Source organism: Oncorhynchus mykiss, chromosome 18, assembly GCF_057628025.1.
Source record: "Oncorhynchus mykiss isolate SJ-2025 chromosome 18, ASM5762802v1, whole genome shotgun sequence".
Classification (NCBI taxonomy): domain Eukaryota; kingdom Metazoa; phylum Chordata; class Actinopteri; order Salmoniformes; family Salmonidae; genus Oncorhynchus; species Oncorhynchus mykiss.
This window is the reverse complement of record NC_143039.1, coordinates 67,551,704-67,623,792: the sequence shown is the minus strand read 5'-3', so window position 1 is coordinate 67,623,792 and position 72,089 is coordinate 67,551,704. Positions and strand designations below refer to the sequence as shown.

At 42.6% G+C, this 72,089-nt stretch overlaps 1 protein-coding gene across 1 annotated transcript; it reads left to right on the top strand.

Moving 5' to 3' along the window:
• Positions 1–28,141: 28,141 nt before the first annotated feature.
• LOC110496642 (syndetin-like) lies at positions 28,142–54,433 on the top strand. The gene is made up of 7 exons (XM_036953419.2): positions 28,142–28,153; positions 29,427–29,581; positions 33,516–33,612; positions 35,057–35,215; positions 46,022–46,143; positions 49,601–49,749; positions 52,416–54,433. Exons 1-6 carry the CDS (start codon positions 28,142–28,144, stop codon positions 49,713–49,715), a joined length of 660 nt encoding a protein of 219 aa, XP_036809314.2. The 3' UTR covers positions 49,716–49,749; positions 52,416–54,433.
• The last annotated feature ends 17,656 nt before the right edge of the window (positions 54,434–72,089 follow it).

Genomic DNA, 72,089 nt, shown 5'->3' with positions numbered 1-72,089 from the left:
GATACAGGGCAGCTAGTCCTCTAGGACCTGTGACTCAACATCTCTGAGAGACTGCTGTCCTAAAGTTCTCCCAGAGTTCTGTTGCATGACAGCTTCCCACAAAGTGAGAGTTCAGTTGTGGTGAGAAGCTGATTTGTATTTCAGTGATTTCCTTTTTTATTTTTCCCACTCATCACAATAACAGCGTATTCCATTCTCCTTTTTTAAATTCCCCATCTCCAGCAAAGCAACAAAGAGAGCCTGGCTCTTTGGGATTCCTGGAAAGTTAATCAGGCTGAATGGAAGCTGGGTATATTGTAATAAACAGTGAGACTATGTGACCCTAAAGGGTAAGCAGATCCATCCACCATCTTTAGAAGAGGAGCTGCCAGTGATGATAGCATGGCTGTATCTCACAGAGCAAATGATAGCTCTAATTCCTTTCGACACACTTCTAATGAGAAGTGAAATTGCGATATTACCAGCGGATGAAGGCTGAATGAATGAAGACCAGGCCGCCCTGCATGGTTCTATTTTTCAACGTGGCGGAATACAGAGGAGAGTCATTTCAGGGCATCTAAGATGGTATCAGAGATGTTAAAAGATCACATTTCTCTCATACTAAATGTCTTCTTTCAAAAGGGTGATTATTAGATTATGAAGCCCTAAATGTTTTGAAAAGTTTAGTTTTTTATTTTATTTGACTAGGCAAGTCAGTTAAGAACAAATTCTTATTTACACTGACGGACTACCGGGGAACAGTGGGTTAACTGCCTTGTTCAGGAGCAGAATGACAGATCTTTTACCTTGGCAACCTTTCGGGTACTGAACCAACATACTCCAAAGCTTTCTCTGGAACTTCTTTACCAAGGCCTGAGACAATGTTTGTTCGAAATTGGATTCACCCAATAGGTTGAGTGATCCCCCCCCCCCCCCCCACCTTACCAAAGCCAGCAATCCCTGAGTAGGTCTGGGTTGCTGTGTGTTTCCATATCCGTGGTCAGATTTACGCTGCAAAACAAAATGGGGGGAATGTTGTCGTTATACTAACAACACCACAGATATGTGTTGTCAAGGTCTGGGTGTGGTGCCTATAGCAATACCAACCTAAATGGATTGTTTGAATGACAGCCAACATAGATAAGCCGTGAACAGACTGTGGAAACCTCCTGGTACTGTAGATCTTGAATGATGCTTCAGACTTGAATCAAGCAAAACCCTGCTAATTATTTGAAGTTGGCAGTACATTATAGAGAGTGATCATTCTCTAAGGGTCTGTTTACTGTAGAGAAAAATAATTCCCAAGGGACATTAGAATGCTCCATATAAACTCCATGTTCTAATCTGTACATGATCGACAGCGGAGAGCAACCAATTATTATCCTTTAATATTTTATTTTTCTTTTCCTTTTTCTTTCTCTTTTTTTCTCTCTCCCCCTCTTTTCTTTCTCTCCACCTCTCCTCATTATGGAACTTTTCAAATAAGCAGATAAAAACAAGATTTCCTGACTCTCAGGCTTTGATCTTTGTGGGAACGAACAATCAACGGTACATTTGATCTCAGCAGATGCAGGTACATATATAATCAGAAAGACTGTTTAGTTTTAGTTTATTAGAGCTAGTCAATGCTATGACAGCTAGATGGCTATTTGGATCCTTCCCAGGGCAGTCAGTCATCTTATTAGTTCTGTTTTCATTGGGAAGTCCATGGCTTCATTTCTAATCATCAAGTGCAGCTAGATAAGCTCCCCGAGCTTTGATGCTGATGCCTGGATACAGAAAATACCACATGTGCAGTCGTGGCCAAAAGTTTTGAGAATGAAACAAATATAAATTTTCACAGTCTGCTGCCTCTGTATGTATGATGGCAATTTGCATATACTCCAGAATGTTATGAAGAGTGATCAGATGAATTGTAATTAAGTGCAAAGTCCCTATTTGCCATGCAAATGAACTGAATCCCCCCAAAATATTTCCCCTGCATTTCAGCCCTGCCAAAAAAGGACCAGCTGACATCATGTCAGTGATTATCTCGTTAACATAGGTGTGAGTGTTGACGAGGACAAGGCTGGAGATCACTCTGTCATGTTGATTGAGTTTGAATAACAGACTGGAAGCTTCAAAAGGAGGGTGGTGTTTGGAATCATTGTTCGTCCTCTGTCAATCATGGTTACCTGCAAGGAAACACGTGCCGTCATCATTGCTTTGCACAAAAAGGGCTTCACAGGCAAGGATATTGCTACCAGTAAGATTGCACCTAAATCAACCGTTTATCAGATCATCAAGAACTTCAAGGAGAATGGTTCAATTGCTGTGAAGAAGTCTTCAGGGCGCCCAAGAAAGTCCAGCAAGCGCCAGGACCGTCTCCTAAAGTTGATTCAGCTGCGGGATCGGGACACCACCAGTCCAGAGCTTGCTCAGGAATGGCAGCAGGCAGGTGTGAGTGCATCTGCATGCACAGTGAGGAGGATGGCCTCCAAAAGTCTTCGCGTCTGATTTTCTCTGATGAATCCCTTTTCCGATTGTTTGGGGAATCCGTAAAAAAAACTTGTCCGGAGAAGACAAGGTGAGCGCTACCATCAGTCCTGTATCATGCCAACAGTAAATCATCCTGAGACCATTCATGTGTGGGGTTGCTTCTCAGCCAAGGGAGTGGACATTCAGCCATGAATAAAGAACGGTACCTACACATCCTCCGAGAGCAACTTCTCCCAACCATCCAGGAACAGTTTGGTGACGAACAATGCCTTTTCCAGCATGATGGAGCACCTTGCCATAAGGCAAAAGTGATAACTAAGTGGCTCGGGGAACAAAACATCAATATTTTGGGTCCATGACCAGGAAACTCCCTAGACCTTAATCCCATTGAGAACTTGTGGTCAATCGTCAAGAAGCGGGTGGACAAACAAAACCCCACAAATTCTGACAAACTCCAAGCATTGATTATGCAAGAATGGGCTGCCATCAGTCAGGATGTGGCCCAGAAGTTAATTGACAGCATGCCAGGGCGGATAGCAAAGGTCTTGAAAACAAAGGGTCAACACTGCAAATATTGACTCTTTGCATCAACTTCATGTAATTGTCAATAAAAGCCTTTGACACTTATGAAATGCTTGTAATTATACTTCAGTATTCCATAGTAACATCTGACAAAAATATCTAAAGACACTGAAGCAGCAGACTTTATGAAAATTCCTATTTGTGTCATTCTCAAAACATTTGGCCACGACTGTACAGTATCAGTCAAAAGTTTGGACACATCCATTCATTCAAGGGTTTTTCTTTATTTTTACTATTTTCTACATTGTAGAACAATAGTGAAGACATCAAAACTATGAAATAACACATTTGGAATCATGTAGTAACCAGAAATGTGTTAAACAAATCAACATATATTTTAGATGAGATTCTTCAAAGTAGCCACCCTTTGCCTTCATGACAGCTTTGCACACTCTTGGTATTCTCTCAACAAGCTTCACCTGGAATGCTTTTCCAACAGTCTTGAAGGAGTTCCCACATATGCTGAGCACTTGTTGGCTACTTTTCCTTCACTCTGTGGTCCTACTCATCCCAAACCATCTCAATTGGGTTGAGGTTCGGTGATTGTGGAGGTCATCTGATATAGCACTCCATCACCTTAAACAGCCTGGAGGTGTGTTGGGTCATTGTCCTGTTGAAAAACAAATGATAGTCCCACTAAGCCCAAACCAGATGGGATAGTGTATCGCTGCAGAATGCTGTGGTAGCCATGCTGATTAAGTGTGCCTTGAATTCAAAATAAATCACTGACACTGTCACCAGCATAGGACCATCACACCTCCTCCTCCATGCTTCACGGTGGGAACCACAAATGCGGAGATCATTCGTTCACCTACTCTGCGTCTCACAAAGACACAAACCACAAACCTAAAATCTCCAATTTGGACTCATCAGACCAAAGGACAGATTTACACCGGTCTAACGTCCACTGCTTGTGTTTCTTGGCATGTTGACTGAGGGCTCTGTCTGTCTTTGTTACCAGTTACATTGCAGGGCATGGCACAGGAACAAAGACAGTGAGTTAAGTTGTGTGATATTGCATGCCTAAGCTCTCTAGCCCTCTCCCTTCCTGACATTGTCATTGGAGACAATTGGCAGATTTAGGCTGGGAGGGAGAGAGAGAGAGAGAATGATGACATGGAGAGAGAGATGAGAGAGAGGATGGGGAGCATTTAGGATAAAGTGTTTAGGTGGGTAGAGAGAGGATGGGGAGCATTTAGGATAAAGTATTTAGGTGGGTGGAGAGAGGATGGGGAGGATTTAGGATAAAGTATTTAGGTGGGTGGAGAGAGGATATGGAGCATTTAGGATAAAGTATTTAGGTGGGTAGAGAGAGGATGGGGAGGATTTAGGATAATGTATTTAGATGGGTAGCGAGAGGATGGGGAGCATTTAGTATAAAGTATTTAGGTGGGTGGAGAGAGATGTGAATAGTTGGCTTGAATAAATGAGAGCGTAGAGCATGAGGAAAGGGCCAGCATCTGAGTTATTAATGACATCTAATTAGCATTTTAGACTGTACTAGTTTTAAATGAATGAAATGAAATTCATGAATGAAATTGACCTAAATACAGAATGATTGAAAAATGATTTACAAATGATTAACATTACCTTGAATCACTAAGATCCAGTGTCTGTCTGCTTGCCGTTTATTTCTCGCCGAGCAGTTGTTTTGCGTAATTGCCGTCATAATATTTGCATGTTTTATTTGATCAGAACAGCATTAGTGCTGTGATGACTCAGTTCTCAGTAAAATCAGTGAATTAACCAGTGAATTAGTGTGAAGATGTTGATGTCAGCTTCAGTCATTTCTCCATGGAAGGTGTGAAAAAGCCCCTGTCACTACTTCAGTGACCAATTACAGTTTAAAGGGGATTTCGTGCAAAAAGGCTATTATTAGGTTACTCAAAATGTCAGTCATAAGTGATTCTTTGTGTGTCACGTTGTCAAAAATGTGCTTACCATATAGACACAAACTGCTCAGACACCTCATTTTTATATGCACTGTCTACCTTACTTTGAATTAGTGATATGGACTTTTTGATTCTGATACTATGAAATCAGTATATTCTACCCCTGGAAGTGTATTCTCCCAGTGAAAGACTTATGGGTCTCCTCATGAAATTCAGTCAGATGTCTTGAAACGATTAATTACCTCATGTACCACTTTGATTCCAAATACGACCAGCACATAATTAAAGTTCACAATGAAATTCATTATTCTTTTTATCTCCTCCATCCTCTCTTTTCCTTTATAATTGCTTTCCCTCAGATACAACTGAGCATTCAACAGACTCCACAGAATAAGATTACCCCCCTATGTACCACACCAACAGTGTGCTATCTAAATTCGTTATTGAAAATCAAATAAAAACTGCTCTGGAGGACTTTCAGTTTATTCAGAGTGAAATGAAATTGAGGAAATGTATTAGAGTTTCTGTAGTGAAAGAGATTAGCTATTGATATCATTGGTCTGACCTGAAAGAACAGGAACCCTGAGTGACTCCGCTTGTATTTAAATGAACTCGTGGCAGTGAACCCTTTATTTTTGGATTTTGTTATGGTTATTGGTAAAATACAGTCAAATCAAAGTGCATACTTTCCCCTCTTCCTCAACGGTGCAGAATAATGTAAAGTAGCAAAGCTAATCCGTCCTGTTTGGAAGATGCATGGAGTAATCTCAAAGTCATATCTGTTACGTCAGGTATTCCCAAACTGGGGTACACGCAATGCCATCGGGGGTACACCAAATACAAATGTGATGTACATTTTTTTTCACATTTTCAAACAGTCCATTTATATTTTCCAACGCGGCTAGACATTTGAGTAAGGTTTTGTTCCCGCCTGAGTAGCCTCGTTTCACTGCCAAAAATAAAATTAAACCATCTAGTGTTCAGCGAAATAACAACACAATGTCAAAACACAGGTAGCCTAGTCAATAATTAACATCCAATCACGTTAACCGTTACTCTCTCGCAGGAATTCCACTAACGATCCGTATGTAGCCAAATGTAATAAATGTAATAAATTGTTTTAAAAAAGTAAGGCCCGCGTCCATACAGACACATACCAGCTCTACTGTTAGTACTGCTACTACCTGCAGTACTACACCTGCACCTGTCGACGACACAAGTTGTTCTGATTCCACAGCACATCCACATAGCATCAGTAATTCTACATTTGTTGTTATCCCAGCTAGCATGGACACTGACAGTTGTGAATATGATGCAGCCGAAGAGCTACTGCCCCCTTCCCCGGGAAAGCACCGAACAACAGACAGGGACGATGGACCATCGAAGTGGCGCAAAAATAATGTGAACTACATTGATTTGGGGTTCACTTATATTGGGAGAGGTGCCTTTCCTCAGCCACATTGTGTAATATGTGCAAAAGTATTATCTCACAACTCAACGAAACCTTCACTCTTGTGCAAACATTTAGAAACAAAACATGCCAATTTGAAAAATAAGCCACAGGAGTTTTTTGAGCAAGAATTAAGATGACTTTCGAGTAGTAAGACATGTATAAAATAAACAGATATCATTAATAAGATAGAAGGAAGGGCTAGAAGTGTCTTATATGGTGAGCTACCGAGGACAGGCAAGCTTTTTCAGTTCTGCCCACAAACTTTCTATAGGATTGAGGTCAGGGCTTTGTGATGGCCACTCCAATACCTTGACTTTGTGGTACTTATGCCATTTTGCCACAACTTTGGAAGTATGCTTGGGGTCATTGTCTATTTGGAAGACACATTTGCAACCAAGCTTTAACTTCCTGACTGATGTCTTGAGATGTTGCTTCAATATATCCACATAATTTTCCTACCTCATGATGCCATCAATTTTGTGAAGTACACCAGTCCCTCCTGCAGCAAAGCACCCCCAACACATGATGCTGCCACCCCCGTGCTTCACGGTTGAGATGGTGTTCTTTGTCTTTCAAGCCTCCCCCTTTTTCCTCCAAACATAATGATGGTCACTATGGCCAAACAGTTTTATTTTTGTTTCATCAGACCAGAGGATATTTCTCCAAAAAGTACAATCTTTGTCCCCATGTGCAGTTGCAAACCTTAGTAGTCTGGCTTTTTTTATGGTGGTTTTGGAGCAGTGGCTTCTTCCTTGCTGAGCGACCTTTCAGGTAATGTCGGTATAGGACTTGTTTTATTGTGGATATAGATATGTGTTTCCTCCAGCATCTTCACAAGGCCCTTTGCTGTTGTTCTGGGATTGATTTGCACTTTTGCACCAAAGTACGTTCATCTCTAGGAGACAGAACGCATCTCCTTCCTGAGCGGTATGACGGCTGCGTGGTCCCATGGTGTTTATACTCGCGTACTATTGTTTGTACAGATGAACGTGGTACCTTCAGGCGTTTGGAAATTGCTCCCAAGGATGAACCAGACTTGTGGAGGTCTTGGCTGATTTCTTTTGATTTTCCCATAATGTTAAACAAAGAGGCACTGAGTTTGAAGGTAGGCCTTGAAATACATCCACAGGTACACCTCTAATTGACTCAAATTTAGTGTATGTAAACCTCTGACCCACTGGAATTGTGATACAGTGAATTCTAATTGAAATAATCTGTCTGTAAACAATTGTTGGGAAAATTACTTGTCATGCACAAAGTAGTTGTCCTAACCGATTTGCCAAAACTATAGTTTGTTATCAAAACATTTGTGGATTAGTTGAAAAATGAGTTTTAATGACTCCAACCTAAGTGTATGTAAACTTCTGACTTCAACTCTATGTGAGAGTGGATTCTCAGCCCTCACTAGCATAAAAACTAAATACAGGCACATACTGTGTGTGGAAAATTATTTTAGACTGAGACTCTCTCCAATACAACACAACATTGCAGAGTTATGTGCATCCTTTCAAGCACACGCCTCTCATTTACCTGTGGTGAGTTACTCACAATTTTCGATGAACAAATAACGTTTTATATGTAAGATGGTTAAATAAAGAGCAAAATGATTTATTATTTTTTGTGCCCTGTTCCTATAAGAGTTCTTTGTCACTTCCTACGAGCCAGGTTGTGACAAAAACTCACACTCCTTCTTATGTTTAATAAATGTATTGTACAGTGTGTGTGACAGGCTTACAATGATGGAAAAAAACAACATCTGATTGTGCACTGACCCTGGTGCTAGAGGGGGTACGCAGCTGTAGTTTGAATGTTTGAATGGGTACGGGACTATAAAAAGTTTGGGAAGCACTGTGTTACTCCATACTTATGTTTTTTTACATTTTGACATAAGCTACTTCCATACCCTGCAGTACCTGTACAAGTGTTATAATGGTATAACTCATGTTTAATGACTAATGGTCTAATAACTCTGAACGGCGTTTGATCCATTTAATATAGTAACTGTTGTAGAACTCTTCAATAGTTAAGATGGGGAAGTGACTATTCAAAGGTGGTCTCTGAACCCTCTTCTGACGGCGGTCTGCATCAATAACACTCCTCCTGCGAGGAGAGGCTATTGCTAGGCTGTTGTTTTCAAGCGGATTGCTTTTGATGCCACTTTTTGTCTTTAGACGCCCTCTGTGAGTGCCTGCGTCAGAGTTGAGGCAGCGTATCACTGTGACATGTTACTAAAGTCAGCCCATAGTGTTGTTCTGGTTCCTCTCTCCATAATGATCTTGTTTTCACTCTGCATTATTTTTACCCCGAGTGTCAGTGGACCCATCGCACAATGTTCTGTGATTTTCTAAATGGGCGTAGCAGCACTGAGGGATGGATGAAGTACATTGGGCACTAGTAGTGGAAATGTATACACAATACGTCTTTGAGAGGGAAAAAAACAAATTTCCCTTTCATTTGGTGGGAATCTATAACCGTACTGTTTCAATGTATTTACTGTAGCGCTCCTGTTCTGTAAAGGAAATGTCCTGATTTTAAAGGGACAATCTGGGATTCTAAGTGGGCACCCCTCCACTTTTTTGGTAAACTTCTAAGGGATGGGACTAGAGAAATGTCCCCACATTTACATTAATCACAAACAATGGAGTTAAACAAGCTCTATTTTCTTTTAGTTCTGATGGGGTAAGAAAGTTGAACTAATCTCATAAGGCAATTTACATAGTGATGTACTCCAAAAGTCTGAAACCGGATGTACCCATCCCAGATTGCCCCTTTAATCCCTCAATTCCATAGGTCTCTATGAAGTTGACAGAAGTTTAGAGGTAATGTGCATTAGTTACAGCAAGGAAGCAATCCACATGAGCTGCACTTTATGGTTCTTTAAGCATCTATTGATCTTGACTGATTTGTTCTTCAGAGGACGTGCTTTTAGATATTGAATTCTTCGTCTCGCTGTGAGTGCCTTCGTTTTTATCTATAGTTATAATATTCAGCCACGGGGCTCTTCAACTGATATTTCACTTTATTGACTCTTAATTGTCCCCGTCTTTGATGCTCAGCTCAGTTTTGATGGAGGCTATAGAATGAATGCAAAGCTTTCCCAACACATTGGCTCACCCGATATTTATTCAACACTCACTAAACTTCTATTCTCTGTCTTTTTTTCCCCCTTTCCGCTCAGATTTTCTTTCAGAGAATTCACCCCGACTTTGTAAATGTTTCAGATTTTTCTTTTTAATCACCTAAACAACTTCTCAACCAAGGGTGATTTTGCCTGATTGCGCTGGCTTATTCAGGTTGAATGAACGCCTTCCGAGACAGCAGCAAATGGAATTTCAACACAGTGTTTTGTTAGCATGTGTGAGGATAAGCGGATTAGCATACAATGCCTTCAAAAAGAATTCATAACCCTTGACTATTTTCACCTTTTGTTGTGTTACAGCCTGAATTTAAAATTGATTAAATTGAGATTTTATGTCACTGGCTACACACAATACCCCATAACGTCAATGTGGAATGATGTTTTATTAAATGTTTAACTAATGAATTAAAAATGAAAATCTGAAATGTCTTGAGTCCGTAAGTATTCAACCCCTATGTTATGGCAAGCCTAAATAAGTTCAATAGTAAACATGTGCTTAACAAGTAAAATAATAAGTTGCATGGACTCACTCTGTGTGCAATAATAGTGTTCAACAATACAGTACAATTATCTGTAAGGTCCCTCAGTCAAACAGTGAATTTCAGGTAGATTCAACCACAAAGACCAGATAGGTTTTCCAATGTGTCTTAAAGAAGGGCACCTATTGGTAGATGGATAAATAAAAGACGACGTTGAATATCCCTTTGAGCATTGTGAAGTTATTAATTGCACTCAGTCACCACAAAGATACAGGCATCCTTCCTAACTCAGTTGCCAAAGCAGAAGGAGACCGCTCAGGGATTTCACCATGAGATCAATGATGACTTTAGAACAGTTAGAGTTGAATGGCTGTGGCATGAGAAAACTTAGGATAGATCAACAGCATGGTAGTTACTCCACAATACTCACCTAAATAACAGAGTGAAAAGAAGGAAGCCTTTACAGAATACAAATATTCCAAAACATGCATCCTGTTTGCAAAAAGGCACTAGAGTAAAACTGCAAAAAATATGTGGCAAAGAAATTAACTTTATGTCCTGAATATAAAGCATTGTGTTTGGGGCAAATCCATCACAACACATCACCAAGTAGGAATATGGAGATTTTTAGGAAAAAAATAAACATAATAGAGCTAAGCACAGCTAAAATCCTAGAAGAAAACCTGGTTCCGTCTGATTTCCAACAGACACTTGGGAGAAAAATGTACCTTTCAGTAGGACAATAACGTGAAGCACAAGGCCAAATATACACTGGAGTAGCTTACCAAGACAACATTGAATGTTCCTGAGTGACCTAGTTACAGATCCTATGGCAAGACATGGAAATGGCTGTCTAGCAGGGATCACCAACCAACTTGACAGAGCTCTTTGAGACTTACCCAAAAAGACACATAGCTGTAATCCCTGCCAAAGGTGATGTATTGACTCAGGGGCGTGAATACTTATGTAAATGAGATATTTCTGTATTTAATTTTCAATTAATTTGCTAACATTTATAAAAATGTGTGTTCACTTTGTCATTATGGGATATTGTGTGTAGATGGAGTCATGCTGTAAGACAATAAAATGTGGAATAAGTCAAAGGGTGTGAATACTTTCTGATGCACTGTAAATGTCTAGCAGACATACCGCCTCTATAGAGTAGACATACCGCCTCTATAGAGTAGATATACCGCCTCTATAGAGTAGATATACCGCCTCTATTGAGTAGACATACCGCCTCTATAGAGTAGACATACCGCCTCTATAGAGTAGATACACCGCCTCTATAGAGTAGACATACCGCCTCTATAGAGTAGATATACCGCCTCTATAGAGTAGACATACCGCCTCTATAGAGTAGACACACCGCCTCTATAGAGTAGATATACCGCCTCTATAGAGTAGATATACCGCCTCTATAGAGTAGACATACCGCCTCTATAGAGTAGACATACCGCCTCTATAGAGTAGATATACTGCCTCTATAGAGTAGATATACCGCCTCTATAGAGTAGATATACCGCCTCTATAGAGTAGATATACCGCCTCTATAGAGTAGATACACCGCCTCTATAGAGTAGATATACCGCCTCTATAGAGTAGACATACCGCCTCTATAGAGTAGACATACCGCCTCTATAGAGTAGATATACCGCCTCTATAGAGTAGATACACCGCCTCTATAGAGTAGATATACCGCCTCTATAGAGTAGACATACCGCCTCTATAGAGTAGACATACCGCCTCTATAGAGTAGATATACCGCCTCTATAGAGTAGATATACCGCCTCTATAAGAGTAGACATACCGCCTCTATAGAGTAGATATACCGCCTCTATAGAGTAGACACAGCGCCTATATAGAGTAGATATACCGCCTCTATAGAGTAGATATACCACCTCTATAGAGTAGATATACCGCCTCAATAGAGTAGATATACCGCCTCTATAGAGTAGATACACCGCCTCTATAGAGTAGATATACAGCCTCTATAGAGTAGATATACAGCCTCTATAGAGTAGATATACCGCCTCTATAGAGTAGATATACCGCCTCTATAGAGTAGATATACAGCCTCTATAGAGTAGATATACCGCAGATATACCGCCTCTATAGAGTAGACATACCACCTCTATAGAGTAGATGTACCGCCTCTATAGAGTAGATATACCGCCTCAATAGAGTAGATATACCGCCTCTATAGGTAGATACACCGCCTCTATAGAGTAGATATACAGCCTCTATAGAGTAGATATACCGCCTCCAGAGAGTCGATATACAGCCTCCAGAGAGTAGATAAACAGCCTCCAGAGAGTAGACAAACAGCCACTATTGAGTAGATAAACAGCCTCCAGAGAGTAGATATACAGCCTCCAGAGAGTAGATATACAGCCTCCAGAGAGTAGATAAACAGCCTCCAGAGAGTAGATAAACAGCCTCCAGAGAGTAGATATACAGCCTCCAGAGAGTAGATAAACAGCCTCGAGAGAGTAGATATACAGCCTCCAGAGAGTAGATATACAGCCTCCAGAGAGTAGATATACGGCCTCCAGAGAGTAGATAAACAGCCTCCAGAGAGTAGATAAACAGCCTCCAGAGAGTAGATAAACAGCCTCCAGAGAGTAGATATACAGCCTCCAGAGAGTAGATATACAGCCTCCAGAGAGTAGATATACAGCCTCCAGAGAGTAGATATACAGCCTCCAGAGAGTAGATATACAGCCTCCAGAGAGTAGATATACAGCCTCTATAGATATACAGCCTCCAGAGAGTAGATAAACAGCCTCCAGAGAGTAGATAAACAGCCTCCAGAGAGTAGATATACAGCCTCCAGAGAGTAGATATACAGCCTCCAGAGAGTAGATAAACAGCCTCCAGAGAGTAGATATACAGCCTCCAGAGAGTAGATAAACAGCCTCCAGAGAGTAGATATACAGCCTCCAGAGAGTAGATATACAGCCTCCAGAGAGTAGATAAACAGCCTCCAGAAAGTAGATATACAGCCTACAGCCTCCAGAGAGTAGATATACAGCCTCTATAGATATACAGCCTCCAGAGAGTAGATAAACAGCCTCCAGAGAGTAGATAAACAGCCTCCAGAGAGTAGATATACAGCCTCTATAGATATACAGCCTCCAGAGAGTAGATAAACAGCCTCCAGAGAGTAGATAAACAGCCTCCAGAGAGTAGATAAACAGCCTCCAGAGAGTAGATATACAGCCTCCAGAGAGTAGATATACAGCCTCCAGAGAGTAGATAAACAGCCTCCAGAGAGTAGATATACAGCCTCCAGAGAGTAGATAAACAGCCTCCAGAGAGTAGATATACAGCCTCCAGAGAGTAGATATACAGCCTCCAGAGAGTAGATAAACAGCCTCCAGAAAGTAGATATACAGCCTACAGCCTCCAGAGAGTAGATATACAGCCTCTATAGATATACAGCCTCCAGAGAGTAGATAAACAGCCTCCAGAGAGTAGATAAACAGCCTCCAGAGAGTAGATAAACAGCCTCCAGAGAGTAGATAAACAGCCTCCAGAGAGTAGATATACAGCCTCCAGAGAGTAGATAAACAGCCTCCAGAGAGTAGATAAACAGCCTCCAGAGAGTAGATAAACAGCCTCCAGAGAGTAGATATTCCGCCTCATTCAGGCAAACAAGCCATTTTTGGACGTCTCTCAAACAGTAAAGTAATGGAAACTATGACTCTGTATAAGTATCTTCCCAAATATCAGAAGCCAGCTGTACAATGTCAATAAGTCAACTCAATGATTTCTCTTCTGATATAAACTCTTGTATATAGGAAAGTCTGTTTTCCCCCAGTTTTCTGGAAGGAGAAAGCATGATGCACTTTAATGGAATAAAACTATGTGGAGAATGTCTCCCATGTCAGTGGATGAAAAGTTGCTCAGTAACAACAGCGTTAGGGCATGTGGGGAGTGACTGAATCTACTGCAGCAGTTCAATCTCTCAGTAAGACATTCCTGCATGCGCTTTGCAACGTGACCGGCCATTAGAATGTGCTTTGATCCTGTCTCATTCATTTTTCACGTCAAATCATTTTGATCTCTGAATAATTGATGGTGTGGCATTTCATTTGACGAATACAACATTTGTTGAATATTTAATATGACATTAATATTAAATGTCTCGTTGTCCTAGAAAATGTCAAACACACTGATACTTCAACTGACAGTCAAATAAGGGGACATCTTGTGTCTAGAAGATATTAAACCTTATTAATAATAAACTAACCTGACAGTATTGTCAAGCAACAGTTGGTGGGAACTGTCTGAGGACACACATTGTATTATTTTCTTGTGACACCTGTAGGTTTATTGAACATTTCACAGTATTTTTATTTTATTTTATTTCACCTTTATTTAACCAGGCAGGCCAGTTGAGAACAAGTTCTCATTTACAACTGCGACCTGGCCAAGATAAAGCAAAGCAGTGCGACAAAAACAACAACACAGAGTTACACATGGGATAAACAAACGTACAGTCAATAACACAATAGGAAATCTGTATACAGTATGTACAAATTAAGTAAGGAGGTAAGGCAATAAATATGCCATAGTGGCGAAGTAATTACAATTTAGCAACTAACACTGGAGTGATAGATGTGCAGATGAGGATGTGCAAGTAGAAATACTGGTGTGAAAAAGAGCAGGAAAAACAAAAAACAAATATGGGGATGAGATAGGTAGTAGGTTGGATGGGCTATTTACAGATGGGCTGTGTGCAGCTACAGCGATCGGAAAGCTGCTCTGACAGCCGATGCTTGAAGTTAGTGAGGGATATATAAGTCTCCAACTTCAGTGATTTTTGCAATTCGTTCCAGTCATTGGCAGCAGAGAACTGGAAGGAAAGGCGGCCGAAGGAGGTGTTGGCTTTAGGGATGACCAGTGAAATATACCTGCTGGAGCGTGTGCTACGGGTGGGTGTTCCTATGGTGACCAGTGAGCTGAGATAAGGCAAAGACTTATAGATGACCTGGAGCCAGTGGGTTTGGCGGCGAATATGTAGCGAGGACCAGCCAATGAGAGCATACAGGTCGCAATGGTGGGTAGTGTATGGGGCTTTGGTGACAAAACGGATGGCACTGTGATAGACCTCATCTAATTTGCTGAGTAGAGTGATGGAGGCTATTTTGTAAATTACATCGCTGAAGTCAAGGATCGGCAGGATAGTTAGTTTTACGAGGGTATGTTTAGAAGTATGTGGCCTCCGTCTTAGATTGGGCTGATCAGAACATTGAAAGGCGTTTGTTCTCTTCCACGGGACACCACAATTCTGTGCCTGGGTTTCCCTGATAAAGCTCTGAATTCCAGAAACTGGAGTGATGTGCTGTGTCTACGGAGGAGCAAGGAACCTCTGATGATTAGAATGTGAATCATTACTTACTGCTGCGGGTTTAGGAACAACACAAACCAGTGAGGAAGTTTAGAATCCTTCTTAAAAAAAAATAAAGAATAAACCCTTTAATCCCATTATCATCTTTGGTATATTTTTTGCAAAAAAAAATATTACAATTTCAGTCTGATTAGTATGTATCCAGCTCCGTGAATTCCTTCAAGCTGTTTTCTCAACAAGTATGGGCTTGATTTGATTTCATGTTTTCTGGTGTATTATCCATTGCCCCTACGGTAATGGTACATATTCAGGATGCACCGGTAGACAGTTACAGTTGAAGTCGGAAGTTTACATACACCTTGGCCAAATACATTTTTCACAATTTCTGACATTTAATCCTAGTAAAAATTCCCTGTTTTAGGTCAGTTAGGATCACCACTTTATTTTAAGAATGTGAAATGTCAGAATAATAGTAGAGAATTATCTTTCATCACATTCCCAGTGGATTAGAAGTACTCAATTAGTATTTGGTAGTATTGCCTTTAAATTGATTAACTTGGGTCAAATGTTTCGGATAGCCTTCCACAAGCTTCCCACAATAAGTTGGGGGAATTTTGGCCCATTCCTCCTGACAGAGCTGGTGTAACGGAGTCAGTTTCAGTTCTGCCCACAAATGTTCTATAGGATTGAGGTAAGGGCTTTGTGATGGCCACTCCAATACCTTGACTTTGTTGTCCTTAAGCCATTTTGCCACAACTTTGGAAGTATTCTTGGGGTCGTTGTCCATTTGGAAGACCCATTTGTGACCAAGCTTTAACTTCCTGACTGATGTCTTGAGATGTTGCTTCAATATATCCACATAATTGTCCTACCTCATGATGCCATCTATTTTGTGAAGTGCACCAGTCCCTCCTGCAGTAAAGCACCCCCACAACATGATGCTGCCACCCCCGTGCTTCACGGTTGGGATGGTGATCTTCGGATTGCAAGCCTCCCCCTTTTTCCTCCAAACATAAAGATGGTCATTATGGCCAAACAGTTCTATTTTTGTTTCATCAGATGAGGACATTTTCTCTCCCATGTACAGTTGCAAACCATAGTCTGGCTTTTTTATGGCGGTTTTGGAGCAGTGGCTTCTTCCTTGCTCTGTTACTGTGGATATAGATACTTTTGTACCCGTTTCCTCCAGCATCTTCACAAGGTCCTTTGCCGTTGTTCTGGGATTGATTTGCACTTTTTGCAGCAAAATACGTTAATCTCAAAATACGTTAATCTCTAGGAGACTCCTTCCTGAGCGGTATGATGACTGCGTGGTCCCATGGGTTTATACCTGCGTACTATTGTTTGTACAGATGAATGTGGTTCCTTCCAGCATTTGGAAATTCCTCCCAAGCATGAACCAGACTTGTGGAGGTCTACAATTTATTTTCTGAGGTCTTGGCTGATATCTTTTGATTTTCCCATGATGTCAAGCAAAGAGGCACTGAGTTTGAAGGTAGGCCTTGAAATACATCCACAGGTACACCTCCAATTGACTCAAATGATGTCAATTAGCCTATCAGAAGCTTCTAAAGCCATTACATCATTTTCTGGAATTTTCCAAGCTGTTTAAAGGCACAGTCATCTTAGTGTATGTAAACTTCTGACCCTCTGGAATTGTGATACAGTGAATTATAAGTGAAATAATCTGTCTGTAAACAATTGTTGGAAAAATGTACTTGTGTCATGTGTAGCCGATGTGAAATGGCTAGCTAGTTAGCGGTGGTGCGCGCTAGTGGCGTTTCAATTGGTGACGTCACTTGCTCTGAGACCTTGAAGTAGTGGTTCCCCTTGCTCTGCAAGGGCCATGGCTTTTGTGGAGTGAATGGGTAACGATGCTTCGAGGGTGACCATTGACGTGTGCAGAGTGTCCCTGGTTCGCGCCCAGGTCGGGGCGAGGGGACGGACGTATATACTGTTACACATGCACAAAGTAGATGTCTTAACCGACTTGCCAAAACTATAGTTTGTTAACAAGAAATTTGTGGAGTGGTTGAGAAACAAGTTTTAATGACTAAGTGTATGTAAACTTCCGACTTCAACTGTATGTTAATGCATTTTCATCTAACCAACAGCTCATGCATGTATTTTTGAGCATGTAATGGTAATATATTACTAATACATATTTAATAGCTTGACTGCAGCATGTGCTATACTGTAGCAAAGATTGTCATGTGAAAAAATTGTTTTATCTCTCAGAAGATTAACATATTTATCTCAAGATTTTACAATACCAGGTAGTTTTTTAATTCATGGGCTACAGTGTGAATCCAAGCGCTTCCCACCGTCAGGAAAAAAACATATTCTTTATCTTTCCCTTAGAAAACAGGACTTTGTTTTTATGGTGTAATGATCTTCTTCATCTGAGGAACAGGAAAGATCGGAGCAAAACGCAGCGTGGTAAGTGTCCATGTTAATTTAATATCACTGAACACCAAATACAAAATAACCAAGTGAAACAACGAAAATCGAAACAGTCCTGAAAGGTGACAGAACACAAAACAGGAAACAACTACCCACAAACACCAGGTGGGAAAAGGCTACCTAAGTATGGTTCTCAATCAGAGACAACAATTGACAGCCGTCCCTGATTGAGAACCATACCGGGCCAAAAACAAAGAAATACAAAATCATAGAAAAAAGAACATAGAATGCCCACCCTAGTCACACCCTGGTGTCGTGTCTTTGGCTATGCCGGATTAAGTGATATGACATGCTATTCTATAAAATAATTTCTCCATAATTAATATTACCTGATGGAGCTAATCGTGTAAATGTAATTAACTAGAGAGTCTGGGCACGACAAAATAATATTTATAGAGCTGTTATCTTCCGAATAAACTCTTTAAGACCTAGCAATATTTTACATCAATAGCAGTCAATATTAATCGTCATATTAATTCAGTCTCATCTGAAAGTTGTAAATTCTTGGTTATCTGCACGAACCCTGGCTAATAAGTTGAATCAGCAATACAAAATTGGGTTTAATTATTTATTTACTAAATAACTAACTAATCACACAGAATTACAGATACACATATTTCAATCATAACTTGATTACAAATTATGTCATAAAGGAAAACGTCCCTAGCGGGGGGAACAAATATGACAGCTGGTTACACAAAAGAAAAGGGTCTGGGTTTGAGTGAAAGAGCGTGAAGACTTAGGAACAAAGGGCGAAGCTGTGCTATTGTAAATACAGTATCTTATGCATTCTAAATTACCGCCCATTTGGAAAAGGAAAATGCAATAACTATTTTCTCTGAGCTGCGCTTCGGTAGGTTGGTGGTAGATGGAAGGCCATGTTGCCCAACTGAGTCCTTTGTCCTTTGAAGAATGTCTCTGCTGGTAAATTGAATACGTTGTAGTAACGTTGTTGTGTGGTAGACGGGATACTCTGTCTTTTCTTCCTAACCCTCGTTTGCAGCGGCTGTTGCTAACTCAACGGCTAGGAGGTATCACTTCTGTAGTGAATAAGAGTTCAAAGTTCATACCATTCACAACCAAAGCTCATGCTGATGTTGGCTTCGTTCTGTAGTTATTATCTGAACCATTCTGACATCGGACCGTCGTCCTCACGTCCTCGGAACAGGAGGTTATATTGTCGTCAAGGGCTTATATAGGAAGGGAGAGGAGGGCGTGTTTGAAAAGTTTTACAGTCCATGTCCCTTCACAGGGGCGGGCCACTGATTGAGCAGAGCCCAAATTATGAAAACCCAAATCTCACATTTTAGAAGCTAAAATCACATTTCATCCCATCACAAATCATTTCATATTCAAACATTTAAATTGAACAACAATTCCATGTGAATCCGATAACTTTGATGTGTAGACTTTCCACTGTAGAGTTTATGTCATCTTATCATTGATGAGAATGTCTCAGATGACAACCTGAACTGACATCATATTCATTAAGTACCACTGCATATGTTCAATTGGTCGGATTACCAGAATATAGTTCATTTCCCTCCACCTTCTGATGTTCCCAGAATCTCTATGTTAACCAAGGGTTTTGCAAAAGTAACATCAGTAGGGAAGAGAGAGGAATAAGGGGGGGAAGAGGTATTTATGACTGTCATAAACCTACCCCCAGGCCAACGTCATGACACTGGCCTAGCCAAAATAGAGAATAAAAGCCTCTCTATGGCCAGGGCGTGACATATGGGTGTCGTCAGGATTTTCATAGTGTGTTAAATCCAAAGGAAGAAACTATGCCGAGTTATGAGCAACGTGAAGAGAGACATATAATAATTTAGCTGTAGTCTTCAGGGGGAGAATTTCCTCGTCATAATAAGTGATTGTTTATGCCTTTGGAGCATGGTCAGTAGAATGACAAGTGTGTTTACTATTTTCTACATTGTAGAATAATTGTGAAGACATCAAAACTATGAAATAACATGTGGCATCATGTAGTAACCAAAAAAGCATTAAACAAATCTAAATATATTTTATATTTGATATTCTTCAAATAGCCACCCTTTGCCTTGATTACAGTTTTGCACACTCTTGGCATTCTCTCAACCAGCTTCACCTGGAATGCTTTTCCAACAGTCTTGAAGGAGTTCCCACATTTGCTGTGCACTTGACAAACCAGATGGGATGACTTATCGCTGCAGAATGCTGTTGTAGCCATGCTGGTTAAATGTGCCTTGAATTCTAAACAAATCACAGACAGTGTCACTAGCAAAGCACCGCCACACCATAACACCTCCTCCTCCATGCTTTACGGGGGAAATACACATGCGGAGATCATCTGTTCACCCACACCACATCTCACAAAGACACAGTGGTTGGAACCAAAAATATCCAATTTGGACTCCAGACCAAAGAACACATTTCCACCGGTCTAAAGTCCTCGTGTTTCTTGGCCCAAGCAAGTTTCTTCTTCTTATTGGTATCCTATAGTAGTGTTTTCTTTGCAGCAATTCGACCATGAAGGCCTGATTGACAGTCTGCACTTAACAGTTGATGTTGAGATGTGTCTGTTACTTGAACTCTGTGAAGCATTTATTTGGGCTGCAATTTCTGAGGCTGGTAACTCTAATGAACATATCCTCTGCAGCAGAGGTAACTCTGGGTCTTCCATTCCTGTGACGGTCCTCATGAGAGCCAATTTCATCACAGCACTTGATGTTTTTTGTGGCTGCACTTGAAGAAACTTTCAAAGTTCTTGACATTTTCTGTAATGACTGACCTTCATGTCTTAAATTAATGATGGACTGTTGTTTCTCTTTGCTTATTTGAGCTGTTCTTGCCATAAAATGGACTGAAAAGTCTCTGTTGAGAACAAATCAATATTTGTTGTTTGTGTTCTGCAAATGGAGGGTAAGCAGTTTCGGCTGACGTTTTGGGTTGTTGTCAGTTCATAAATGACTTTTACTTTTGTGTTTCTTTTATCATGAGTCACAATCGGGCTCAGAATAGAGTGGGAAGTCTAATGGGTTTTCTGGATCAACTCCACCAGCGCAGGATGTTAATCATGTTTATGCTTCAGTTTACTGCACATAGTTTAGTGGTTTTACTCTGTGAAGGTATTGTGCACTGAAATTTCTAACTTGCATCATCTAATGGTTCTCTAGACAGGAGTGGATGTGATTTGGAAAGTTAGCGACCCAAAACTAGCTTGGTTCCAGATCTGTTTGTGTTATCATGTCAAATCCATGTTTGGCATGATAATGAGTGAAAAGGAGTTGATATGATGGCACAAACACATCTGGGACCAGTCTACCTAAGAGATTGTCAAACTAGTATTTGACACACACATTTAACCCCAGGGAAGTTAATGGGTGACCGAGCATTCTGCCATTGTTTTTCATGATAAAGTTTTGGCTTGATATTTGACTGCTCGTTCTGCCAATAGGAGCATTACGCTCCAGGTACTAATCTAGGATCAGCTTCCCCTCCCTCATTCCTAACCTTAACCATTAGTGGGGGAAATTCAAAAGTGACCCAAAAGCAGCGTCTCAGGGCAACTTCACCCGACTCCGAACTTCATCTGAATGGCAAATCGTTCTCTGATTCTTTGATCTGACTCTTTGACATGCATTCATCCTTTAGACCCGCCCCTCTTATCGCTGATTAATGGTTTCTAAGTTGACTCAGATAACTCTTTATTGATAAATAATTGGTCTCTAGTAGGCCCCAACGGGACTATTACCTACCCATTACAAGCACATAAGTAAGTAACCTTGGCTTGTGCGAGCTGAACGGAGCCTGTCTCCTGTTTCTGTAGTGTGAGGCAGCTTGATGGACAAGTAGGCTACACCCCTTGGACAGGACACTAGTCTATCGCTGGGCCTTGCATGATTTAGAATATCTAGTTAGCTACCAAACCAATTAATTAAAGGTCATTTTAGCCATTTATGATCAATTATTTAGTGGTTTAATGTCACATGTTCCTTCATTCTTGAATGTTTAAATGTTTTGACTGATTTATATAGAGTTTGGTACTTAGGGCTCTGATCAGAATTAGGGCTCTGATCAGGAATAAGCAGGAAATCCTAGGCATTTTGCAAAAGTTACTTGACTTTTGCAACCCTATTTAGTATTATTAGGTAAAGTGAGATGTGTTCTTCTCCCCAGATGACTATGGAGCCTGTATGTATGCAAGTGGATGATGGTGGACAGGTTTAATGGCTTTCCATTTGTTCATTACTTACTGGATGTGATTGCTATTGATTTGCCCCTGCTGTTCTGCTTCTGTTGTTTCAGGGATACACACACACAGCTTGACAGCCCATATGATCCACCATCAGGCTCAGATGAACCTTAACAAAATATTGTGATTCTTCTGCCTTCTGCTGAGAATTCTGTCTTTTAGTGCTTGGGTTATATTGTTATGATTAATGGACATGGCCTGTGGGACAGGCCTGCTTTTCTCCTGAATTTCACAACTGTAGAAAAGCCAGAAAAGTGTGTGTGAGATTGAAATGTGCTGGAGCTTATTAACCCATAAGAGTCTAAGCCCTGTCTAAGCCAGGGGGGGTTCTACTGTACTTAGTTATATGGAATTGTTTTAAGAAGGTCATACCAAGGATCAGTTTGCTATTTGATTTGGAATTTAAGACCCCTTGAAATTGTACAAGTAAAATTTGATGAAATGTTTATTTCGCCTAACTGCTATTAGACCATTAAAACGCATTGAATAGCAGATTCAAATGAAATCAAATACAATTTTATTGGTCACATACACATGGTTAGCTGATGTTAATGCAAGTGTAGCGAAATGCTTGTGCTTCTAGTTCCGACTATACAGTAAAATCTAACAAGTAATCTAACAAATTCACAACAACTACCTTATGCACACAAACACACACACATGTAAAGGGATGAATATATACATAGAAATATATGGAAGAGCGATGGCGTGCGGCATAGGCAAGATGCAGTAGATCGTGTAGAATACAGTACAGTCGTGGACAAAAGTTTTGAGAATGACAAATATTAATTTTCACAAAGTCTGCTGCCTCAGTTTGTATGATTGTCACACTCTGACCATGATTTGCGTTGTTTGTTTCAATGTTTTGTTTTGTCAGGGTGTGATAGGAGTGGGCATTCTATGTTGTATGTCTAGTTTGTCTATTTCTATGTGTTTTGGCCTGATACGGCAGGTGTTTGTCGTTGTCTCTGATTGGGAACCATATTTAGGTAGCCTGTGTTGTGTTGTAGTTTGTGGGTTATTGTCTATGTGATGTTGCATGTTAGCACTCAGTTTCTATAGGGGTCACATTCGTCTGGTTCGTTAGTTAGTTTGTTTGTTTTAGTGTACTTTGTGTTTTTTTTCCATCTAATCATTAAATCATGCATTTACACGACGCAGCGCTTTGGTCTCCTCTTTACGATGATCGTGACAATGATGGCAATTTGCTGATACTCCAGAATGTTATGAAGAGGGATCAGATGAATTGCAATTAATTGCAACGTCCCTCTTTGCCATGCAAATGAACTGAATTCCCCAAAAAACATTTCCACTGCATTTCATCCATGCCACAAAAGGACCAGCTGACATCATGTCAGTGATTCTCTCGTTAACACAGGTGTGAGTGTTGACGAGGACAAGGCTGGAGGTCACTCTGTCATGCTGATTGAGTTCAAATAACAGACTGGAAGCTTCAAAAGGAGTGTGGTGCTTGGAATCATTGTTCATCCTCTGTCAATCATGGTTACCTGCAAGGAAACACGTGCCGTCATCATTGCTTTGCACAAAAATGGCTTCACAGGCAAGGATATTGCTGCCAGTAAGATTGCACCTAAATCAACCATTTATCGGATCCTCAAGAACTCAAAGAGAGCGGTTCAATTGTTGTAAAGAAGGCTTCAGGGGGCCCAAGAAAGTCCAGCAAGTGCCAGGACCGTCTCCGTTGATTCAGCTGCCGGATCGGGGCAACTCCAGTACAGAGCTTGTTCAGGAATGGCAGCAGGCAGGTGTGAGTGCATCTGCAACCACAGTGAGGCGAAGACTTTTGGAGGATGGCCTGGTGTCAAGAAGGGCAGCAAATAAGCCACTTCTCTCCAGGAAAAACATCAGGGACAGACTGATATTCTGCAAAATTTCCAGGGTTAGTTTGCTGAGACTGCTGAGGACTGGGGTAAAGTCATTTTCTCTGATGAATCCCCTTTCCGATTGTTTGGAGCATCCGTAAAAAAGCTTGTCCGGAGAAGACAAGGTGAGCGCTACCATTGGACAAACTCCAAGCATTGTTTATGCGGGTATGGGCTGCCATCAGTCAGGATGTGGCCCAGAAGTTAATTGAAAGCATGCCGGGTCTTGAAAACAAAGGGTAAACACCGCAAATATTGACTCTTTGCATCAACTTCATGTAATTGTCAATAAAAGCCTTTGACACTCATGAAATGCTTGTAATTATACTTCAGTATTCCATAGTAACATCTGACAAAAATATCTAAAAACACAGAGGCAGCAAACTTTGTGAAAATGTATATTTGTGTCATTCTCAAAACTTTTGGCCACGACTGTATATACATGTGAGATGAGTAATGTAGGATATGTAAACATTATTATAGTGGCATTATTTAAAGTGACTAGAAATACCTTTATTAATGGTGTTAGGGGGCAGTATTTTCATTTTTTGAAAAAAACGTTCCCGTTTTAAACGGGATATTTTGTCAGGAAAAGATGCTAGAATATGCATATAATTAACAGCTTTGGATAGAAAACACTCTACCGTTTCCAAAACTGTAAAGATATTGTCTGTGAGTATAACAGAACTGATGTTGCAGGCGAAAGCCTGAGAAAAATCCAATCCGGAAGTGCCCCAGGTTTTGAAAGTGCTGCGTTCCAATGACTCCCTATTCAGCTGCGAATGTACCATCAACGAGCTTACACTTTTTACGTATTCCCCAAGGTGTCTACAGCATTGTGACGTAGTTTTACGCATTTCTGTTGAAGAATAGCCGTAGGCGGCCACATTGCGGAAGTGGTCACATGGTGGCTCCGAGAGAGATTCTCGCGTAAAATACAGAGGTAGCCATTACTCCAATCGGTCCTACTGAAAAATGAATTGTCCCGACGGATATATTATCGAATAGATATTAGAAGAAACACCTTGAGGATGGATTCTAAACAACGTTTGCCATGTTTCTGTCGATATTATGGAGCTAATTTGGAATATTTTTCTGCATTGTGACCGCAATTTCCGGGTGATTTCTCAGCCAAACGTGAAGAACAAACGGAGCTATTTCGCCTACAAAAATAATATTTTGGGAAACAATTTACTTTGGCTCTCTACCTGGGAGTCTCGTGAGTGAAAACATCCGAAGTTCATCAAAGGTAAACTATTTAATTTGATTGTTTTTCTGATTTCCGTGACGAGGTTGCCTGCTGCTAGCAAGGCATAATGCTATGCTAGGCTATGATAAACTTACACAAATGCTTGTCTAGCGTTGGCTGTAAAGCATATTTTGAAAATCTGAGATGACAGGGTGATTAACAAAAGGCTAAGCTGTGTTCCAATATATTTCACTTGTGAAATAGGAATATTTTCAAGGAAGATTTATGTCCGTTGCGTTATGCTAATTAGTGTCAGATGTTGACAACGGTCCCGTTCACGGGATGGGGTGTCACTATTAAGTCAGTTTATTTAAGTGGCCAGAGATTTGAGTCTGTATGTTGGCAGCAGTCTTTCTATGTTAGTGATGGCTGTTTAACAGTCTGATGGCCTTGAGATAGAAGCTGTTTTTCAGTCTCTCGGTTCCCAGCTTTGATGCATCTGTACTGACCTTGCCTTCTGGATGATAGCGGGGTGAACAGGCAGTGGCTCGGGTGGTTGTTGTCCTTGATGATCTTTTTGGCCTTCCTGTGACATCGGGTGCTGTAGGTGTCCTGGAGGGCAGGTAGTTTGCCCCCGGTGATGCGTTGTGCAGACCGCACTACCCTCTGGAGAGCCTTGCGGTTGAGGGCGGTGCAATTGCCATACCAGGCATACCAGCTCAATACAGCCTGCTGTTGCGCCTTCTTCACCACGCTGTCTGTGTGGGTGGACCATTTCAGTACATGATGTGTACGCCGAGGAACTTAAAACTTTCCAAAGTCCCCACTACTGTCCATGGATGGGAGGGAGGGGTGGGCTCCCTCTGCTGTTTCCTGAAGTCCATGATCGTCTCCTTTGTTTTGTTGACTTTGAGTGAGAGATTATTTTCCTCACACCACAGTCCGAGGGCCCTACCTCCTCCCTATAGGCCGTCTCGTCGTCATTGGTATTCAGGCCTACTACTGTAGTGTCGTCTGCAAACTTGATGATCGAGTTGGAAGCGTGCATGGCCACGCAGTCATGGTTGAACAGAGAGTACAGTAGAGGGCTGAGATGTTGTTTCCGACCTTCACCTCCTGGGGTCGGCCCCTCAGAAAGTCCAGGACCCAGTTGCACAGGGGGGGTCGAGACCCAGGGTCTATTGCTTAATGATGAATTTGGAGGGTACTATGGTGTTAAATGCTGAGCTGTAGTCAATGAACAGCATTCTTACGTAGGTATTCCTCTTGTCCTTTCCACTACATGGAACAACAGATTTCCCCCCCCCCCCCAAAAAAAAATAAAAAAATAAAAGGGAGGTTTGTTCTTAAGTGTCTGTCCAATATCTGAGAGATTAATATTTTTGGCACTAAACTGTCTCGATATATACCACCATTAATTTTTTAAACTGGTGGGGGACCTTCAGACCAGTCTTGTGAGGCCTGTAAAAAAAAAGTATTTTTTCCCTTTGTGATTTTCTCTATTTTTTTATAGTGATTGTTATCAGATCTTCAACCAAAACCTAATATTTGATAAAGGGAACCTGAGTTTACAAATAAGAAAACTCATTATACTTGTTTTATTCATTTAATTAACAAAGTTATGCAACACACATTTCTTCTGCCACCAACCAAACACGTCCTGTAGTTGTTGGTCAGTCTCTCATATTGGAGAGATTTTGGCTCTTGCATGCAGAACTGCTTTAACTCGGGGACATTTGTTGGTTTTCATTGGGTGTTACATAAATTAGTTTAAGAAACAACTGAAATAATTAATTGTTGTGTTATTGTTCACTCAGGTTCTCTTTATCTATTACATTTTGGTTGAAGATCTGATTAAAAAAAATGCAAAAATAGAGAACATTTGAAACGGGGCAAATACTTTTTCGTAGCCCTGTACGATTGAAGTGGATTTAACAGATTCAATCAATAAGGGATCATAGTTTTCACCTGTTCATTCTATTTCATGGAAAGAGCAGGTGTTCCTAAAGTTTTTCACACTCTGTACAGTTATAGTTATATATACAGTACCAGTGAAAAGTTTAGATCCACCTACTCATTCAAAGGTTTTTCTTTATTTTGACTATTTTCTACATTGTAGAATAATAGTGAATGCATCAGAACTATGAAATAACACATATGGAATCATGTAGTAACCAAAAAACGGTTAAACAAATTAAAATATAGTTTAGATTTTAGATTCTTCAAAGTAGCCACCCTTTGCCTTGATGACAGCTTTACACACTCTTGGCATTCTCTCAACCAGCTTCATGAGGTAGTCACCTGGAATGCATTTCAATTAACAGTTGTGCCTTCTTAAAAGTTAATTTGTGGAATTTCTTTCCTTAATGCGTTTGAGCCAATCAGTTGGGTTTTGACAAGGTAGGGGTGGGCATACAGAAGATGGCCCTCCTATTTGGTAAAATACCAAGTTCATATTACAGCAAGAACAGCTCAAATAAGCAAAGAGAAACAACAGTCCATCATTACTTTAAATCATGAACTTTGAAAGTTTCTTCAAGTGCAGTCACAAAAACTATCAAGCGCTATGATGAAACTGTCTCTCATGAGGACCGCCACAGGAAAGGAAGACCCTGAGTTACCTCTGCTGCAGAAGATAAGTTCATTAAATTGCAGCCCAAATAAATGCTTCACAGAGTTCAAGTAACAGACACATCTCAACATCAACTGTTCAGAGGAGACTGCGTGAATCAGGCCTTCATGGTCAAATTTCTGCAAAGAAACCACTACTAAAGGACATCGATAAGAAGAAGATACTTGTTTGGGCCAAGAAACACGAGCAGTGGACATTAGACCGGTAGAAATCAATCAATCAATCAATCAAATTCATTTATAAAGACCTTCATACATCAGCTGAAATCTGTCCTTTGGTCTGATGAGTCCAAATTTGAGATTTTTGGTTCCACCCGCTGTGTTTGTGAGACGCAGAGTAGGTGAACGGATGATCTCCGCATGTGTGGTTCCTACCGTGAATCATGGAGGAGGAGGTGTGAGGGTGCTTTCCTGGTGATTTATTGGGCATTCAAGGCACACTTAACCAGCATGGCTACCACAGCATTATGCAGCGATACACCATCCCATTTGGTTTGCGCTTAGTGGGACTATCATTTGTTTTTCAACAGGACAATGACCCAAAACACATGTCCAGGCTGTGTAAGGGCTATTTTACCAAGAAGGAGAGTGATGGAGTGCTGCATCAGATAACCTGGCCTCCACAATCACCCGACCTCAACTCTATTGAGATGGTTTGGGATGAGTTGGACTGCAGAGTGAAGGAAAAGCAGCCAACAAGTGCTCAGCATGGAAACTCCTTCAAGACTGTTGGAAAAGCATTCCTCATGAAGCTGGTTGAGAGAATGCCAAGAGTGTGCAAAGCTGTCATCAAGGCAAAAAGGATGGCTAATTTGAAGATGCTCAAGGATATAATATATAAAATATATTTTGATTTGTTTAACACTTTTTTTGGTTACTACATGATTCCATATGTGTTATTTCATAGTTTGAATGTCTTCACTATTATTCTGCAATGTGGAAAATAGTTAAAATAAAGAAAAGCCCTTGAATGAGTAGGTGTGTCCACATTTTTGACTGGTACTGTAAATAATTGTATCTTACTGCTGTAGCTCACTGTTTGAGCTCTGTGGTAAAACCAACTCCCATATCTGGCTGATGTAGCCTGTGGTCATAGCTCACTGCTCCAGCTTTAACAGTTGGCCACTGAGCTAATGTCTGTGGTGCTATTAGCCTGTATCCAAAGAATGTCTATCTCTGTGTCTCCTGGTCTGTCAAAGCCAGCTCATCTATCCCTCTCTCTCTCTGTCACTGTTCTTTCAAAGCTAACTGGTGTCTTTCTCACTCACTGACTCACTCACTCTGGGCGGCAGGTAGCCTGGCAGTTAGGAGCATTGGGCCAGTAGCCGAAAGGTTGCTGGATCAAATCCCAGAGCTGGCAAGGCAGTTAATCTACTGTTCCCCGGGCACCGATGATGTGGATGTCTATTAAGGCAGCCCCCCACACCTCTCTGATTCAGAAGACACATTTCAGTTTAATGCATTCAGTTGTACAACTGACTAGGTATCCCCCCCTTTCCTTTCTCTCTCTCTCTGTCTCTCTTTCAGTCTCTCTGTCTCCCTGTTATCGCAAAGTGAATGTGTCTGTCCCCTTCTCTGAGTATCTGTGGTCTAACTCTCCGCTCTCTGTGTGTGGGCGGAAGGAGCAAGTCAAGCTAACTATTCCCTCTCTCTGTCCCCCTGTTATAGGAGTCTCTGGGGGAAGGCGGAGCCAGCATCCAGGGTGGCCCGGTGGAGGAGAGGAAGGAGAAGGTGCCCAGCCCTCACCTCAGCCAGCTGGTTGTTCTGACAGCCAGTGAGACACTCTACGGCCTGGCCCAGAGGCTGGTCGCAACAGAGTCACTGTAAGAGATGGTCTTTAGACCCCCATTTGAAATCCTGTTTATATCTATTTAGAAGTCCCTAGAGGGTGGTGGCCACTGAGGGTCGTTACAAATTAAATTATTCACAGAGCTCCAGAGTGTGACACTCTGACTTGGCTGTGCGAGTTATAAACTGTATTGGTAGCATCGATGCAAGCTGGACATTCTACACGCTCACCTCACTCCAAACCATGATTTGGTCAAACAATAGTGTGCATTACCCTCATCATTACTGTAATAAAAGTCTCTGCCCTGCCCCTGTGCCTGTTTCGCTGGGGCCTGTTGCTGAGCAAGCCACTGTCCTCCACACTCCGGGACACAAATGTTATGATTGTAGGCTGTAACATTTCAAAATCCGATTGGGAGAAAAACACAACTTTTGAAGTAACTACTGTTTTCACTGTTGAAGAGATCAGGGCTTAGGCTCTTAAGGGGTTTTAAAGGAAGGAAGAACGGAATGGTCCTTAGGGGAGAAGACATACAGCTGTCTAGCCCTGTGTGTAATTGTGCGGATGCCCCCCCCCCCCCTACCCCCACAGAGCAGTTACTGTAGCGGTGGAGGGGGCTTACACACCACCTAACCCCTCTGTCCTAGCACCCAGACATGCTCAGCATACAATACGCCATTTTGAATAAAGCCATTACTGACTATGGGAGCCTCGTAAAGGGCTGCTCTACCTTTAACAGCTCATTTAGCCATGCTTTAATGGAATAATCAATGAGGGCCCGCCACCCCAGGGCCCTGAGCAAAGATCAAGATTATAGTTGTGAAAGATAAGTGCCTCTTGTCATTGTCTAAATTTATATAGGCATAACCCGATAAATGTCAGGGCTCTGCTTGTTATCTCTCCCTGTGGTAACCATGAGATTTGTGGTCATGGTGGGCTGACGACTCACAGATAATGTCATTTTTCGAGTCCATAAAAACAAACGTGTTTGCCCACTCTTTTGTGGGAATGTTGTCATATTAAAGGGAGGCAGGAGCAAGCTGTGTGTATGTCTCGTGGCATATTGGACATCACTTGCGCTCGTTAATGTTTGATGGTTGAGTGTAATGCAATCTGGAAAGGTAATGGTCTTTGTTGAGGTTATAATTTTGTCCTAGATACTCGTTTATTTGGCCCACATAGATTTGCAATTTGTTTCGATGTGTATCAGGCCCGCTTTCAATTACCTCTCAGTAGGCAGCTAGTTTCTACTGCAACAAGCACTTATTAATAAAGAGTGTGTCAACACAATGTGGTTATGTAAGGATCATCTTGGATTACACATAACAGACATTCACATGTTTCGTTCATTTCTCTAACATCTGAAGGGGGCGTGTTGCATCACCAAATGAAAAACCCTGCAAGTGCAACTGTTGGTCCATGGCTAAACGATTTCGATTCATTCTCTCCTTCTCTCTCATACGTATCTCTTCCCAACTGAACTTTCGGCTCCAGCTCCAGCCTACTAAATAGCATTTCCTGCTGCCCTAGGATGTATCCTAAATGGCACCCTATTCTCTTCATGGTGTATTACATTTGACCAGAGCCTTGTGTGTCAAAAGTAGTGCACTATATAGAAAAGAGGGTGTAATTTGGGACACATCCCTAGTCCGTAGTATACAATATTGTTTATTTAACAGTTACCATACTGTTATAATGAGGTCCATTCATCTCTATGCCTTCCCCTTGACTTGCGTTGGCCTTGCCTTGCCTTCCCCTTGCCTTGCGTTGGCCTTGCCTTGCCTTCCCCTTGCCTTGCCTTCCCCTTGCCTTGCGTTGGTCTTGCCTTGCCTTCCCCTTGCCTTGCGTTGGCCTTGCCTTGCCTTCCCCTTGCCTTGCCTTCCCCTTGCCTTGCCTTCCCCTTGCCTTGCCTTCCCCTTGCCTTGCCTTCCCCTTGCCTTGTGTTGGCCTTGCCTTGCCTTCCCCTTGCCTTGCGTTGGCCTTGCCTTGCGTTGGCCTTGCCTTGCGTTGGCCTTGCCTTGCCTCCCCCTTGCCTTGCCTTCCCCTTGCCTTGCCTTCCCCTTGCCTTGCCTTCCCCTTGCCTTGCCTTCCCCTTGCCTTGCGTTGGCCTTGCCTTGCGTTGGCCTTGCCTTGCCTTCCCCTTGCCTTGCGTTGGCCTTGCCTTGCTTTGGCCTTGCCTTGCGTTGGCCTTGCCTTGCGTTGGCCTTGCCTTGCGTTGACCTTGCCTTGCGTTGGCTTGCCTTGCGTTGGCCTTGTCGCACGGCCAGTCATTAACGCTTATCACCAGATTTGCACTCAGTTGACTCTCTGCCCATCATTTAACTGAACTTATTTTCTTGAATTTTGTTTATGTAAAACAATTCAAAGGATAATAATAGCATTGATCATGCTGACACATTTGAAAAATGTCTTGCCCCATTTTTACACTGGACTAGCTATTATTTTTGTTTCTATGTTCTACTGTTGGTCCATGGCTAAACGATTTCGATTCATTCTCTCCTTCTCTCTCATACGTATCTCTTCCCAACTGAACTTTCGGCTCCAGCTCCAGCCTACTAAATAGCATTTCCTGCTGCCCTAGGATGTATCCTAAATGGCACCCTATTCTCTTCATGGTGTATTACATTTGACCAGAGCCTTGTGTGTCAAAAGTAGTGCACTATATAGAAAAGAGGGTGTAATTTGGGACACATCCCTAGTCCGTAGTATACAATATTGTTTATTTAACAGTTACCATACTGTTATAATGAGGTCCATTCATCTCTATGCCTTCCCCTTGACTTGCGTTGGCCTTGCCTTGCCTTCCCCTTGCCTTGCGTTGGCCTTGCCTTCCCCTTGCCTTGCCTTCCCCTTGCCTTGCGTTGGTCTTGCCTTGCCTTCCCCTTGCCTTGCGTTGGCCTTGCCTTGCCTTCCCCTTGCCTTGCCTTCCCCTTGCCTTGCCTTCCCCTTGCCTTGCCTTCCCCTTGCCTTGCCTTCCCCTTGCCTTGTGTTGGCCTTGCCTTGCCTTCCCCTTGCCTTGCGTTGGCCTTGCCTTGCGTTGGCCTTGCCTTGCGTTGGCCTTGCCTTGCCTCCCCCTTGCCTTGCCTTCCCCTTGCCTTGCCTTCCCCTTGCCTTGCCTTCCCCTTGCCTTGCCTTCCCCTTGCCTTGCGTTGGCCTTGCCTTGCGTTGGCCTTGCCTTGCCTTCCCCTTGCCTTGCGTTGGCCTTGCCTTGCTTTGGCCTTGCCTTGCGTTGGCCTTGCCTTGCGTTGGCCTTGCCTTGCGTTGACCTTGCCTTGCGTTGGCTTGCCTTGCGTTGGCCTTGTCGCACGGCCAGTCATTAACGCTTATCACCAGATTTGCACTCAGTTGACTCTCTGCCCATCATTTAACTGAACTTATTTTCTTGAATTTTGTTTATGTAAAACAATTCAAAGGATAATAATAGCATTGATCATGCTGACACATTTGAAAAATGTCTTGCCCCATTTTTACACTGGACTAGCTATTATTTTTGTTTCTATTGATTTTAATTAATATTTTTTTTCCCCACAACTATTCTATGTGGCTCAGTGTTTGTTAATGTATAGCTGTAGTGATTTAAACCCAGTGAATGTAAATACTCCCACTGTTTTAGGCTTCATGGCCTGATATGGTGCTGATTTAAACCAACAAGAAGGTGCATTATGACCTGGCCAAAACTCAATTTCAAGCTACTGTACATCCTACATCCTTCCACCTCCATCTGATGCTAGGACTGAAACTACCTCATTAATAAGCACAGGGGATCAAGAGAAGTTTCTAAAGCTCAGGAGAGAAAGGGGAAAATGGTCTGTCTGCAATATCCCAATCCATTCAGCTAAAGCCCCTGCTCCCCTCTCCCCTCCTACCCCTCTCCGTACCCCTCTAACACTGCTTCAATCTCTGATTTGGTGGGCTTATCTGCCTAGCTAAAAGTCTGTACTGATTTCACTCTCTGCCTCTCTTCACAGGGTGTTTCTGGCCGAGCAGTTTGGGTCCCTTCAGTCTCACCTGGATACTATGATGCCTGCAGCCAAGAAGCCGTTCCTCCAGCAGTTCTACTCACAGGTCAGTCAGTCCACAACTCTATGGATGTATCCCAAATGGCACCCTAATTCCCTAAAAAGTGCACAGGGGCATTGCACAGTCCGAATGGCACGAGACGTAAGTGATCTTTTTTCAATGTCATCAAGGTATGAAATTATTGTTATTTTCAAATACAATCTCTTTTTGCGGTTAATTGTGAACCATTTTTAGTGTACAAATTATAATAATTATTACCCGCCCCCCCGACCATTTGCGCCAACAAAAATAGACCTGTGTCTGAATCTAGTTGCCTACCCCTGTTATAGGGATTAGGATGCCAAATGACAAACCCTACACTACCCTTCAAAAGTTTGTGGTCACTTAGAAATGTCCTTGTTTTTTAAAGAAAATCAACTTTTTTGTCCATTAAAATAACATCAAATTGATCAGAAATACAGTGTAGACATTGTTAATGTTGTAAATGACTATTGTATCTGGAAACGGTTGATTTTGTATGGAATATAGGTGTACAGAGGCCCATTATCAGCAACCATCACTCCTGTGTTCCAATGGCACGTTGTGTTAGCTAATCCAAGTTTATAATTTTAAAAGGCTAATTGATCATTAGAAAACACTTTTGCAATTATGTCAGCACATCTGAAAACAGTTGTTCTGATTAAAGAAGCTATAAAACTGGCCTTCTTTAGACTAGTTGAGTATCTGGAGCATCAGCATTTGTGGGTTCGAAACAAAGACCTTTCTTCTGAAAGTCGTCAGTCTATTCTTGTTCTGAGAAATGAAGGCTATTCCATGCGAGAAATTGCCAAGAAACTGTAGATCTCGTACAATGCTGTGTACTACTCCCATTTTGAGCCTGTAATCGAACCCACAAATGCTGATGCTCCAGATACTCAACTAGTCTAAAGAAGGCCAGTTTTATTGCTTCTTTAATCAGAACAACTGTTTTCAGCTGTCATGTTATTAACTAGTGGTCGCGATCTCCTCTGACACACATGACCTTATCAGTGAGAGTGGAAATGACTGTTGACCACAAACTCTTCTCTATCAGCTTGATGTTTTTCAACGTGTGTGTACCATTACAGAGTCTTGAGGGTGCGTCAGAGTTTCACATTTTCAAAAAGGGACTCAAAATCAATATCTACCCTAAACGATTTTACACTTTCTAAAGTTCAATGCCTGGAGAAAATAACATTTGAACATTCTCAAATCTTTCTACTGACGTTTTTCACTTTTTCTGTCCTTACTTACTTTGTACACTGAGTAAAATGTACTGAGTGAGTATTGAATTGACACTGTCCTTGTTTATGGATGCGTCCTAAATGGAACACTATTCCATATACAGTATACTTCACTACTTCTGACCAGGGCCCTGATCAAAAGTAGTGCACTATGAAGGGAGTAGGGTGCCATTTATGACACAACCACTGTCCTTGTTTATACCATTCTCCTTGTTATTCGCTTATAGACTGTCTCCACGGCCAGTGAGCTACGTAAACCCATATGCTGGGTCGTGGCGGCCAAGGCTTTAGACTACGAACAGATGCTGCTGCTGATGGCTGCAGTTAAGTGGGACATTAGGGAGATAATGTCGCAGCACAATGTGTACGTGGACGTCCTGTTAAAGGTAATGTGGCATGTGTGTTTTAGTATGTGTGAATGTAATGACTAAAATATGGTGAAGGACGTGTATGTGTATATTCCAGTAATGGATTACTTCATAAGGTCATGTCTTTTTGTCATGTCATTGCTGTAATAATAAAGTGATGGATCAGGGTTCATGGCTGATTTTCCTGTATATATTTTCTGTAATAACCCTAAGAAGCTGTAAACTCCACATATAGAACGCATGCTGGCCTCTGAAACATAGTGGCGGTGTCACACAATCATGTCCAATGAGTTTATGTAGAGCTGACTTGGCTTAACCTGAAAAAGAGGTTTGTCTCTATAACGAAGTAGATAAATATAATAATTCCTTTAGAATGTATTTATTTCTATACAGTACCAGTCAAAAGTTTGGACACACCTACTCATTCAAAATGTTTTTCTTTATTTTAACTATTTTCTACATTGTTAAATAACACATGTGAAATCATGTAGTAACCAAAAAAAGAAACGTCCCTTTTTCAGGACCCTGTCTTTCAAAGATAATTTGTAAAAATCCAAACAACTTCACAGATCTTCATTGTAAAGGCTTTAAACACTGTTTCCCATGCTTATGAATGGACCAATGAACCATAAACAATAAATGAACATGCATCTGTGGAACGGTCGTTAACCTCTCTGGGATATGTGGGACGGTAGCATCCCACCTCGCCAAAAGCCAGTGAAAGTGCAGGGCGCCAAATTCAAAACAACAAAAATCTCATAATTAAAATTCCTCAAGCATAAAAGTATTTTACACCATTTTAAAGATACAATACTAGCCACAGCGTCTGATTTCAAAAATGCTTTACAGCGAAAGCACCACAAACAATTATGTTAGGTCACCACCAACTCACAGCAAAACACAGCCATTTTTCCAGCCAAAAAGCACAAATAGAGATCAAATTAATCACTAACCTTTGATGATCTTCATCAGATGACACTCATAGGACTTCATGTTACACAATACATGTATGTTTTGTTCGATAAAGTGCATATTTATATAAAAAAAATCTCATTTTACATTGGCGCGTTACGTTCAGTAGTTCTAAAACATGCGGTGATTGTGCAGAGAACCACATCAATTCACAGAAATAATCATAAATGTTGATGAAAATACAAGTGTTATACATGGAATTAGAGATATACTTCTCCTTAATGCAACCGCTGTGTCAGATTTCAAAAAAACTTTACGGAAAAAGTAAACCATGCAATAATCTGAGTACAGCGTTCAGACAACAAAGCCGCCAAAAAGATATCCGCCATATTGTGTAGTCAACATTATGTTGAAATAGCATTATAAATATTCACTTACCTTTAATGATCTTCATCAGAATGCACTCCCAGGAATCCCAGTTCCACAATAAATGTTTGATTTGTTCGATAAAGTTCATAATTTATGTCCAAATAGCTTCTTTTGTTAGCGCGTTTGGTAAACAAATCCAAACGCACGTTCAGGTCCAGTCGAACGTCGGATGAAAAGTTCAAAAAGTTATATTACAGCCCTTAGAAACTTGTCAAACTAAGTATAGAATCAATCTTTAGGATGTTTTTATCATAAATGTTCAATAATGTTCCAACCGGAGAATTCCTATGTCTGTAGAAAAGCAATGGAACGTGAGCTAACTCTCTCGTGACCGCGCCTCAGAGCCTGTGGCACTCTGCCAGACACCTGGCTCAATCCCTTCTCATCCACCCCCACTTCACAATAGAAGCTCAAAACAACGTTGTAAAGACTGTTGACATCTAGTGGAAGCCGTAGGAAGTGCAATATGACCCCATTTACACTGTATATTGGAATGGCAAAGAGTTGAAAAAGTACAAACTTCAGATTTCCCACTTCCTGGTTGGATTTTTCTCAGGTTTTCGCCTGCCATATGAGTTCTGTTATACTCACAGACATCATTCAAACAGTTTTAGAAACTTCAGAGTGTTTTCTATCCAATACTACTAATATGCATATATTAGCATCTGGGACAGAGTAGCAGGCAGTTTACTCTGGGCACCTTATTCATCCAAGCTACTCAATACTGCCTCCCTGTCACCAAGAAGTTAAGACACTAACAGCTTACAGATGGTAGGCAATTAAAGTCACAGTTATGAAAACTTAGGACACTAAAGAGGCCTTTCTACTGACTCTGAAAAACACCAAAAGAAAGATGCCCAGGGTCCCTGCTCATCTGCGTGTATATGCCTTAGGCATGCTACAAGGAGGAATGAGGATGCAGATGTGGCCAGGGCATTAAATTGCCTAAGACAGTGCTACAGGGAGACAGGACGGACAGCTGATCGTCCTCGCAGTGGCAGACCACGTGTAACAACACCTGCACAGGATTGGTGCATCTGAACATCACACCCGCGGGACAATCCCTCCCTCAGTGCTCAGACTGTAATAGGCTGAGAGAGGCTGGACTGAGGGCTTGTAGGCCTGTTGTATGGCAGGTCCTCACCAGACGTCACCGGCAACAACGTCGCCTATGGGCACAAACCCACCGTCGCTGGACCAGACAGGACTGGCAAAAAGTGCTCTTCACTGACAAGTCGCGGGTTTGTCTCACCAGTGGTAAGGGTCGGATTCGCGTTTATCGTCGAAGGAGTGAGCATTACACTGAGGCCTGTACTCTGGAGTGGGATCGATTTTGTATGTGGAGGGTCCGTCATGGACTGGGGCGGTGTGTCACAGCATCATCGGACTGAGGTGGTTGTCATTGCAGGCAATCTCAACGCTGTGCATTACAGGGAAGACATCCTCCTCCCTCATGTGGTACCCTTCCTGCAGGCTCATCCTGACATGACCCTCCAGCATGACAATGCCAACAGCCATACTGCTCATTCTGTGCGTGATTTCCTGCAAGACAGGAATGTCAGTGTTCTACCATGGCCAGCGAAGAGCCCGGATCTCAATCCCATTGTGCACGTCTGGGACCTGTTGGATCGGAGGGTGAGGGCTAGGGCCATTCCCCCCAGAAATGTTCAGGAACTTGCAGGTGCTTTGGTGGAAGAGTGGGGTAACATCTCACAGCAAGAACTGGCAAATCTGGTGCAGTCAATGAGAAGGAGATTTACTGTAGAACTTAATGCAGCTGGTGGCAACACCAAATACTGACTGTTACTTTTGATTTTGACCCCCCCCCCCCCCCTTTGTTATGGGACACACTATTTCATTTATGTTACGCACATGTCTGTGGATCTGGTAATATTTACACATGTTAAGTTTGTGAAAGTTTGTGAAAAATGAACGCAGTTGACAGCGAGAGGATGTTTATTTTTTTCCTGAATTTATATGTTATATTTTAATTTCTTCAAAGTAGCCACCCTTTTCCAACAGTCTTGAAGGAGTTCCCACATATGCTGAGCACTTGTTAGCTGCTTTTCCTTCACTCTGCGGTCAAACTCATTTCAAACCATCTCAATTGGGTTGAGGTCGGGTGATTGTGGAGGCCAGGTCATCTGATGCAGCACTCCATCACTCTCCTTCTTGGTCAACTAGCCCTTACACAGCCTGGAGGCGTGTTGGATCATTGTCCTGTTGTAGGTTCTAATTCTCAGAGTATAAAACTCAATGGACACTATGAAAGCTTAACCAAGTTTATTCTCCCAGGGGGTCAATACAGCTGCATTAGACAAAGACATTTTCACACAAGCACTGATATTTAACCGTTCCTCAAGGCTGAGTCTCCTCTTACACATCTGTATAAAACATCATTCTTTACTGCTAGGCAGGACACTAAGTGATATTGGCCATAAACTTTTGTTTCACCCTTAACGTGACCTGACCTGATCTCAACCCCCGTCCATCACTAATCCATGGCTCTCTCCCCTTATCAATGCCGTCAACATGTGATCGCTCCCCTACACTCAAAACACGGCTATCATGGTGCCTGGTACCAGACTGTGTCTCTTCTCCTCCCATAGTATCCCTCCCATAGGATCTCTGATAGCTAACAATAACATATCCTGACATAATGTAAATGTTATACATGACCCTCTCTCCCTCAGTGACATGAATAAGTATATTTCATATTCTCAGAACCCAACAGCACAAACCAGAAGGGATGGCGTATCGCTGCAAAATGCTGTGGTAGCCATGCTGGTTAAATGTTCCTTGAATTCTAATTAAATTACAAAGTCACCAGCAAAGCACCATCACACCTCAGCCTCTATGCTTCACGGTGGGAACCACACATGCGGAGATCATCCGTTTACCTAATCTGCGTCTCACAAAGACATGGCTGTTGGAACTAAAAATCTAAAATGTGGACTTACCAAACCAAAGGACATATTTCCACTGGTCTAATTGCTCGTGTTTCTTTCTTTGCGGCAATTTGACCATAAAGGCCTGATTCACACAGTGTCCTCTGAACAGTTGATGTTGAGATGTGTCTGTTACTTGAACTCTGTGAAGCATTTATTTGGGCTGCAATTTCTGAGGCTGGTAACTCTAATGAACTTATCCTCTGCAGCAGAGGTAACTCTGGGTCTTCCTTTCCTGTGACGGTCCTCATGAGATACAGTTTCATCATAACGCTTTATCTTTTTTGTGACTGCACTTGAAGGAACTTTCAAATTTCTTGAAATTTTCCGAATTGACTGACCTTCATGTCTTGAAGTAATGCTTATTTGAGCTGTTCTTGCCATAATATGGACTTAGCCCTATTTGGTAAAACACCATCTTCTGAATACCATCCCTACCTTGTCACAACACAACTGATTGGTTCAAATGCATTAAGGAAAGAAATTACACAAATTAACTTTTAACAAGGCACACCTGTTAATTGAAATGCGTTCCAGGTGACTAACTCATGAAGCTGATTGAGAAAATGCCAAGAGTGTGCACAGCTGTCAAAGGCAAAGGGTGTCAACTTTGAAGAATCTCAAAAATATATTTTGATTTGTTTAACACTTTTTTGATTACTACATGATTCCATATGTGTTACTTCATAGTTTTGATGTCTTCACTATTATTCTACAATGTAGAAAGTAGTACAAATAAAGAAAAACCCTTGAATGAGTCGGTGTTCAAAACCTTTTGACTGGTACTGTATATATTTTAATAGAATTGATTGTGTGGTGGAGCTGCGGACCCCTGACCATATCAGATCACACAATATACTGTATTGACATTACTTCTTAGCAAAGCATACTGTAACGACCCTAGCCTTTGTAAGCCCATTACCAAAGGAAATAGTAGTCATTCTCCTGGGGTGACCCATGTTCTCACCCCCCTAGGATGGTACTCTCTTCCACTGTTCCCTACTACAATAGCATTAAATATTATATATCAACCCAAGTAAAGATCTCCCCAAGGCACTAGCAATTACCATAAATATTCTACAGGATTATGCAAGGCATCCTTTAGTATAGTAGCTCTCACTCTGTTGAAGATTGATGAGTTTACCATAGTAGTTAATGGGTTGAATTTACACTGAGCTTCCCCTGTTCTCAAAGCACTTTACATTGTCTACAGACAACTCAATCACAGATCTAATCTCATCTACACTACATGGCCAAAAGTATGTGGACACTTGCTCGTTGAACATCCCATTAATATGAGGTTGGTCCCCCCTTTGCTGCTGTAACAGCCTCAACTCTTCTGGGAAGGCTTTCCACTAGATGTTGGAACATTGCTGCAGGGACTTGCTTCCATTCAGCCACGAGCGTTAGTGAGGTTGGACACTGATGTTTGGCGATTAGGCCTGGCTCGCAGTCGGCGTTCCAATTCATCCAAAAGCTGTTTGATGGGGTTGAGGTCAGGGCTCTGTGCAGGCCTGTCAATTTCTTCCACAGCAAACACAACAAGCAATGTTTGTATGGACCTTGCTTTGTGCACGGGGGCATTGTCACGTTGAAACAGGAAAGGGTCTTCCCTAAACTGTTGCCACAAAGTTGGAAGCACAGAATCGTCCAGTATGTCATTGTATGCTGTAGTGTTAGGATTTCCCTTTACTGGAACTAGGGGGCCTAGCACAAACCATGAAAAACAGCCCCAGACCATTATCCCTCCTCCACCAAACTTTAAAGTTGGCACTATGCATTCGGGCAGGTTGCATTCTCCTGGCATCCACCAAACCCAGATTTTTCAGACTGCCAAATAGTAAAGCGTGATTTATCACTCGAGAGAAAGCGTTTCCACTGCTCCAGAGTTCACTGAGCTTTACACCATTCCAACCGACGCTTGGCATTGCACATGGTGATCTTAGGCTTGTGTGCGACAACTTGGAATGGAAACCCATTTCATGAAGCTCCCAACGAACAGTTATTGTGCTGACGTTGCTTCCAGAGGCAGTTTGGAACTCGATAGTGACTGTTGCAACCGAGGACAGACGCGCTTCAGCACTCGGCGGTCCCGTTCTGTAAGCTTGTGTGGCCTACCATTTCGCGGCAGAGTCGTTGTTGTTGTTGTGCCTAGACTTTTCCACTTCACAATAACAGCTCTAGCAGGTCAGAGATTTGACGAACTGACTTGTTGGAAAGGTGGCATCCTATGACTGTGCCACGTTGAAAATCACTGAGCTCTTCAGTACGGGCCATTCTACTGCCAGTGTTTGTCTATGGAGTTTGCATGGCGGTGAGCTCGATTTTCTAAACGGATCAGCAGCAGGTGTGACTAAAATAGCCAAATCCTCTAATTTGAATGGGGTGTCCACATACTTTTGTGTATTTTAGTTAAGCTAGACCACGTGACTATTTTGTGTTATCTTGAAAAGGGATTGGTACTACTATTTCAATGCATTTGTTTATCTGTTTATAGCAAGTTTATAGCGGTTGCCCAGTTGGACAGCTTTGTATTTGTACCACAGTAGTTCAGGTTAAGTGCTGTTCTTATGGATCCCACAGTACAGCACACTTACAGTACCTCAAGGGAAACCAGCTAGGCACCACACATCCCCCATACATGGCCATCTCTCTCCTATTCCCCCTATGAACATTCAGTTGCACTGCAGGAAGAAAAACATCACAAATACTTTTTGTAGTTGCAATGGCATTTTTTTTTCAGCGAGGCTTCCTGGTTAGGAACTAAAGATGACACCTCTCTTTTGAGACTGCCTATTTGAAATGTATTTGAAATGCAGTGAGATCTTTCAAATATAGATTATTTTTTAAATCAAATTTTCCAGTAATTCCGGAAGCACAAGGTCATCGATAACTTTTAATCTCTTTCAACATGTCGAGATCTTTGTTTAAAGTTTTCTGTTCTCATTCCCGTAACCACTCCGAGAGGTCTTCCGATATCAATTATTTGCCAGTTAGGATTTGAATAATTCATATAATGGAAGAAGTTTGGGGAGTTTAATGTAGATTCAGGAAGCTAAGTTTGAGGTTTGTTAAGGAAAGGTGAGTTTCTTAGGTCCTCTCTTGTAACTATCTCCAGGCTTAAAGTTCTCTTCCCAAATGAGTATCAAATCGTTATTCATTCCTTCAACTTATCCCATCATGCATTTTGCATGGGGACGTGTGGCTCGGCGTGGCGTGATGAGCATGAAGCCGGAGCATACGGAGAGAGGGGGCCCTAGTGTTGAGGAACAGATGGGGGTTTTGCAGTGGTAGCGTGACCGTGGGCCTTATTTGCGAGGCGGAAGCTAAGAGAATCTCCCAAATATGCATAAGCATTTCTGTCTGAGCAGCCATAGCTTTAAATCCCAAACCACATCGAGCAAACCACTACACAGCCTCCAATTCTAATGAAAAACTCAGGCTCACCTTTCTGGATCTGTGAATCGGCTGGCTGGAAGACGGCTCTCTGCGAGCATTATTAAGCCGCTCTAAGCCAAACTAATTATGTTTAAGCCAAATAGTCAGAGGAAAAGTGTCTGCCTCACTGACTTGATTTAAACGCATTTGCCATATTGATGATCGCAGCGGAGCTAAGAGTTTAATTTACACGACAAGATGAGAGTAACGGTCAGGCTGAGATGTATGCTGCTCATCCAATCTTTTTCTGAGGTAGACATAGTATGGTAGTGGTGTGCGGGTCAGCTGTTTGTTCACCTGCCCGCAATTGCTAATAACCCACCCCCCCGACTATATTTAATAACGTGAAAATCGGAGGCCTGCACCCAACCCTCACCCACTAATATAGAATATGTGCTCTAGGCTACAATCACAAAGGGAAAAACCATTTTTGGACACGGGGTGCAGGATTTCTTTTTACGGATTTAAATGTTTCTGCTTATAATTTTCGACATTTTAGTATGCTATTTGTTAGTCAACTTGTCTATAATTAGATACATGCAGCTTCTCATCTGTCATTATACGTATGTTGCCGCCAAATGTCCTAGAAGACTAAATAAACCCTTGCTCACCAGAATATCATAAATCGATAGAATAATTACTTCAATCTAGTTCAATTTTCTGCTTCTTTCACAGAGCCAAGACATTTAGGGACTTGGGAGAAAATGCAGAAATTCAACCCTCCAAAAAACAGAACTTTTTTTCTGTGCAAAACCGAAAGACGTCAGTTTGACCGGTTGTAAGGAAATAGAAAGCTGTGAAAACGACCCATGTTTCTGATAAGGTTTCAGTATGGCTTGGATGCATGTTTTATATGGCACTATCAGCTTTTATGATGCTGATAAAGATAGCACCTATACAGACAGTATCTAGCTGCACATTCACATTCTCTCAAGATCTGAAATGAATAAATAATATTTCTACACCAAAGAATGTGCCTACATTTGGTGTATCATTGAACTGCAAGAAATGCTGAGAGGTTATAGACCTACAGTCAGTGTCCAGATTTCAGTTTCCATTTAACCCATCTAAACAGTAGGCTACGGTTCCCTTGACGTGCGATAGGCCTGTTTGAAGTCCCTTCTTGTGACTGTCGAATTTGTATAGCGCCTCACAATCATCACACATAACATAGCCTGCTATCATCCTCTTTTACCACTTCAACAAATCTTTCCCAAACATGACTTTTCTGTCCCTCCCTTCTCTTTATTTTCAACTCTCTATTTCACAGCTTTTCTCTTTTTGAATTAAATTCGGACCTTTTTGCCTCCGTGTATCGACGTTATCTTTTTCTGCCCGTTACCAAAAGCACTTGGCGGTTGGCGTGTAAGTTATTCAGCGTGCGTACAGTTGGTCCCTAAAGCTTAGGCTAATGCACTAATGCCAGATGGCCTAAAATAATAAAATAAAAACCTCAACGTAGCCTATAGATATAAATTACACAATAATTACACTTTTATGGACTTTTTAAAGGTATTGTTTTCTTTTTATTCAGCCCGCCCGCCCGCCACCCACCCTTCATCCACACAATATTTAATGACCCTAAACCCACCCGCACCGTGGATATAAGCGCGGGGAACTGCGGGTTATGAGTCAACCCAATGCATCACTACAGTATGGTTTATGATTGACAAGTTATTGATACAGGGTTGTATTTTAGAGGAGATTATGTATGTTGTATTCATGAGTTTGTGTTGAATATTAGCATCCGATATTGGCATATATTTGCATTTAGATTGGAAATTGTGTCAGGGCTATTCAAAATGTGAGCGTTTGATGGCACACATTTGTTGTTTGAAAATACATTGAATACAGTCCTTGGGTACTTTCATGCATCAAAATAATGTGTGGGAAAATCCATTTTTAGGTTTATGACTGTATGATGATTTTATTTCTCCTCGTGAATTCTGCCAGTTCAGATGCAATTGTGACGGTTTTCTTCCGCTGAAGTATTGGAGGACCAAAATGCAATATCTTTAATATCGACGATAAACGAGAACACTACAAAATACAAAACAACAAAAGTGAAAACCGAAACAGTCCTATTTGGTGCAATGACACAAAGACATTAGACAATCACCCACAAAATACCCACAGAATATGGCTGCCTAAATATGGTTCCCAATCAGAGACAACGATAGACAGCTGCCTCTAATTGAGAACCAATCTAGGCAACCATAGACCTACAAACTACCTAGAAAGGGGACAGCCCCATAAACATACAAAAAACCATCCCCCATGTCACACCCTACCCAAAATAAAAAATAAAAAACAAAGATAACTAAGGCCAGGGCGTGACAAACTTGTACAACCTTTTTAGTGAAAAATGTGTCACCTTCAATTCCCTTTCCGGTGTTCTGCAGTTTGCCAACATGAACCACTCCACCCTTCACCGTAATTACCTCCATTCAAATCTAATTGAAAATTGCAGACTCTGTAACAAGCGTACAAGCTTCTGGTACAGTGAGTGAGTGAGGAAAACATTTAACCTTTTTCTGACACCCCAGTCTGTACTATTGTGGCGTTTGTATCAGCAACAAACAAGGTGTAAGAACACGGTGAAACATGTAGCTTTTGGCATATGGAGAGCGTCAGAGAGATGGGTCTTTGTGTCTAAAAAGCAACATACATTTTTTGGGGTGAAATTAAAGAAAAATGAAAAAGGCCTGACCAGCTGCATCAACACGTCCATGACTGATGTGTCTCTGCTGCTCATGTTGGAATGGAGCGCGGCCAGCAGCCATCTTGTATGGCAAGGGTTGCTAGGACATCTGTGGTGCAGGGGGAGTATGTGAGGGCTGAAAGTTTGGATGGATGTCTGCTCAACTGTGTTAATGAGAACTCATGTCGACCAACATTATTCTCCAGCTCAGCTGTAGAACTGGGTGTTAGCTCATCAACACACAAAATACAAAGTACAATCAACAATACTAATGAAAGTATCTCTGCTTTAAAACATAGCCAACTAGTCGTGAAACCCAGAATGATGTCTTTGTAAAATATTTATCAGTTGACCAAACAAAAACGAACAAAATGTTATGGTTTTTCTATTCCTCAGGAGTTTGAGGAGTTTAACAAGAGGCTGGGTGATGTGTCCAGACACGTCCGGGTCCCTCTGCCTGTGTCTAACGTCCTGTGGGAACACTGCATCCGTCTGGCCAACAGGACTCTGGTGGAGGGGTAAGTTGTTTACTTGCATATGAAAATACAGTGACTGATTTCTACATAAAACCAGGAATGTTTCATCAGATATCACCAGAGAAGCCAGTAGGCTTCAGAAGAAGGAGGAACAACTCCTGCATCCTTACTTTGATTTACAAAACAATTTAATTGATTTCTAGATAAAACACTTTTTCAGCAGATACAGTATACTGCAGCCTTCATCAAGGGGCTGAGTGGTGCCTGATGAGTCATGTTCATTCCATTTAATAAAACCTTTCCAAAAATAGTAAATAATGTCTCTCTGTACCCACTTACAGTTTATGTGATAGTATATTTCAAAGGTACGAATCAGCGATTTAAAAAAATATGTATATGCTTTTAAAAAATATATATATATAATAAATATGTGTATGCTTTTTTTTATGAGCAGCAAAATGCTGCTGACTAGTTGTAATGCCAGCAAATATATTATGATAAGCACAGCAGGAAAAATAATATCTGTGAACATAAACCTACTGCTCATTCAATTATGGTTTATAGTGAGTTTATTACCACATGCTAATATGTACCTGTGGAATAGCAGGATTTACTGCCAGTGGATAGGAGAGGTGTGGACATTTTAGCTGCCTCGTTCATCTCTTATTGTGACGTCTTTTTGGTCGAGGGGCCCGTTCCTTGCTCCCGGGGTACACTCGTAAATATCAGCTGGGACGCATGTCATAGGCTGAATACCTCAAGTGAGTTATTGAATAAGGCCGTATTGGAGTCCCTGTCGTCTCCCGCAGTAAGGTATGACCACAAGGTGCTTCGAGCCCCAACATCGATCAAGAAAAGTTTGATTCTCTGTTCTTTACTCCCCCCCCCCTATTTTTTTCTTCTCAAGGTTTGAACATCCTCTTGATGGAACATCTGCTTGTCATAAATAAATAAAAAACGAAATGTTAGAGTACCGCAAAGGAACGCGCTGATTGCCTAGATAAGCACTCAAAACATGAGTGCTCACAGCTTTTCTTCAGCTTTCTCTGACATTCTCCCGAGACAACTCCTCTTCAGTCCTCTTATCCCCTCCATATGGTAGCAACTAGCTAACTCTCTCTGCCTCCTTCTCCCCAACCCCAACACCATCCCAGGACTGTTATACGTTCTGTTATAGAGACCCCACAGGGAACATGTCTGACACGAGGCTGGCCTGAGTCTCCTCTAAACACTTGACACATCCGAAATGGCTCCCAAAACCACCTGCTCCATTCCCATCTCCATTGCTAGTGAGTCAAAGGTTTGGGGCCTAATGCATTTTCCCTCAAATCAGCACTTGTACCCTTTCTCTGCACAGTGCATTGTTCATGGTGGTGTGTGTGGGTGTATGCGTGCGTGCACTCTTGTCTGAGTGTGCGTGTGTGAAAGCATCTGTGAAATATAAGTACTGGCAGGCAGAGTTTTATACGGCCAGGTGAGACATCCTCTTTATGCCTGAGAGACATGGCATTAATAGGGGGGAGGGGGGGTAAAAAGCTTTCATAATGCCCCTGACCATCTTGTGATGAAGTGGGAAAAAGATGAGGCACAAGCACAACATCTATAAGAGTGTTAAATTGTGAAACCGGCAGGGAAGTGCGTACAGTGTTTTTTGCACCCAGGTTGATTGTGCTGAGCTTTATTGAGCTGGAAGTTCAGGGTTTTAGTTCTAAGGACAGAACTAGGGTTAGTTAGGGTTTTAGTTCTAAGGACAGAACTAGGGTTAGTTAGGGTTTTAGTTCTAAGAACAGAACTAGGGTTAGTTAGGGTTTTAGTTCTAAGGACAGAACTAGGGTTAGTTAGTGTTTTAGTTCTAAGGACAGAACTAGGGTTAGTTAGGGTTTTAGTTCTAAGGACAGAACTAGGGTTAGTTAGGGTTTTAGTTCTAATGACAGGACTATGGTTAGTTAGGGTTTTAGTTCTAAGGCCAGGACTAGGGCTCCGGAGTGGCGCAGCGGTCTAAGGCACTGCATCTCAGTGCTAGAGGCGTCACTACAGACACCATGGTTTGAACCCAGGCTGTATCACAACCGGTCGTGATTTGGAGACCCATAGGGCGGCGCACAGTTGACCCAGCATCGCCCGGGTTTGGCTGGGTAGGCCATCAATGTAAATAAAAATTTGTTCTCAACTGACTTGCCTAGTTAAATAAAGGTTCAATTAAAATAATATTAAAAAATATCACAATACAGTAGTTAGGAAAAGACACCCAAAAGTGTACAACTAACATGTAATAAACTGTACACTCTTCAAACTCTTCATTCTCTGCTCGACACATCACCATGGACATGATCTGTGTATCAGTATTAGACCTGTGAAGCTACTTCACAAGAGTCTGCCTCTCTCAGCTCCCCATCCCAGACTGGGATTAGTCTAGTCTCTGGTGTTCCCTCCCCTCCGTATCCCCAAGGTCCTGGTCTGACTGCATCCCAAATGACTATATAGGCATTCCCTATATAGTGCACCAGTTTGGGCCCTGTGGGCACTGGTCAAAAATAGGAATAGGGTGCCATTATAGACACAGCCTGAGTGTCACGGTACTGTGCCTCCTATCACCTCCATCCCTCCACTATGGTAGAGTGGCCAGGCGTGGTCTGTTTGTCTGATACAGTATCTTCGCCTCCCACTCCCAACTGGACTCCTCAGAGAGGAGCTAGAGCCGCTTGACAGTCTGACTCACCACTCACCGTCTCACCCCAGGGGACTCTGGAAACCTCAGAGAGAGGAGGAAGGGAGGGAGATATAGATGTAGGGAGGTAAGGAGAGAGAGAAAGAGAGAGGGCAGGAGAAGGATGGAGAGAGAGAAAGCGAGAGAGGAGAGAGATGTAGACTCTGGCCGTATCTATTTTCCCCTGAAAGCAATAACAGCTCTGTCAGGACCAGAAGAAACATGGATGTCAGCAGCTACTGATCTGGTGGACTTGATTCCACTCCGTTACACACATACACAAACACAGACATACACAAACACACACACTCACAGACACACACATACACAAACACACACAAGGGAACAGTCAGATGTGACGGGCACTCCGACTGAGGACCCTCAAATCCAGATCTCCACACGGTGTGAAGAGACAGTTTGTGAAGTTATCAAGTGAACAATGAATATTAAGTATTTACTTGTTGGCCTTTTTACAAAACAAACCCTTGAACTGTCCGAGACAAAAGATGCCTTGAAGAAAACAGCAGAATTAAGAGTTATTAGATTTATTAACTCTCTGTCGATTTCAGATTTTCTCCTTTGACATTTTTGTTTTTCATTCTTGTGCCTTGGGCATCAAGATTTCAAATGTCATGTTTTTAGAACGTTGCTCATAAACAACTTTGGATTCTGAAACGTCTCTCAACAAAAACTAAACTTATGTAACTTATTCTGTATCTTATTCTGTACTGTCTGACAGAAATAATACAAAATTCAACAAAGTCAACTTGTGTCTCCTGTTCCGTCATGTAGCTATGGTAATGTAAAGAAGTGCAGTACTGATGGGCGGCCTCTGATGCAGCTGGACTTCCAGCAGTTCCTGATGAAGCTGGAGAAGCTGACAGACATGAGGCCCATCCCTGACTGAGAATGACATGGAGCAGTTCATCAAGAACCACAGGGTGAGGAATGCTCACGGCAGCTTTGGAGTTATCAGAATAATTATTCACTCAGTCTGCTCAATGTGCTTCGATTAATTCTACTTAGGAGCACGGGACTCACCCCGTTTACCAGCAATGTGTAGCACAAACATGGATATGTGTAGTAAAAACAATAGTTAATCAGTTACTATAGCCAGCTGTGACGAAAGACTAAAGACTATCTGAGGCTGAAGGCTATCTGAGATTGTCTGAGACTAAAGGCTATCTGAGGCTAAAGGCTATCTGAGGCTAAAGGCTATCTAAGACTAAAGGCTATCTGAGAATAAAGGCTATCTGAGATTGTCTGAGACTAAAGGCTATCTGAGACTAAAGGCTATCTGAGGCTAAAGACTATCTGAGACTAAAGGCTATCTGAGACTAAAGGCTATCTGAGACTAAAGGCTATCTGAGACTAAAGGCTATCTGAGCCTAAAGGCTATCTGAGACTAAAGGCTATCTGAGACTAAAGGCTATCTGAGACTAAAGACTATCTGAGATTGTCTGAGACTAAAGGCTATCTGAGACTAAAGACTGAGACTAAATGCTATCTGAGACTAAAGGCTATCTGAGACTAAAGACTATTTGAGACTAAAGGCTATCTTAGATTGTCTGAGACTAAAGGCTATCTGAGACTAAAGGCTATCTGAGACTAAAGGCTATCTGAGATTGTTTGAGACTAAAGGCTATCTGAGACTAAAGGCTATCTGAGACTAAAGGCTATCTGAGACTAAAGGCTATCTGAGACTAAAGATTATCTGAGATTAAAGACTATCTGAGACTACAGGCTATCTGAGACTAAAGGCTATCTGAGACTAAAGACTGTCTGAGAATGTCTGAGACTAAAGGCTATCTGAGACTAAAGACTATCTGAGACTAATGGCTATCTGAGACTAAAGACTCTTTGAGAATGTCTGAGACTAAAGGCTATCTGAGACTAAAGGCTATCTGAGACTAAAGGCTATCTGAGACTAAAGACTATCTGAGATTGTCTGAGACTAAAGGCTATCTGAGACTAAAGGCTATCTGAGGCTAAAGACTATCTGAGACTAAAGGCTATCTGAGACTAAAGGCTATCTGAGACTAAAGGCTATCTGAGACTAAAGGCTATCTGAGCCTAAAGGCTATCTGAGACTAAAGGCTATCTGAGACTAAAGGCTATCTGAGACTAAAGACTATCTGAGATTGTCTGAGACTAAAGGCTATCTGAGACTAAAGACTGAGACTAAATGCTATCTGAGACTAAAGGCTATCTGAGACTAAAGACTATTTGAGACTAAAGGCTATCTTAGATTGTCTGAGACTAAAGGCTATCTGAGACTAAAGGCTATCTGAGACTAAAGGCTATCTGAGATTGTTTGAGACTAAAGGCTATCTGAGACTAAAGGCTATCTGAGACTAAAGGCTATCTGAGACTAAAGGCTATCTGAGACTAAAGATTATCTGAGACTAAAGACTATCTGAGACTACAGGCTATCTGAGACTAAAGGCTATCTGAGACTAAAGACTGTCTGAGAATGTCTGAGACTAAAGGCTATCTGAGACTAAAGACTATCTGAGACTAATGGCTATCTGAGACTAAAGACTCTTTGAGAATGTCTGAGACTAAAGGCTATCTGAGACTAAAGGCTATCTGAGACTAAAGGCTATCTGAGACTAAAGACTATCTGAGATTGTCTGAGACTAAAGGCTATCTGAGACTAAAGGCTATCTGAGACTAAAGGCTATCTGAGACTAAAGACGATCTGAGACTAAAGACGATCTGAGACTAAAGACTATCTGAGACTAAAGACTATCTGAGAATAAAGGCTATCTAGGACTGAAGACTGAGACTAAAGGCTATCTGAGACTAAATACTATCTGAGAATGTCTGAGACTAAAGGCTATCTGAGACTAAAGACTATCTGAGACTAAAGACTATCTGAGACTAAAGACTATCTGAGACTAAAGACTATCTGAGATTGTCTGAGACTAAAGGCTATCTGAGACTAAAGGCTATCTGAGACTAAAGGCTATCTGAGACTAAAGACGATCTGAGACTAAAGACGATCTGAGACTAAAGACTATCTGAGACTAAAGACTATCTGAGAATAAAGGCTATCTAGGACTGAAGACTGAGACTAAAGGCTATCTGAGACTAAATACTATCTGAGAATGTCTGAGACTAAAGGCTATCTGAGACTAAAGACTATCTGAGACTAAAGACTATCTGAGACTAAAGACTATCTGAGTTGGTCTGAGACTGACTAAAGGCTTTCTGAGACTAAAGACTATCTGAGACTAAAGACTATCTGAGACTAAAGGCTATCTGAGACTAAAGGTTATCTGAGACTAAAGACTATCTTTGACTAAAGACTATCTGAGATTGTCTGAGACTAAGGGCTATCTGAGACTAAAGGCTATCTGAGACTAAAGGCTATCTGAGGCTAAAGGCTATCTGAGACTAAAGGCTATCTGAGACTAAAGGCTATCTGAGACTAAAGGCTATCTGAGACTAAAGGCTATCTGAGACTAAATACTATCTGAGACTAAAGACTATCTGAGATTGTCTGAGACTAAAAGCTATCTGAGATGGTCTGAGACCAAAGACTATCTGAGATTGAAGGATCTCTGTCCATAATATGTGTACGTCTGTCTGTCTGTCCCACAAGGAGTACTCCATGAAGCAGCTGGCCAACCTGGTGCACGTGTGTCTGGGCTCTCACATAAACAAGAAGGCCTGGCATAAACTCCTGGCAGCCATCGACGACATCGACAGACCAAAGCGATAGAGACAGACAGGCATGGTTATTGTATTTAAGGTGGCTTCTAAACATGAGGCTCAATTTTAGAATGCCGAGGGTTAGAATCCTCACAAACCCAACAGGAACAGAAAAGAAGCAATGAAACAAGAACTTCTGCTTATAAATACACTCATACAAGCATGTTTCAGTTATCTGACTAACTCACTACATATAGGCTACAATTCTACATGCCCCTCGTGGATATCCAATATCCACAAACATGCTGCTTACAGTTTCACTGTGTTTTGTAAGTTACCACAGAGATGCTCCATTCTCCTGTTCATCGTGAATAGAGTGTACATGTTTATGAGGAAGGACTCTGGGTTTTTAAGATAAACTACTTGAAATGCTGAATGATACTCCATGACGTTTTATTTTTCTCCTACTGTTTGTCTATAGCATAATGTGCTTCTGTAAACAGCTCAGGAGCAACGTTGACCCTGGGGAAAAACTGAATCGTTTAACATTTTCTTTTTGACTATAATGTGACAGATATGGCTGAGTTGAGAAAACAGACACTTTTCCATAGAAATCCAGATAGTGTATTTCTCCAGGTATAACATGCACTCACAAACACAGTTTCTGAAAAAGCATGGTATGTTAATTGAAGTACTTCCCTTTCAGGTTACGCCTATGGAGACATCTGGTCTAGTGCCCTTTAAATGTCCATTAATGATGTTGATGATGATGATGACAGCACTGTTTTTTTGTGTTGTTCCAGTGGTGTGGGATGAAGTCACCCCAGACACTGAGCTTCGGTCAGTTTTGCGTTTCCCCCACTAATGGTTAAGGTTAGGATTGGGGGAGCGAAAGCTGATCCTAGATCTGTACCTAAGGGTATCTTCACCCCTGAGCTTGTTCCAGTCCAGGACTATTACTGTACCTGGGCTGTTTGTTATGTCCAAAAATGATTTATCCTGATACACCAAGTTAAAATTATATGTTGTCATCTTGTCTCTAATAAAATGTTCTGTTTTACACTGAGTGCACAAAACATTATGAACACCTGCTCTTTCCATGACATAGACTGACCAGGTGAAAGCTATGATCACTTGTTAAATACACTTCAATCAGTGTAGATGAAGGGGAGGAGACAGGTTAAATAAAACAATTCAGACATGGATTGTGTATGTGTGCCATTCAGAGGGGGAATGGGCAAGACTTTGCTCGGTTTTTCATGCTCAACAGTTTCCTGTGTGTATCAAGAATGGTCCACCACCCAAAGGACTTCCAGCCAACTTGACACAACTGTAGGAAGCATTGGAGTTAAAATGGGCCAGCATCCCTGTGGAACGCTTCAACACCTTGTAGAGTCCATAACCATTCAATATGTTCAAAGTTAACATTATACACAGTGTACAAAACATTAAAGGCACCTTCCTAATCTTGAGTTTGCCTTTTTTAAGGGCCAAAGGGGGTATGCAACTCTGCAACTCAATATTAGGAAGGTGTCTTTAATGTTTTGTACACTGGGTATAATGTTGATTTTGAACATATTGAATGGTTATAGATGATATACTAGGTCTAACGTGCATCCGCTGCACTGGTTTAGTTCCTAGTCATATCATAAGAAGGAGTTTAATTGTCCAAACACACAACCTCCACCATTGTCTCTGCATCTCTCCTTGTGATAAGATGAGGAAAAATAGTAGTTTTTGACACCGAAACAACGTAAATGATTCAATAGTTTTTTGTTGCATTACGGTTCCAAGATGATAATGTAAATGTGTAAAACATACGTTTTATTTCTGTTGTGTCACTTTGGATTCCAGACTTTTTATACACGATAAGTACTGGAAGTGTGCTATCTGTTTACTGGCGGTACGCTGTATCTGGTTGTCAAATGTAAAATAATATAAAATAAACTACATTATGATAAAGCTCAAGTGCACTATTGTAATTTTTAAAAATATATATTACATCTTGGTGCTGTAGCCTAAATCAAGGTGATTATACCTGAACACAATAAACAGTGTTTAAATCCAGTCTTGTGCATGTTGTCTGACTTCTCCTTATTCTGCAGACAGCCAGACTTTATTAAAACTCAAGGCAAAATGTAATCTCAACCTTTATTCCTTTACCTCGGTCAAGAATACCTCCAATCACCCATCTGTCATATGGCTGTCAACTAATACAATTATATTTTCTAAAACTATAGAATATTTCATTCCAACCACACTCCTCAGCACCAGTGCTTTGCTGGCAGTTTATAATAGTTTTTATTTTCAATCACAATCCTTCTTTTCCCTCTGATTCCTGTTTCTGGTGGAATATGGGCAATGTAAGAAGAAGTAATGAATTCGCCTGCAGCGGGGGGTATAATCAATGACCAGTCAGAGAGAGAACAGAGCTGAGCTTCACACGCCTGGCTTTAATAGGGGAATGCTAGTAGCTGGCTGGTGGTCTGACTGACCTTGCTCCACCAGACACACTGCCCCTGGTCTGGTCCAAGCATGGACAGTGTGTGTGGGTGTTAAACCTGGACTAACACTACCCCTGGAGTCCTATAACTACACTAGGAAATGAGAGAGGGAGAACTTTGGGGAAATGAAAAGAGGGCGTATCTCAAGCGGCAAGGGGAATCCTTGAGAAGATTGAAAAGAGTAGGGTAAAGGGACGTGAAGATGAAATTCTGTTAGATGTCTTATCTAAAACCATTTCAATGGCTTTGCCTGACAATACATTAATCTCTTTAACAGTGTATCTATGGTGCTTTACTGGGCTGCACAGGGAGACATCTTAGCTCAATGAATGAGTCTCTCCTCCAGCTGTCCTAGGCCCTTACCCTCCCTGTTAAAGATGTACAGTGTAAGGTTGGAGCGGAGGCGGCAGAACGGAGGACTATTGATTTGGGAGGAGTCGTAAGTGGTGGGTTTACTTTTCAATGACTTCGTGGAATACGTGCTCATGCACTCTTGCACATTGTTGTGTGTGTCTGTACCTCAGGGGTGTGTGTGTGTGTGTGTGTGTGTGTGTGTGTGTACCTCACTGTGAGCGACAGGTCACATTTAGTTGCCTGTGTCATTGCAGTGTCCACTGGCATTAAGTCCTGCTTTAGTGTCTAAGACAGGACATGCAGACTCATAGATAGGCTACTGTGTACTGGCGTGCATCAGGAAAACTATTTATATTGTGTTGTGTAAACACTCTCTCCTTTTCCTCTCTGTCTCTAATGCACACACACACACACCGCTTACAACCTGTACAAACACAGATACCAAGAGATGTACCTGGACACCCAAGCATGACGTAGAACACCTCAGAAACACAAATAGCCAGGCGCAGCATACATCCACAAACACTCAGACAGAGACAGGAATACTGTTTTGGCTCCATCAACATGGTCATTCTGGTCCATTAGATGACTGTCACGGTCGCTGTCCAAAATGGCACCCTATTCACTTGCTAGTGTACTACTTTTGATGAGGGTGTCACACCCTGACCATAGTTTACTTTGTATATTTCTATGTTGTGGTTGGTCAGGGTGTGATCTGAGTGGGCATTCTATGTTTCATGTCTAGTTTGTCTAGTTCTATGTTCGGCCTGATATGGTTCTCAATCAGAGGCAGGTGTTCGTCATTGTCTCTGATTGGGAACCATATTTAGGTAGCCTGGGTTTCACTGTGTGTTTGTGGGTGATTGTTCCTGTCTTTGTGTAGTGTTCACCAGATAGGCTGTATTAGGTTTCACGTTCCGTTTGTTGTTTTCGTATTCGTTTAGTTATTTCATGTATCGTCAATTATTGATTAAAGAACATGAGTAATCACCACGCTACATTTCGGTCCTCTCTCTCAACAAACGAAGAACGCCGTTACAGAATCACCCACCACACCCGGACCGAGCAGCGTGTTAACAGGCAGCAGCGAAAGGAGGACGTTATGGACAGCAATGGCAGGGAGTATACTACTTGGGAGGAGATCGACAGGTGGGCGGCCGACCCAGGGAGAGTGCCGGAGCCCGCCTGGGATTCGATGGAGCAGTGCGCTGAAGGTTATCAGAGAATGGAGTTGGCGAAGCAGGCACGGCGTCGTGGATGGAAGCCCGGGAGTCAGCCCCAAAAATTTCTTGGGGGGGGGCTAACAGGGAGTATGGCTACGCCAGGTAGGAGACCTGAGCCAACTTCCTGTGGTTACCGGTGGGCTAGAGAGACCGGGCAGGCACCGTGTTATGCTGTGGAGCGCACGGTGTCCCCAGTGCGGGTGCACAGCCCGGTGCGGTACATTCCAGCTCCGCGTATCGGCCGGGCTAGAGTGGGCATCGAGCCAAGTGCCATGAAGCCGGCTCTACGCATCTGGTCTCCAGTGCGTCTCCTTGGGCCGGCTTACATGGCACCAGCCTTGCGCACGGTGTCCCCGGTTCGCCTGCATAGCCTAGTGCGGGCTATTCCACCTCGCCGCACTGGCAGGGCGACCGGGACCATTCAACCGGGTAAGGTTGGGCAGGCTCGGTGCTCAAGAGCTCCAGTGCGCCTGCACGGCCCGGTCTATCCGTCACCACCTCCACACCCCAGCCCTCCGGTGGCAGCTCCCCGTACCAGGCTGTCTCTCCGGCCCATCCGTCCAGAGCCTTCCTCCTCTCCAGCGCTGCCGGAGTCTCCCGCCTCTCCGGCGCTACCAGAGCCTTCCTCCTCTCCAGCGCTGCCGGAGCCTCCCGTCTGTCCGGCGCCTCTGCCGGAGCCTCCCGTCTGTCCGGCGCCTCTGCCGGAGCCTCCCGTCTGTCCGGCGCCTCTGCCGGAGCCTCCCGCCTGTCCGGCGCCTCTGCCGGAGCCTCCCGCCTGTCCGGCGCCGCTGCCGGAGCCTCCCGCCTGTCCGGCGCCTCTGCCGGAGCCTCCCGCCTGTCCGGCGCCTCTGCCGGAGCCTCCCGCCTGTCCGGCGCCTCTGCCGGAGCCTCCCGCCTGTCCGGCGCCTCTGCCGGAGCCTCCCGCCTGTCCGGCGCCTCTGCCGGAGCCTCCCGCCTGTCCGACGCCTCTGCCGGAGCCTCCCGCCTGTCCGGCGCCTCTGCCGGAGCCTCCCGCCTGTCCGGCGCCTCTGCCGGAGCCTCCCGCCTGTCCGGCGCCTCTGCCGGAGCTTCCCGTCTGCCCGGCGCCATCGGAGCTTCCCGTCTGCCCAGCGCCGCCAGCGCCGCCCGTCTGCCCAGCGCCGCCAGCGCCGCCCGTCTGCCCAGCGCCGCCAGCGCCGCCAGCGCCGCCCGTCTGCCCAGCGCCGCCAGCGCCGCCCGTCTGCCCAGCGCCGCCCGTCTGCCCAGCGCCGCCCGTCTGCCAGGAGCCGCCAATGCCGCCCGTCTGCCAGGGGCCGCCAGTGCCGCCCGTCTGCCAGGGGCCGCCAGTGCCGCCCGTCTGCCAGGGGCCGCCAGTGCCGCCAGTCAGCCAGGGGCCGCCAGTGCCGCCAGTCAGCCAGGGGCCGCCAGTGCCGCCAGTCAGCCCAGCGCCAGCGCCGCCAGTCAACCAGGGGCCGCCAGTCAGCCAGGGGCCGCCAGTCAGCCAGGGGCCGCCAGTGCCGCCAGTCAGCCAGGGGCCGCTAGAGCCCCTCCGCCCGGAGCAGCTGTCCCTCTGTCCCGAGCAGCTGTCCCTCTGTCCCGAGCAGCTGTCCCTCTGTCCCGAGCAGCTGTCCCTCTGTCCCGAGCTGTCTCTTAGGAGGGTCACCTATCTAGGGACGCTAAGGAGGTGGACAAAGACTATTATGGAGTGGGGTCCACGTCCAGCGCCAGAGCCGCCTCCGCGGACAGATGCCCACCCAGACCCTCCCCTATAGGTTAAGGTTTTGCGGCCGGAGTCCGCACCTTGGGGGGGGGGTACTGTCACACCCTGACCATAGTTTACTTTGTATATTTCTATGTTGTGGTTGGTCAGGGTGTGATCTGAGTGGGCATTCTATGTTTCATGTCTAGTTTGTCTAGTTCTATGTTCGGCCTGATATGGTTCTCAATCAGAGGCAGGTGTTCGTCATTGTCTCTGATTGGGAACCATATTTAGGTAGCCTGGGTTTCACTGTGTGTTTGTGGGTGATTGTTCCTGTCTTTGTGTAGTGTTCACCAGATAGGCTGTATTAGGTTTCACGTTCCGTTTGTTGTTTTCGTATTCGTTTAGTTATTTAATGTATCGTCAATTATTGATTAAAGAACATGAGTAATCACCACGCTGCATTTCGGTCCTCTCTCTCAACAAACGAAGAACGCCGTTACAGAGGGCACTATAAAGTGCCTTCGGAAAGTATTCAGACACCTTGACATTTTCCACATTTTATTAGGTTAAATCCTTATATATAAAAAAAATATTCCTCATCAATCTACACACAATACCCCATAATGACAAAGCAAACATTTTCTTCCGAAAAACCCCCCGTAAATAGCACAATTACATAATTATTCCGACCTTTACTCAGTACTTGTTGAAGCACCTTTGGCAGCAATTACAGCCTCAAGTCTTGAGTATGACGCTACAAGCTTGGCACACCTGTATTTGGGGAGTTTTTCCCATTCTTCTCTGCAGATCCTCTCAAGCTCTGTCAGGTTAGAAGGGGAACATCGCAGCACAGTTATGTTCAGGTCTCTTCATGATGTTAAATTGGGTTCAAGTCCGGGCTCTGACTGGGCCACTCAAGGACCTTCAGAAACTTGTCCCGAAGCCACTCTTGCATTGTCTTGGCTGTGTGCTTAGTATCGTTGTCCTGTTGGAAGGTGAACCTTCACCCCAGTCTGAGTTCCTGAGCGCTCTGGAACAGGTTTTCATCAAGGATCTCTCTGTACTTCCATTCATCTTTCTCTCAATCCTGACTTGTCTCCCTGTCCCTGCCGTTGAAAAACATCCCCACAACATGATGCTGCCACCATGCTTCACCGTAGGGATGGTACCAGGTTTCCTCCAGACATGACACTTAGCATTCAGGCCAAAGTCTTCAATCTTGGTTTCATCAGACCAGATAATCTTGTTTGTCATGGTTTGAGAGTCTTTAGGTGACTTTTGGCAAACTCCAAGTGAGATTTCTTGTGCCTTTTACTGAGGAGTGGCTTCTGTCTGGCCACTCTACTATAAAGGCCTGATTGGTGGACTGCTGCAGAGATGGTTGTCCTTATGGAAGTTTCTCCCATCTCCACAGGTTCTTGGTCACCTCCCTGACCAAGGCTCTTCTCCCCCGATTGCTCAGTTTGGCCGGGCGGCCAGCTCTAGGAAGAGTCTTGGTGGTTCCAAACTCCACTGTGTTCTTGGGGACCTTCAAAGCTGCACAAATGTGTTGGTAATTCCTTCAACCTCATGGCTTGGTTTTTGCTCTGATATGCACTGTCAACTGTGGGACCTTATATAGACAGCTGTGTGCCTTTCCAAATCAATTGAATTTACCACAGGTGTAATTGCAATCAAGTTGTAGAAACATCTCAAGCGTGATCAACGGGAACAGGATGCATTTGAGCACCCAGCAGGCTGGGGCTCTAAGAAGGGTGAAAATACCCAGGAGACTGGGGCCCTGATGAGGGTGAAAACACACAGTGGCTTTCTCTACTGGGGTGTACTGGCTCAAAGAGCTGCAACGGCAATTCAACTTTTGGCGAAATTCCACGCAAGCTTGGGGGCTCCATGCCTTTGTAGGCCTAACTCCCAAGCCTCTCATCCATTCTATTCATTCCTATGTGGCCGACACAATGCTGTATCCTGGCACTGAATGTATTCTTCCACTAACACAAGGTCAGAGGAAATCTGTACTTAAGTCATTTGTAGCATGATGACAGTGTCTGCCATCAGTGACCTGTCAGGCCCCTGTCTGTCTGGATGTGTGGTACTGTTTTGACAGCAGGACTATGACTGGAAATGGTGATGCAACAGAGGAGGAGGAGAAGCATCCCTGCTCAATCAGAAATTATATAATGGTTCAGTGGTCATAGATCATAGGTAATCCCTCAAATTATATGTGAATCCCTCATATGACCTGGGGATAATGGATACTCTTAGCTCCTAGTTCTCTAGCTTGTATAACAGGCTGGACAGAGAGTAGAGATGGGTGAGAGCTGTATATCCTATGGTGAACCCGGCCAGCTCAATGACACCATCAGTCACTCACTCACAGTCAGGAGAGGAGTTAGTCAACTTGTCAAGCGTCTAAAATACGGACAAACAAGGTGGATACTAAGGGTTGAGGGGGGCCTTTAGATGGAGTCTGACAGAAATGTTCAAGTTAATTCCTTTATTTTACCAGGGAAGACATATTGAGACTTAGGTCTATTTTTTTGTGTGTTTTTTTATGTTTAATTTTCTCCCCTTTTTCTCCCCAATTTCATGGTATCCAATTATGAGTAGTTACTATCTTGTCTCATCGCTACAACTCCCGTACGGGCTCGGGAGAGACGAAGGTCGAAAGCCATGTGTCCTCCCAAACACAACCCAACCAAGCAGCACTGCTTCTTAACACAGTACGCATCCAACCCGGAAGCACCAATGTGTCGGAGGAAACACTGTGCACCTGGCGACCTTGGTTAGCGTGCACTGCGCCCCGGCCCGCCACAGGATTCGCTAGTGCGCGATGAGACAGAAACTATAGTTATGGCAAGTCAGTTAGGACATCTACTTTCTGCATGACACGAGTAAATGTTCCAACAATTGTTTACAGACAGATGATTTCACTTGTAATTCCAGTGGGTCAGACGTTTCAATACACTAAGTTGACTGTGCCTTTAAACAGCTTGGAAAATTCCAGAAAATTATGTCATGGCTTTAGAAGCGTCTGATAGGCTAATTGACATCATTAGAGTCAATTGGAGGTTTATCTGTGGATGTATTTCAAGGCCTATCTTCAAAGTCAGTGCCTCTTTGCTTGACATCATGGGAAAATCAAAAGATGTCAGCCAAGACCTCAGGAAAAAAAATTGTAGACCTCCACAAGTCTGGTTCATCCTTGGGAGCAATTTCCAAACGCCTGAAGCTACCACGTTCATCTGTACAAACAATAGTACGCAAGTATAAACACCATGGGACCACGCAGCCATCATACCGCTAAGGAAGGAGACGCGTTCTGTCTCCTAGAGATGAACGTGCTTTGGTGCGAAAAGTGCAAATCAATCCCAGAACAACAGCAAAGGACCTTGTGAAGATGCTGGAGGAAACAGGTACAAAAGTATCTACAGTGGGGAGAACAAGTATTTGATACACTGACGATTTTGCAGGTTTTCCTACTTACAAAGCATGTACAGGTCTGTAATGTTTTATCATAGGTACACTTCAACTGTGAGAGACAGAATCTAAAACAAAAATCCAGAAAAACACATTGAATTATTTTTAAGTAATTAATTTGCTTAATATTGCGTTAACATAAGAATTTGATCACCTACCAACCAGTAAGAATTCCGGCTCTCACAGACCTGTTAGTTTTTCTTCAAGAGGCCCTCCTGTTCTCCACTCATTACTTGTATTAACTGCACACTCAATCAAACAGACTCCAACCTCTACACAATAGCCAAGACCAGAGAGCTGTGTAAGGACATCAGAGATACAATTGTAGACCTGCACAAGGCTGGGATGGGCTACAGGACAATAGGCAAGCAGCTTGGTGAGAAGGCAACAACTGTTGGCGCAATTATTAGAAAATGAAAGAAGTTCAAGATGACGGTCAATCACCCTCGGTCTGGGGCTCCATGCAAGATCTCACCTCGTGGGGCATCTATGATCATGAGGAAGGTGAGGGATCAGCCCAGAACTACACGGCAGGACCTGGTCAATGACCTGAAGAGAGCTGGGACCACAGTCTCAAAGAAAACCATTAGTAACACACTACGCCGTCATGGATTAAAATCCTGCAGCGCACGCAAGGTCCCCCTGCTCAAGCCAGCACATGTCCAGGCCCGTCTGAAGTTTGCCAATGACCATCTAGATGATCCAGAGGAGGAATGGGAGAAGGTCATGTGGTCTGATGAGACAAAAATAGAGCTTTTTGGTCTAAACTCCACTCGCCGTGTTTGGAGGAAGAAGAAATATGAGTACAACCCCAAGAACACCATCCCAACCGTGAGGCATGGAGGTGGAAACATCATTCTTTGGGGATGCTTTTCTGCAGAGGGGACAGGACGACTGCACCGTATTGAGGGGAGGATGGATGGGGCCATGTATCGCGAGATCTTGGCCAACAACCTCCTTCCCTCAGTAAGAGCATTGAAGATGGGTCGTGGCTGGGTCTTCCAGCATGACAACGACCCGAAACACACAGCCAGGGCAACTAAGGAGTGGCTCCGTAAGAAGCATCGCAAAATCGGCAGTGTATCAAATACTTGTTCTCCCCACTGTATATCCACAGTAAAACTAGTGAATGAGGGAATGTTTTACTAGGATTAAATGTCAGGAATTGTGAAAAACTGAGTTTAAATGTATTTGGCTAAGGTGTATGTAAACTTCCGACTTCAACTGTATATACACTCACATATTACAATTCAAAAACACAGTCATGGGAAGCAAAATATCACAAATCACCCAGAAAATGAATACCTCAAACAATAATCTAACTACCAGAACATCAAGATTGCATGTATTTTTTAATGCAATACGGTGCATTAAAACTAAAAGCAGATTTACCCCGCTCAATGGAGACCGTAGGAACCTCAATAGTTAACCAATCATGTGAACGGGTTAGGGAAGTCAGGTGTCTATACTTCAACAGCAAAGTTAGATAAGACAGAAGTTTATGAAGTAGGGCCTTGTAAACAAAAAGGGGGTAATGTAGAGCTCTACGGGTCTTTAGCGAAGTCCAGCTAAGGAGGCAATGATGAGTATCATAACTGTCAGTGTAAGGGTTGAGGAGACCTTCAGATGGAGTCAGGCAGACAGACAGGGTGGTGACTAAGGGTTGAGGAGACCTTCAGATGGAGTCAGACAGACAGACAGACAGACAGACAGACAGACAGACAGACAGACAGACAGACAGACAGGCGACTAAGGGTTGAGGAGACCTTCAGATGGAGTCAGACAGACAGACAGACAGACAGACAGACCTTCAGATGGAGTCAGACAGACAGACAGACAGGGTGGCGACTAAGGGTTGAGGTGACCTTCAGAGGGAGTCTGACAGACAGGCAGGCAGGCAGGCAGGCAGACAGAGACAGGGTGGAGACTAAGGGTTGAAGGGGCCTTCAGATGGAAGTACTGCCATTTGGGAAGGAACATGTCCGTCAATTGATTGGTCAAACACTTGTGCGTACACACACACACCAAGGTAAACCATTACCCTTGAGAAAGTGCATTGGTATCCTTAGGCTTTGGGAATGTGGAAATGTTTATATCCAGACCAATGTATTTCCCTTTGGTCATTGGAGAGGGACGTATTGAATGTGTATTTTATTAAAGCAAAGTTATTGATCTATCACAAATCAGACTCTTTCAAGGAAAGGAGAATCTATGGTCGATGCCTTCTCAAGCCCATGACAGGAGATGGGGTTCATTAGTGCACCATTTTCAGAGTTCCGTGAGATTTATGGAAATCAAAACTTACAACTTCAGGAAGTCGATGAGGAAATGATATCCAATGTGCTCGGACTCCAAAATTAAAATTCAATTTGTTCAATTGTTTAAAGAGGGGTAAGCTACAGTACAGCACATTAAATCTGTATAATTATTTATATCAGAACCAACCAGGAGATAACCGACAGCCCAGTGCAGTGTTATTGTGATTACTACAGTTCAGGAGAAATTACATTTTATTGCAAACGAGGACATTTTATTGTCCTGGGTAGATTCATTCTGCAGTTTATAAATAGTAAAGACTGTCCTGCACTTCGTTAAACTTCCAGACTCCTTTTTTCCCTATTACAATTATATATTTATTACATTTATTATTGTGAATAACCCTTGTCCCTTTGACATAATCAGCAATACAATTATTTTACTTGTATGGATAAGCTTGTATTATAGCCCAACTGTTGTCTCGTCTCTATAGTAACAAATCCAATTTATTTATATAGCCCTTCGTACATCAGCTGATATCTCAAAGTGCTGTACAGAAACTCAGCCTAAAACCCCAAACAGCAAGCAATGCAGGTGTAGAAGCACGGTGGCTAGGAAAAACTCCCTAGAAAGGCCAAAACCTAGGAAGAAACCTAGAGAGGCACCAGGCTATGAGGGGTGGCCAGTCTGGAGTGTGTTATTGAATATGACGTTCTGCTGCATAAACTTTCATGGCACTGCTAACTGAATGTCATTACCACAGGTGCTGCTAATTTGGAGCTTCATTAGCTCGGGCTACGATGCCACAAATGGATTAGATTTGTGTATACCTGTACGGTTTTGGTTTCATATTTGGCAGTAACTTCCGAAAATAAATTTGATGTAATTTTTCTGATGTGTCTGAGACAGCATGAACATTTGAGATTAAGGAACACTTTTTATTTTTTAGAAAGTTCTTATAATAGTCCTCTGTCCCCATTGGTTATCATCCTGTTCTTAAATCAAATTGTATTTGTCACATGCGTTGAATACAACAGGTGTGGGCTGTACCGTGAAATGCTTACTTACAAGCCCTTAACAAACAATGCAGTTCAAGAAAGTAGAGTTAATCAAATATTTACTGAATAAACTAAAGTTAAAAAAAATATGTTTTCATTATTCAAAACACAAATAAAAAAAAATAAAAAAAGATAAATAATTTTTTCAAAGTATTATTGTTACCCTTATTTAACCCGGCAAGTCAGTTAAGAACAAATTCTTACTTACCATGACGCCCTACCCCGGCCAGACCCGGACGATTCTGAGCCAATTGTGCGCAGCCCTATTGGACTCCCAATCACAGCCGGATATGATACAGCCTGGATATATACAGGGGTTACCGGTGTACAGGTTAGTCAAAATAGAATAGTCCGGGTGGCCATTTGATTAGTTGTTCAGCAATCTTATGGCTTTGGGGTAGAAGCTGTTATTGAGCCATAGTCATGAGTTAGTCATGTTATGTCATAGTCATGAGCCAGAAGTCATAGACTAAAAGGAGTCAATTTTTTGGGGCCTCTCTCTGACACCACCTAGTATATAGGTCCTGGATGTCAGGAAGCATGGCCCCAGCGATGTACTGTGCCGCATGCACTACCCTCTGTAGTGCCTTACGGCCCTCCTTTTCCTATAGTCCACGATCAGCTCCTTTGTCTTGCTCACATTTAGAAAGGTTGTTGTCCTTGCGCCACACTGCCAGGTCTCTGACCTCCCTATATGCTGTCTCATCATTGTTGGTAATCAGGCATACCACTATTGTGTCGTCAGCAAACTTAACGATGGTGTTGGAGTCATGTCCACGCAGTCGTGGGTGAACAGGGAGTACAGGATGGGACTAAGCACGCACCACTGAGGGGCCCTAGTGCTGAGGATGAGCATGGCAGATGTGTTGTTGTCTACCCTTACCACCTGGGGGCGGCCCGTCAGGAAGTCCAGGATGCAGTTGCAGAGGTCCCAGGGTCCTTAGCTTAGTGATGAGCATTGTGGGCACTATGATGTTTTTTTTTTTTTTTTTTTTTCACCTTTATTTAACCAGGTAGTCTAGTTGAGAACAAGTTCACATTTACAACTGAGACCTGGCCAAGATAAAGTAAAGCAGTTCGATACATACAACAACACAGCGTTACACACGGAATAAGCAAATACCAAATACTACAGTAGAAGAAAAGTATATATACAGTGTGTGCAAATGAGGTAAGATAAGAGAGATAAGGCAATAAAATAGGCCATGGTGGCGAGGTAATTACGATATAACAATTAAACACTGGAGAGATAGATGTGCAGAAGATGATTGTGCAAGTAGAGATACTGGGGTGCAAAGGAGCAAAATAAATAAATAAATACAGTATTGGGATGAGGTAATTGGATGGGCTATTTACAGATGGGCTATGTACAGGTGCAATGATCTGTGAGCTGCTCTGACAGCTGGTGCTTGAAGTTAGTGAGGGAGATAAGAGTAGTTCGCTTCAGCGATTTTTGTAGTTTGTAGTTCGTTCCAGTCATTGGCAGCAGAGAACTGGAAGGAAAGGCCTTGGGGGTGACCAGTGAAATAGACATGCTGGAACGCGTGCTACGCGTGGGTGTTGCTATGGTGACCAGTGAGCTGAGAACTGTATGTTTGGCAGCATGAGTGAAGGATGCTTTGTTGCGAAATAGGAAGCAGATTCAATATTTGATTTTGGATTGGAGATGCTTAATGTGAGTCTGGAAGGAGAGTTTACAGTCTAACCAAACACCTAGATATTTGGAGTTGTCCACATAATCTAGGTCAGAACAGTCCAGAGTAGTGATGCTGGACAGGTGAGCAGGTGCGGGCAGGGATCGGTTGAAGAGCATGCATTTAGTTTTACTTGCATTTAAGAGCAATTGGAGGCCATGGAAGGAGAGTTGTATGGCATTGAAGCTCGTCTGGAGGTTAGTTAGCACAGTGTCCAAAGAAGGGCCAGAAGTTTACAGAATGGTGTTGTCTGCATAGAGGTGGATCAGAGAATCACCAGCAGCAAGAGCGACATCATTGATGTATACAGAAAAGAGAGTCAGTCCAAGAATTGGACCATGTGGCACCCCCATAGAGACTGCCAGAGGTCCGGACAACAGGCCCTCCAATTTGACACACTGAACTCTATCAGAGAAGTAGTTGGTAAAACAGGCGAGGCAGTCATTTGAGAAACCAAGGCTGTTGAGTCTGCCGATAAGATTGTGGTGATTGACAGAGCAGAAAGCCTTGGCCAGGTCAATGAACACGGCTGCACAGTATTGTCTCTTATCATATCGTCTGAGATCCCCAAAGATTGGAAAGCTGCCATTGTCATCCCCCATGGACTTTACAGTGTCCCAAAACGTTTTTGAGTTAGTGCTACAGAATGCACATTTCTGTTTGAAAAGGCTAGTCTTAGCTTTCCTAACTGCTTGTGTATACTGGTTCCTAACTTCCCTGAAAAGTTGCATATCACAGGGGTATTTGATGTTAATGCAGTATGCCACAGGATGTTTTTGTGCTGGTCAAGGGCAGTCAGGTCTGGAGTGAACCAAGGGCTATATCTGTTCCTCGTTCTACATTTTTTGAACGGGGCATGCTTATTTAAGATGGTGAGGAAAGCACTTTTTTTTTAAAGAATAACCAGGCATCCTTTACTGACGGGATGAGGTCAATATCCTTCCAGGATACCCGGGCCAGGTCGATTAGAAAGGCCAGCTCGCTGAAGTGTTTTAGGGAGCGTTTGACAGTGATGAGGGATGGTCGTTTGAGCGCAGACCCATTACGGACGCAGGCAATGAGGCGGTGATCGCTTAGATCTTGGTTGAAGACAGCAGAAGTCTATTCAGAGGGCAAGCTGGCTAGGATGATATCTATGAGGGTTCCCGTGTTTACAGATTTGGGGTTGTACCTGGTAGGTTCATTGAGAATTTGTGTGAGATTGAGGGCATCAATCTTAGATTGTAGGATGGCTGGGGTGTTTAAGCATGTCCCAGCTTAGGTCACCTAGCAGCACGAGCTCTGAAGATAGATGGGGGGCAATAAATTCACATATGGTGTCCAGGGCACAGCTGGGGGAAGAGGGTGGTCTATAGCAAGCGGCAACGGTGAGAGACTTGTTTCTGGAAAGGTGCATTTTTAGAAGTAGAAGCTCGAATTGTCTGGGCACAGACCTGGATAGCATGACAGAACTCTGCAGGCTATCTCTGCAGTAGATTGCCACTCTGCCCCTTTGGCAGTTCTATCTTGTCGGAAAATGTTATAAATAGGAATGGACATTTCAGTGTTTTTGGTGGTCTTCCTAAGCCAGGATTCAGACACGGCTAAGACATACGGGTTGGCAGAGTGTGCTAAGGCAGTGAATAAAACAAACTTGGGGAGTGTTAACATGCATGAAACCAAGGCTTTTACGGTTACATAAGTCAACAAATGAGTGTGCCTGGGGAATGGGAGTGGAGCTAGGCACTACTGGGCTTGGATTGACCTCTACATCACCAGAGGAACAGAGGAGGAGTAGGATAAGGGTACGGCTAAAAGCTATAAGAACTGGTCGTCTAGTACGTTAGGAACAGAGAGCGCTGAACGCTGAGTTGTAGACAATGAACAGCATTCTCACATAGGTGTTCCTTTTGTCCAGGTGGGAAAGGGCCGTGTGCAGTGGGATTACTTGTATGTGTGCTAAAAGCTGAGCTTGTATATCGTCTAAGGTAGCCTCATGAAACCAGACTGACGTCATGATAGCCCACATTCCCAAGTGAATGGAAAACGTGAATACAGCGGTCAGACTGGTTTCACAAGGATGTATAATAGTGTCTCTGAGGTGGAATAGGTGTCAATCCTGAGAGGCAGGGTCTGTACATATGTAAGATCTTAATTTGACCTACATTGTCACAACAAAGTAGTCCTGCAGCAAAAGGATTTGAACGTTAAGTCCATAGTGTTGTTTGATCTGTGGTCCAGCTATTAGCTGGACAAAAGTAGGCTATGTGAAAAGTGCAATACTGTTAATATACTCTAACCATGTGTTAGTGTGAGGTTTTAGTGAATTTATGTCAATCACAAAGCTCATCTGCATTTATAAAAATTATCAGCAAAAAAAGACTGATCAAATAAGGATCCTATATCTGTAGTCTACAGTGGAGTAATGCTAACAGACAATCCATCTCTGTAACCTGTCTCTTCAGACGGATGGAACCATGGGGGGGACATGTTAAAGGTCACCCACTCTTGTCAAATAGAGACCTTGACGGGGAGTTCACACACACACACACACACACACACACACACACACACACACACTACAGTGGTGGGCACCTAGTCAAGGGCTTTGTAAAGGTTATAGTTTTTTTATCACTTCGGTACTATTTTCACAAGTACATAATGTGGTACATTTTCACAACTCTTAAAACAAAACTCAAACTGGTAACACAGCTAGTCTTTCATGCAAAATCTTTCATTGTTCATTTATTTGGATTGTAAATATTTATTTCCACACAACCATTGATTCACAGTATAAATGTATTGTGAAATTTAATGACAATGTTTGTTTAATCACCAAAACACAGCATAATGATATATTTTAAATTTTGTCATTTTAACTACCATTTTATCCAATTTGCTTGTGCAATGCAAGATACGTGTTACAAATTGCCCTTAGAAGTGCTGAAAGTAATATGCAACAGTACAGTAATTACAGTAGATTACATGGTTTTCACATTCAGCAATACACCAACAAAATAGAAAATCTCAAATTTCCTATAATGTCATACATTTTTTTTTTTTTATTAAAAAAAAATATATATGTATATATATATATATATATATATATATATATATATATATATATATATATATATATATATATATATATATATATATATATATATGTAATTGCAACATAGGTGTATTGTCTGTAATCAAATGTAAGAAATTAAATAAAGCCACATAAAATAATTAAAATAAAACAATGTTTAGCAAGCCTGTCTTGCAATAATTTGCGTCAAGACTGTCTTGCAATAATTTGCGTCAAGACTGTCTTGCAATAATTTGCGTCAAACCTGTCTTGCAATAATTTGCGTCAAGACTGTCTTGCAATAATTTGCGTCAAGCCTGTCTTGCAATAATTTGCGTCAAGCCTGTCTTGCAATAATTTGCGTCAAGACTGTCTTGCAATAATTTGCGTCAAGCCTGTCTTGCAATAATTTGCGTCAAGCTTGTCTTGCAATAATTTGTGTCAAGCCTGTCTTGCAATAATTTGTGTCAAGCCTGTCTTGCAATAATTTGCATCAAGCCTCTCTTGAGCGTTTGGCCATAAATTCTCATTCACATCACAGTGAATGTCCTCATTGTTAATGCCCCGTGGGAAAAACCTTTTGGCATGACGAATCCAGGCTTGATATTGGTATGCATTGATGTTCCACCTTGCTGAAAATAATTCCTCAATACGTTTGAGGAAAGGAGAGTGTGGGGGCAGGTACAGGGTCACCAATGGGCCTGGATGGACCCGAAACCTACGCCTGAACCTGAAGCCTGAACCACCTGGTGAAACCTGACAAATAAAAAGAAATGTATATATATTTTATTGGTCACATACACATGGTTAGTAGATGTTATTGGTCACATACACATGGTTAGTAGATGTTAATGGTCACATACACATGGTTAGTAGATGTTATTGGTCACATACACATGGTTAGTAGATGTTAATGGTCACATACACATGGTTAGTAGATGTTATTGGTCACATACACATGGTTAGTAGATGTTATTGGTCACATACACATGGTTAGTAGATGTTATTGGTCACATACACATGGTTAGTAGATGTTATTGGTCACATACACATGGTTAGTAGATGTTATTGGTCACATACACATGGTTAGTAGATGTTAATGCGAGTGTAGCAAAATGCTTGTGCTCCTAGTTCCGACCGTGCACTAATATCTAACAAGTAATCTAACAATTTCACAACAACTACCTTATACACACACACAAGTGTAAATTAATAAATAAGAATATGTACATATAAATATATGGATGAGCGATGTCAAACGGCATAGGTAAGATGCAGTAGACGGTATAGAGTACAGTACATACAGTTGAAGTCAGAAGTTTACATACACTTAGGTTGGAGTCATTAAAACTCGTTTTTCAACCACTCCACAAATTTCATGTTAACAACTATAGTTTTGGAAGTCGGTTAGGACTTCTACTTTGTGCATGACAAGTACATTTTCCAACAATTGTTTACAGAAAGATTATTTCACTTATAATTCACTGTATCACAATTCCAGAGGGTCAGATGTTTAAATACACTAAATTGACTGTGCCTTTAAACAGCTTGTAAAATTCCAGAAAATGATGTAATGGCTTTAGAAGCTTCTGATAGGCTAATTGACATCATTAGTCAAACGGAGGTTTATCTGTGGATGTATTTCTATATCTACCTTCAAACTCAGTGCCTCTTTGCTTGACATCATGGGAAAATCAAAAGATATCAGCCAAGACCTCAGGAAAAAAAATGTTGACCTCTACAAGTCTGGTTCATCCTTGGGAGCAATTTCCAAATGCCTGAAGGTACCACGTTCATCTGTACAAACAATAGTACGCAAGTATAAACACCATGGGACCACGCAGCCATCATACCATTCAGGAAAGAGACTCGTTCTGTCTCCTAGAGATGAACGTACTTTGGTGCGAAAAGTGCAAGTCAATCCCAGAACAACAAGGACCTTGTGAAGATGCTGGAAGAAACAGGTACAAAAGTATCTATATCCACAGTTAAACAAGTCCTATATCGACATAACCTGAAAAGCCGCTCAGCAAGGAAGAAGCTACTGCTCCAAAACCGCCACAGAAAAGCCATACTACGGTTTGCAACTGCACATGGGGACAAAGATCGTACTTTTTAGAGAAATGTCCTCTGTTCGGATGAACCAAAAATAGAAATGTTTGCCCATAATGACCATCTTTATGTTTGGAGGAAAAGGGGAGGCTTGTAAGCTGAAGAACACCATCCCAACTGTGAAGCACGGGGGTGGCAGCATCATGTTGTGGGGGTGCTTTGCTCAAAGCTCAGATTTCTCACTTCCTGTTTTGATTTCAACTCAGGATATTG

Excerpts from the sequence above, each read along its gene's own strand:
- LOC110496642 (XM_036953419.2), top strand. Across the intron at positions 29,582-33,515 it reads CTGGTCGCAACAGAGTCACT|GGTGTTTCTGGCCGAGCAGT; the intron begins GTAAGAGATGGT and ends CTCTCTTCACAG. Across the intron at positions 46,144-49,600 it reads AACAGGACTCTGGTGGAGGG|CTATGGTAATGTAAAGAAGT; the intron begins GTAAGTTGTTTA and ends TCCGTCATGTAG.